A 72,089-nucleotide genomic window follows, 5' to 3' on the forward strand; every position below is an offset into this window, starting at 1 on the left:
GGGTCTAGGGATGGGAAAACCCTTGTAATTTGATTAAGTTTAAAAAATAAAATGATTTACCTTCCTAACACTTGGTACGATTAAGTAAATATGTGTACATGTACAAATATCACACAATGAATCTTGCACATTTAAGCGCACAATGTGTAGCAACTCCTTATCTCCACCTTCAAGGGTTATGTTAGCCAACGCCATACCTTGGTAAGACCCTAGTTCCCTAAAGGCCATTCATCAAAATACATGGATGATACAGCAACACCTTAACCTCAAGAAACATTCTTCTTCATAGACTTGGGATGTAAACTTTGTGGTTTTTGCATTGTTCCAACTAGGCTCCCAAGATAAAGGTCTTTCAAGCCTAGCCACATAATCCTAACAAATTCACATTCTTGCCCTACACCTTTACAATTGAGAATATGATACTACAATTTACATACACCCTTACAATAATTAATATACAAATCTTATTTTCACCTTCAATAACATCATGTGCCTGCACCTTATACTTGACAATCATTAAACCAATAATCAATTGGGATAGAAATGTAAAATGGAAGCTGCGGTTTGCTAGGATAGGAAAAATAATCCTTAACTGGACAACAGTTTGGAAGAATTGGAAGTTAAGCTAGGAGAGAGTTTCAAAGGTAGGATGGTTAAACCCTGTTAACTAGATTACAAACTCTTATGTACGAACTAGTCAAATGGAAACCCAAAATAACTACCTAGTAATAACTAGTAGAAAAGCTCAAAAAATCATAGTGCCCTGCATGACAGAGAAGATAGTAATGGATATCACCAGCCCACACAAGATTAAAATCATCAACAGTTGTAGTCCCTGCTTGCGTCAGCAAAGAATAGGTGCAAGTATAAGTCACTAAATGCATTTGCTCCTCTGTGTTGGTCACAGATTGAAGACCTACAGAGCGATCCCAAAACTTGGAAACATACTTTCTACCTACCTTTTTAACCAATAAAATGCTGTTGGCTGTAGTTCTGCCCTTTTGGCAGGACTAGAAACTTTAGAATATATTTCATATGTAATCATTGGAGAATTTCATGACAATTAACGAAGGCCCCACCTGCCATCCTTGTTCCTATCAATCTTGCACTTGAACAAAGATCTTTAGATCAGATTAACCACCATAAGCAAATTTGACAGTCTGCATTCTACAGATCAAGCAGAACCCTCATGCAAAACCACATCTCAGTAAAATCCCTTCAGGTTATAAGTTTAATTCCCTTATCTTTTCAATTTCCCTGCCCCAGTCCAGAGCAGTGTTACTGCCATTGTTGGTTTTATCCTTGAACCTGGACCTAATGCCCAACATACACGACTGAAAAATATCAACCCAGTCAGATGATCACAAAGAGTGAACCACAAGATGTATGTACAGGAAAGGGTGCATAATACTGATGATGAAAGAGTTGCAGCATAACTTATGCCCAGCCTCTAAGCCTTTCATCCCAAATTTCCACGCTTCATCAGATTCTTCAATCTGGATATGATCAGGAGATATATACAGGAAACCACTGGGGCTTGCAGACCATGAGAAATTTTTGAAGCACTGATACTCTGCTTTGTCCATATGCTCCAGTATTTGCTCACTCTAGTACAACTCTGCATGCTTCCGAACCAACAAGCTGGCCTTTAAATCTTGGAATGCTGTCATGCACCACATTGTGCTGCAAACTCAGGGTGCCTTCCCAAGGGTAAAATGAGATCCCTGAGAACATCATATTCAGCTTCCAATATGCTGGAGGAGTCAAGCACCTGCCCCACACATCCAAATTTCAACGTAATGTATGCTTAATACAAACCAAAAAACAATCTCAAAAACAAAACAGCAATCACGTACCTTGCGAACCTGTAACCGACTATTTAAAAGCCTACTTCTCAGGGCAGGCAATCGCTGCACTGAAAGGGCATCTAAAAGTAGTAGCACAATAGCACGCCATTGCTTTGAACTAAAAGAAGGTAGGGCCTTGTACAGACTCATCGTCCTCAAGAGACGCCCCTGTTCCACATTATCCGCAAAAAGAAAAGTTCAAATTCTGTCCACATACATATCTGTAATCTTCCCTGATCCAATAAGAGAGGAAGCAAACAGTTTGTCTAATAATAAGAATATGTCAAAACTGCTCAATTTTCCATTTGAACGACCCTTCATCACATCCTTTACAAAAGTATGTACTGTTTTGGTTTATCAAGGAAATTAATAGTTTTGTTAGCAGACACAGATGAGACACTTAAGTAAAAGGGAACCTGTCCTTTTTTTGCAACAAGCTATGTTTCCCTCAAATCAGCTTGCACAAAACAACTGGTTGCATACATTTCAACCTGAGTTGCATGTGTAAGCTTAAAAAGGTACGTATCAGTTTAAACCTTAATAAGCTCATTTTAAACAGCCTCGACTCAAAATGCTACAAGTTTTGGTGTTCCATAAGCAAACACCCTAACTTTGGTTGATTCCTTATCTATAAATAGAAGGGGCTGCACAGCCATCAGCAGTCCTTGTTTTGCAGATTCACTCTCCTACTGCTGGCGCCAGATGCCACTGCTGTCCACACCCCTTCTTCATGGTCATCTCAGTTTGTGGTGCTGTCCAGCCTGCCTCCAGCCTTGGCAACCTGATCAACCCTACTCTTCAACCTATGTTAACCTACGTTTGCTGATCACAACCTGAATGCACACTTCCAAGAGCATCCAGCAACTGTTGCCTACTGCAGAGGCTGCGCTTTCAGCCTGTTTGGGTTGTCTTCATGTTAACATCAGAATATCTGCTGCCACCTGGTGCCCGATCTGTTTGGGCCATCTGACAGCTGCATATGCAGCATACTGCTGCCACCCTGCTATATGTCACATGTTAGAAGGATTGTCAACTCATGTTGAGTCTGTGCATGCCAAATGGGCTGAGCATTTTAGTCCATATTTTAGGCATTATTTTAGTGTTTATTTGATGTTGCTTTTGGCATTCTGTGCCAGATGTCCAGCATTAAATGCTGGCCAACCAGCTGCCATATTTGGCATATTTTGGGCCTATTTATTCAAGGGCTCCTCCTCCTCTTCTTCAGTCATCATCATTCTTCAAGTGGTCTTCCTGTTGGAGAGAGGAGTCAATGCTGGTGACCACGCAGCCAATGACTTATTGTTGTACGTGCCATTCTCATGTTTGATATATGGATTCCATTTTCCAAGCACATCTCTGTGTTCTCTTCTTTTGCAGTTTCTTCTGTTTTCTTTCTGTTCTGTCTTGCATTCAGCACTTTACTTCAGCACATGTCTATGCTTCCATTGCTGCACCACTTCTGGCTTGGTATCAGATTGCAAGATCCAAGTTCCTACTGCAGTTTTCCTGCTGATTACAAGTCTTTCAAGTTTCTTCCCCCTAATGATCAGGCCTGTGTTTTTCAAACCAACAACTTCCAGCCTGCAATCATCAGTCTGCTGCATTAAATGCTCAACTAGTCTGCATTTTTCATTTTCTGCCCCTAACCATGGCTAAGCAACTATTTGTGTAGGCCGTTTTTGCTATTTCTGACAGTTTTTGACTGGTTTTTCTTTATTTTGTAGCAGTTGGTCTTCGTTTCTAATCAGGTTTTTGGTTACACTGCATGTGAACTCTCATTTAGTGAAAGACTTTCCCATCAGTTTGGTTGTATTCCCGCACCATATACCTTCTATTCTCTATCTTCTTTTCTTATTGTCAGGTTGCTCTGATGAAGACGAACATAAGAAGAAGACGAACATATGTCAAGCTCTGAAGAAGACGATGGAGACCAGAAGAAAGCGGTCCGATACAAAAATGAGCACGAGAGCCCTTTCACCTCCCAGCCTTGCCTAGTTCATTACTGGCCATACTCATCGTGATCCGATTGCCAGCTGTCAAACCTTGGTGAGTCCTACTATTCTTGGACTCTCTTTAATTCTAGGCTCCCCTAAACCCCGTACGGGCGCCCAAGGTCCCGGACGGTCATGCCTCGTGCACGTTTCCCTTAATTTACCTTATAAATATAACATTTATTTCCCCTTAAGAATCGGTTTCGTTCTCGAAAACGATACTTGGAAGGTCTAACTGTAAATTGGGAAACCTTTTCTTTTTAGGTAAATTGGGAAACCTTTATCTCTATAGAGACATCAAATGCGAGTCTCGTCCACACCTGTGAGTTGCCTCCCGACGAGGTTATTGCAGAGGCCCACTCATCACAGCCGAGCACTTCAGCTCCAATTTGGATTGTGGACAGTGGAGCTACACATCACATGACTCCTATAGAGGACATTTTCCGTACCCGAGCCCCTACAGCCAAGCGGGTCCGTGTAGGAAACAACTCCTCGGTCAAGATTCTGGCTCAAAGTTGCGTCAGTTTTGCCCATAGTTATACTCGTACATAGTACGAACTAGTTCGTACTATACGGTTCGTACCGTACCATACCGTATGAATTCGTACCAAAAAACAAGCACCTTTCTTTTTTGTGCATGGTTGTGGTTGGTGGTGGTGGTTTGGGTTGTTGACTGTTGTTGTTGTTGTTGTGGTGGTGATTTTGTAGCCTTGATCGATCAACCAAGAAAGGGGGTGGAAGCTTGATTAGACTCCTCATACATGTTTTGTTATGATTTATCCTAGAGCCAAAGGCCATACATAAGGTATTCAAGCACTTCCATACGTTTCTAATTGATGTCCCATCATTTTTCACAATATGTTAGTGTCATCAATAAATAAATTCAGCACCATTTGAGAATCATCAAGTAGCTTAATCCTATTGATTTTACCTTTGTTCACAGCTCATTTTGCACCACCCAACCCAAAGCATTAGTACACATTGCTAATGAAAGTAGGCCAGACAATAGCTTGGCCTAATGTACCTTCTGAGAGTACACGAATTAGTGAATGTACCATCGGTAGCTACTTTAGCCTTAGCAATGCCAAATAAAACCATAACAAAATTCATAAATCTTTTACCAAAACCTTTGGTGGTTTGTTTGGTAACGGTTGGTCTCACAGGTCATTTTGGCCTCTTGTAGATGTTAATAAAGCATCTCATGTCATTTCATCTCTCTCTCTCTCTCTCTCTCTCTCTCTCTCTCTCTCTCTCTCTCTCTCTCTCTTTTTTCGTAAAAGGTAATTATATTAATTACGAAAAAAAAATACAAGATTACTTGATTACAAGATACATGACGACAATCTAAGTCATCATGTGAAGAGATTCTAAGTGCTACAAGTTACAATGTCATGGCAAAGATGCAGAGGAAATTGCCCTATGCCAGGGACGTAAGTCCTCCTTAGAGAGCAAATCAGAATGCCGGAGAAGATCCAACTGCCAATACAAGAGGCCCTTAAGCTTGGCAATATGCCGCTGAATATTATAGGCGGAGTCAAAAAGAAAAGCATTCCGGACGGTCCAGTTATGCCAGCAGCCCCAATATCGAAGAAAATGAAACACAAGCTTCATATGTGGCTGTGCAGGAGCGGGGTATTTGGGCTGCCCAAAAACCCAATCAAAGGGGCGCAGGGTGGGACCAACCACTCCTTGCCAAACAGCCGACATAAAGAACCAGACTTTCTTTGCGAGGGGGCAAGAAATAAATCGGTGGCGGGCGGATTCCACAGCAGTGGTGCAAAAGAAACAGTGGCCATTGGAGATTCGTCGCTTGGAGAGAGCCGAAGCAAGCGGAAGACCACCAACCATCATTCTCCAAAGAAAAACTTTACATTTGAAGGGTGTCTTGTTCAACCAGCCCGCCATCACAGTTTCCCTCCACCATGACCGGGATTTACGTAATCCCCATAAAGCATTCACTTTGGTGACGAGCCATTGATGATCTTTAATCAGAATATGATACACTTGGTTAGCAGAAGCTTTGCTTACGGTCAGCCGGCCTTGTAGGTCCCAATCCTGCCAGGGATGATCCGAAGCAAGGGCAGGAAAGGGTTGTCTGCTCTGGAGCACCCTCAAAAGCTGTTCCCAGAAAGGCCTGTAACCACGAGGGATCCGGAAAAGCCGCCTGGCTGTACGAAAAGATATAAGCACATTGCGACTGGCAAGGGTGGCATCCGCAACTGAAGACAAACCCAAACGGGCCATCCGGTTGAATTGTGGTCTGAGATCCTGTTTACCGTCCCATGCAAGTAAACGGGAAACTGCCAGCAACTCCAATTGAAAAGAGTTAGCAGCTAGGCGATCCTCCGCTGGATGCCACTGGGCCTTCTGAAGGACGTGTTTCCAGGAACACACCAAATGAGTGAGCAGCAACGAAGAAGAGCTGGAGAACCGCGAATCAGCATTAAGAACATGCCACCAAGAACTCCGGATCTGGGTATTGCCATGTTGAAGCCCTTGGCCCTCAAGGAAATAACGGGCTATATCGACCCATGGATGATGATCCGAGCACATGGCGCGGAAAAGCGACCAACGGAGTGCCTGCATGTGAGTTTGGGCATCTAAAATAGCTCCGCCACCCATGCGTTTAGGAGTGCACGCATGCGACCACGAGATCCAGGAAATACCTGCGTGCAATGAGTCTTTCTTCCATAGCATGAAACGAATGGACTGAGTAAGAGCATTGAGAGTCGTAGTAGTCCAGGGCAACAATGGTAAGAAATATGTGAGCATTGGCAACATAATAGCCTGGGCCACTTTGAGACGAACATGGAAAGGCCAGGCTTGAGATTTCCAATACATAAACTTAGCCACCATTTTCTGAGAAATCCACTGCAGCAGCTGCTTTGGGGGAACATCAACACCCAAAGGGTACCCAAGGTGCCTGACAATGGAGCCACGAGGAACAACCAGACCCTGCCAGTCCAAGGACTGCAAATCCGACTCCGTGCAGCTGAGAATGGCTGATTTGAGGGCGTTAATGCGAAGGCCGGACGCCTGACCAAAGAGGCCCCAAACATCCAATGCTCTTCGAAGGTTATCCCTGTCTGCACGCAAAATCATAAAAGTATCATCCGCCAGGGATTGGCCAATGAAGTGCTGTCCTGTAGGAAGCGACAGTCCTGCCAACTGAGAAAAGGCTGCCATATGAGATAACATCGAAAGAACTGGATGTGTGGCAAGGGCAAAAAATAGAGGGCTCAAAGGGCATCCTTGTCTGACAGAGCGGGCAAGGACAAATGGCTCAGTAACACCTCCGTTCAGCATGACCCGCGAAGACGCTGCAGCACTAATAGTGTATATGAGACTAGACATCCGTGGACCAAAGCCCATAGCAGACATAAGTTCAGCAACGAAAGACCAGTCTAGATAGTCAAAAGCCTTTTCCAGGTCCAGTTGAATCAGTACGACCTCCTGATTGGAATGCCTGGCATAATCAATTGCCAGTTGAGCATTCAATACATTGTGTAGGATATTTCGGCCCTGAATAAAACCATACTGTAGAGGGTGCACAATGGCCGGGAGATGCTTATGGAGCCGATTCGCCATTACCTTGGAAAAGATTTTGTACATTGAACCCATCAAAGAAATTGGGCGCCACTGTGTCAACTTAGATGGCGAAGGAGCTTTTGGAAGCAGTTTAATGAGGCCTTCTTTCCATGAGGAAGGCATGATCCCCGTTTCCCACACCTGCTGGAACAAAGCCTGCAAAGGTTTCACCAGTTGGGTAGCAAAAGCTTCAAAGAACTCGTTAGTGAGACCATCCCAACCCGGGCTTTTATCCTTAGGTAAGTGTAGCAATACGTCCATAACCTCTGTCTCAGAAATATCAGACTCCATAGTAGTTTGCATGTCCTGCGGAAGCTGATTGCGGACCAGGTCATAAAAAGCCGAACGGGCCTGAGTAATTTGGGCCGAAGGGGGAGAGGTGGAACCGAGAAGATCATGGAAATAATTCCTACACATATGCACAATAGTCTGCGGATCCAGGATAAGGTGGCCTTCTGCATCCTGGAGTCTGGTCATATTTTCTCGAGCAGGAGAGGCATGGAGCGCTCGAAAGAACTTATGGGTCTGACATGCACTATCTTGCAAAGTTTCTGTCAGATGTTGCAGTTTTGCCTGCTGATATGATTTTAACTGGAATGCTTTAATAAGATCGGCCAGCCGCATGTCTAGTGCAAGCAGAAATGCATCATCCGGAGTGTCGACCAGCAGAGAACGAACCAAAGCCAGCAGATCCTCTGCTGCCTTGCGACGTTGCCGACAAAGAGAGGCATGATAAATCCCATACTGCCGAGCAACCCGTTGCACATTAGAGAGCAATCTTTCAAAAGACGCAGTGCCCTGAGAAGAGAAGTCCAAGACAAATCTGTCAATCAATTGCTGCATATAGCCCTGAAAGAGTGCATGCTTCAGGTAAGATGAGTTGAAGCGCAAAGGGAGGCGGTCCAGAAATCGCTTGAAAGGTGCAATGGGTTGTGCAAGCAGCTCAAGCTGCAGAGGGAAATGGTCTGACAAAGCATATTGCTGCAACACTTTAATGTCGAGCATCTCGGGAAGAAAGTCATCATTCTGCATAATATACATACGATCCAGTCGCGACCATGTTGTTGCATACTGAGCCGAATGGAAAGTAAACCCTGTAGAAGACGGGTGTAGCCAGGACCAAAGATCTTGCTTAAGAACAGAAAGAGCCAACTGATGCCACATACGACTTTCAGGCGCGTCCATCACCGAATGCTCCGATGTGGACTGGGAAGAATCCACACACATATTAAAATCCCCCATGAAGAAGCCTCGTCTGCCAAGTGACAAGGAGGCCTGCAAAGTCTGCCAAAGCTCCCGACGAGATAACGAATCATTCGGAGCATAGAGGCCAAGTAGCCATAAGATTTTCCCTTCGAATAAAATTTCAATCACCAAAAAGCGGCCATGAACATCATTTTTAATAAGCACGGGCTGATATTTGTCATGTATAATCATGAGCACTCCCGAATAATGCATGGCCTGTGTCCCTGCATAGAACAGTCGAAAGCCATTGCAATCCACTACTTTTCCGGCTTCACCGTGACTCTTGTGCTCAACAGCGCACAGGACATCCCACTGATTTTCATGCAATACCGTCCACATGGCATGTTGCTTGTGGCGAGAGCAAATTCCTCGCACATTCCACGTGGCTATTTTCATGTGTAGTTAAAACCAAATCAGGTACGAGGCACAGCTTGCCTTGATTTGACCTTGTCAGCAAGAATGTCCAGGACTCCCTCGTCCAAGAAATCCGCCAACACAGCAAAAGAGTTCTGAGGACCAGATTTGGAAGTAGACGGCATATCTGCTGACTTGGGGTTGAAACGGGGGTAACGACGGTCCCAGGGGGTAATGACATTACCTCTGGTATCAAATGCCAGCTTAGCAGGGGGACCCTTTGGACGATCTGAATACATTTTTCTGGCGGGTTGATGACGGGGGGCAGAGGAAACCATAGCAGGAGCAGCGTGCTCAGAAGACAACATTTCCTTCCTGCGCATGTATGTACGCATGGAATCTTGTGAGGGAGTAGACACAGTATTTTCCATGCCAGCAACAACCCTGTTGCCTTTTTTTGCACGTACTTCCACCCAATCAGTGGCACGGGAATCCAGACCCGAAACCTGTTGTTTACCTTTGGCCAGAACTTGGGGCTGGTGGATAGCATCCAGTGACGGGGCATCACACGCCATATCTTCCGTGGGCCGCACAGCATGGCCAACATCGGAGGTATGTTGCTGTTCCGGGCATTCAGCCATGAAATGCCCCAACTGTCCACAGGAAAAACAGTGCCCTGCAAAATTGCCCCATTTCAATCTAAAGTGTAACGGATGCATGCCCGAGCAATTAAGGCGCAACCAAGCAGGCCTTTTTCTTGCAGTGTCCCATAGCATACACAAGCGGTTGCGATTCACTGTCCGGAGACTGGGAGGGACGAGAACAGTGCCCACCGCGGCCATAGCATCCTTCAACAGTGGCCAATAAACAGCCGGGCAATTTTCCACTTCCACCCATACAGGGCATTCACGTTGCAGCAGACGCTGAAAATCTGCCATTGGGCGCCATGGAACTACATGAACCAAGCGGCGTTCAAAAAATAAAGGCAGTTTAGACAGGAGAGCAGCACGATGCGTCTCTGATTTTAACAGAACCTCAAAAAACCCCCAGGAGCCAACAAAAATCTCTTCAACACATTCCCCTTGTAACAGACTGTGCAGCCATTGGCGAATACGGGAGAGCAGCGGGATTCGACCAGTGAAGAAGAGTATCACAGCGCGATCATAAAATACTGAAAAGGAGCGCAGGACAGTTTTTGGGTCAACGGTGGCATCCAGAACATCGTCAGGTGCTGAGTCGGAAAAGGCTTCCTGATTATGTTGAACGTAGTCGCCAAGCAACGTGTTGGCAAATTCCAGTAAATGCTCCCAGTCAACATCCTGGGAGTCCGCAGGATCCGAAGCAACCTGAGCATAGGAACAATCCTGAGGAACACCTATCTCTTCCGGAGTATGCTTGGTACGTTTACCCGCAGGCTGAATGTCGGGACCAGGGAGCATCTCTTCGTTGCACGGAACCATATCCTCAGGTTCCTCGGCATCAGAATCCGGGCCAAGTGCCGCCACTGTTTGGTCTATGAAATCCAGATCCAAACCAGCCATCGTATGACAATTTGATCGTGAAAGAGGACTGACCCTGTCTTTCTCCCGCTCTCTCTCTCGCCCGCTAGTCTGTACAGATGCGCTGTCCAGGGGTGTACTCTGCAAAGATAGCTAATAAAAGCTGAGCTGTACGAGGAAGAAGGCTAGCAGGCAACGGCAGGGCTGAACCGTCAGCCACAGACTTGCTGCGAAGCAGGGGCGACAAGAGATCGGGCACGCAGCCGAGGGCGACGGAGCCTGCAGACGGGGCCTGCAGACTAGGACGACGGGGCTCAGGCGGCGGGGCCTGCTGACGAGGGCGGAGGGCCTGCAGACGCAGGCGGCGGGCCTGCAGACGCAGGCGGCGGACCTGCAGACGGGGCCTGCAGACGCAGGCGGCGGGGCCTGCAGACGAGGGCGACGGGGCGCAGGCGGTGGCGAGGGCGAACAGGTACGTGCAGGGTTTTCGCAGGCGCTGACGAACGAGGGCAGGCGATGGCGAATAGGGAGGTCTCGCAAGCGATGGCGATGGCGACAGGGAGGTCGCGACAGTCAACCAGGCGGACGCGCAGGGCACTCACCTCACAGGCAGGCAGGCAGCGACGCGACAGGCGCTTCAGACGTCGTTGGAGGGCGCAGGGGCAGGACGCGGACCGCCGCCATCGTTTTTCCTTCTCTCTTTTTGCCTTTTTTATGCCTCTCTCTCTCTCTCTCTCTCTCTCTCAAGCATACATGCCTCTTATTTGTATGATCATTCATGTATGATGTATCCACTCCTATGTATGTACTCTTAAGTTGTAGCGCATGTTGCGCATGCGGCATATGCATAGAGATTTTGGCGTGTTACCCTCAAGTATTCATCTTATATACTCCAATAGCATTGCTATTTAGACTTTAAACATATGTTCTATCATCTATAGTTCAAAATAATGATGTTAAATTTTTTTTGGTACTAATATCGTACCGTACCTTATAAAATCTTAAGGTACCATTTAGTACCGTATTTTATCGTATTGTATCGTACCGTACTTTTCTACGTGACAACTATGGTTTTGCCACTAACAAGGGTCCGGATCTGGCTTCGCTGGACAATGTATATCATGTCCCTCAGCTTGGGGTGAACTTGTTATCTGTTCAACAGCTTTGCCGGTTGGGGCGAGCAGTTTTCTTTACAACAACCATAGTCGAGGTCCTTCACTCTCTGATTGGTTTAGTGATTGCTTGCGGTGAGGCACAGCCTAATGACCTATACCACATGACACACTTTCTAACCGAGCCAACCGCCGAAGGCTCCGTTTCCATAGCTTCCAAGCCTTAGCCACATCTCGGGAGCCTACGCAAAATGAGCGTCTTTGGCATTTTCGCTTAGGGCATCTTGGTTATGACTCACTTTATGAGTTGTCACGCCGTGAGCTAGTTGAGAGCCTTCTACGCCTGAAGCTAGCTCGAGATGTCTGTAAAGCCTATCAGATCGGAAAGCAGCACCGTACCCCATTTCCTCAGCAGTCTACACATAGAGTTGAGAATCCTCTTAGACTGATTTATGTTGATCTTTGTGGGCCGACATCCACTGCTGCTTTGAACGGCACGCGGTACTTCTTTTTTATAGTGGATGATCATTCTCGATACATGTGGATGTACTTCCTCAAGCATAAGTTAGATGCTTTCATATATTTTTCTACTTGGGTGCTGCTAGTTTTAAACCAGACTGGTCGTCGTGTTGGGTGCATGAGGAGTGATAGCGGTGGTGAGTTTATCTCCCACGAGTTTTTCGAGTTTCTACGGAAGCATGGCATTTCTCGCAAGCTCACCTCTACCAACTCCCCCTCTCAAAATGGAGTCATAGAGCGTAGGAACCGCACAGTCATGGAAATGGCACGCTCTGTGCTGTTCGTAGCAGAGCTTCCTGAGCGCCTTTGGGTCAAGGCTATTAACACTTTGGTGTACATCCTCAACAGGTGCCCGACTGTGGCTCTTCCTCAAAAGACCCCGTATGAGGCATTTTTTGGCTCTCGGCCTGTTATTTCCCATTTCAGAGTCTTCGAGTGTCGTGCGTACACACACACGCCTGATGACAAGATAGGAAAGCTTACTCCTCGAGCCAATCTCCTTATTTTTGTGGGATATTCCTCTAAAGCGAAAGCCTATCGTTTGTTCGATCCTCGGAAAAACAAGGTGATCGTTAAGCGGGATGTCGTCTTTGACGAGAGGGATATTGTGCAGTCTTCTGCACAAGATTCCGATCCGCTTCCTTCTTCCACATTATCACAGATCCTACCTACTGAGCCTGGTCTACTTCCCGCTCTTGACATTCCCGCAGTTTCTTCACCTCCCAGGCCCCCTTCGCGAATCCCGTTACCTCGCTGGTACTAGCAGACCATAAGGAATTCGGGGATCCTACCATCGGATTCCACTCCGGAGGGACCTAGAAGATCTGCCCGGCTTGCTTCTCAGGCATCATTTGCATCGCTGTTTATAGCTGATTGCATAGCACATTCTGAGCCTTCGCAGGAGGCTCTTCATCACCCTCAATGGCGAGAGGCCATGGAAAGGGAGCTAGAGAGTATTGACCAAAATGAGACTTGAACATCGGTGGATCGTCCAAGCCACAAGAAAGTCATCGGGACAAAGTGGATTTTTCGAACAAAGCTAAAAGCCGATGGGACTTTAGACAAGTACAAGGCTCGCCTTGTAGTGCAAGGGTTTCTACTGCACGGTTGACTTCCTTTTGGTTGCTACTCATGCTCGCCGCTCGCCACAGCTGGCCAATACATCAGATCGATGTCAAGAGTATCTTCCTGAACGGATACTTAGAGGAGGAAGTCTATGTGGAGCAGCCACCGGGCTTTCCCTCAAGGAACCCCAGGGATATGGTATTCCGCTTACAGAAAGCTCTTTATGGGCTGAAGCAAGCGCCACGGTCTTGGTTCCATAGAATGGATGAGTTCTTACAGACTCGTGGATACCATTCTACCCCTTATGACCCGAACTTATATGTTCGATCCACTCCAAAGGGAGTTAGCTATATCCTGCTATATATTGATGCCTTACTCATCACAGGTTCAGATTTTGTTGCCATAGCATAAATTAAGGCTAAGCTTAAAGCTACATTTGAAATGACAGACCTTGATTTGTTGTCTTATTTTTTGGGGATGGAGGTAGTTCATTCTGGGAGGATGTATTTTTGTGTCACAGCAGAAGTACGCACTTCAGCTTGTGGAATAGTACACTTGGGATCAGACACGGCCAGTGGCCACGCCTATTGATCCTACTGTCCACTTGTCGAAGGATACCCTAGAACAGCCCTTCGATGCACACACCTATCGTTCTGTTGTAGGAAAACTTCTTTGATTAATTCACGCTAGGCCAGATTTAGCTTACTCAGTTAGCATACTCAGTCAGTATTTCACAGCACCGAGGATGTCACATTGGATTGCATGTCTTTGTATGTTGCGTTATTTGCAGTGTACTATTTCTTATGGCTTGACATATGGTTCTGCTTTATGTTTGTAGGGGTACACTCATTGTGATTGGACAAGAAATCCTAACACCCGGCATTTCCATGGCGGCTACCTCTTTACCTTGGGCGCAGCTCCCATTTCTTGGTTCAGCCGTAAGCAAGAGACGGTGGCGGCTTCCACGGCCGAGGCTGAGTACCGGGCTCTCTTCAATGTCACCACCGAGGCCATCTACCTAAGGAGTTTACTGGCAGTGCTTCATTTTCCATGTGACTCCCACAGTTGTCTACTGCAACAGCCAAAGTACCATTGCCCTTGCGGGCAATCCGATCATCACACCATGGACACGGCATGTGGGAGTCCACTTCCACTTTTCCAGAGAGCAAGTTGAACTAGGCACTATTCGCCTAGAGTTTGTGCCTTCATCAGATAATTTTGCAAATATCTTGACCAAAGCGGTCAACCAGCCGGTTCTTCAGTACCTGCTACCCAGGATCGGCTTGGGTACACCCTCCCCTACTTCTTCAGCTTGACAGGGAGAGGGTGCTTCCCTCTTGCTTTCCCTTCCAGTTTGAGAGGGGGTGGCTCCTACTCTTGATCGTGACAGTGATGATACTTTACAGTTTTTTAGACATTACATTTACTTATTCTTTTGTATTGTATTATGGGCATTTGTAACAGGATGACCTGATTGTAAAAGGGCACTTGGAAAAGTGAACACTTTCCCTGCGAGGGCACTATCCCAATGGCACCGTTGCATAGCATATTGCATGAGCATGGCATCTTGCATCTCCCTTTGCATTACCCTATGCATTGGCATTCTGTTCATGTCAACATCCATCTATGCACATTTATCCCTTTTCGGTCTTTTGGAGTGGTCGACTCTAGGATCCACCATATTCGTAGCATAACACATGGCAATTCTCCTAAAGGCAGTTTCCCTACCCTTGCTTACTTTGCTTGTCTTGCTAAGCCCACCATTTTTTTGCCTCTCACATATTCAACACATGATTGGCCCATACACTCACTTTTATCATCCTTAGGCACTTATCATCGTCAGTGCAAGGGATTGGCTTGCTAATTTTGTGAATAACTTGGGTTTAAACCTCTCTTTATCTTTTCCTATCTGTCACTTAATCGGCCGCTGTCCCTATATTACTTATGTATTTTCAAAACACTTTTCAAAAAAAAAACAAACAAACAAACAAACAAACAAACAAGTCCATTGTTGATTCCATCCGCCTTTGTAGGCCTTGATAGGCCCTTGGGCAGCCGACGAGCACCCTTGGTCTGATGCCCTGACCTATCTGGGGTGATCACTTGGGCTCCCTTGGTAAGATATCCATCGCCTTTGTAGTCTAGGTAGGCACTGGGCAACCAACGTGCACCTTTTGTCCAATGCCCTGGCTGCTTGGGGTGGGACGCCTTGAGATAAATCAAAATTTAGGCTGGCCTACTTTTCTCGCCCTATTTTGGGCTTGAGAGAGGGTATTGTGCTAAGAAATGCACTTAGCCACTTAAACAACCCAAAAACATGCTTATTTTAGGCTTATTTTAGCCAAAACCCTAAAACGGGAAGCGGATCGAGAAAGTTAAGTGGGAGAAGATCTAGAACCCTGATTTTCTATAATTTGGCAGCCAGCCCTCCACTCTTTCACAATCTCGTTTTTGCAGGTTTCAGGTGTTACCAGCTTGCTGCCCACACCCCGGTCACGGAGGACATCTCAGCCCTTGCTGTCCATCACTGTTCCCTACAGTCTAGCGCCTGTTTCCAGCCTCCACACGCTGATTGCTGCTGTTTCTGTATGGCAACTGACTGTTGTTCATCTGCACTGCTGTCGTACAGCCTGCCACGCCAGCAAACTACTGCGTTTGCAGGCTCCAGTTGCCGAACTGACAATTTTCTCTCCTGTCTGCAGTCACTGTAGTCTTTCTCTCTCCTACAAGCTGTCTTGCCTGCGTTTTCAGTATTTCTCTGCTTCATGCTCCGTTTTTAGTCTTTCTCTCTCCTGCAGGCTGTCCTACCTGCGTTTTTAGTCTTTCTCTCTCCTGCAAGCTGTCTTACCTGCGTTTTTAGTCTTTCTCTCTCCTGCAGGCTCCGTTTTTAGTCTTTCTCCCTCCTCATTGCGATCTACATTAGATCCAGCTTCTCACTGTTGTGTTTGCTGGTGTTCAACATCCGGAGGCTGCCTTGCTGCAATTCAGGATCCGTTCGGAGTACGACACACTCTCCAGCTCATTACCCCTGCCCTGATCCTAGAGATACAGGAGTTCGAGGTTCAGTATTCATTCACTACATAGTGTGTTTGTTGCATGAGCATCATATTATTAGTAGTCATATCATTTCATTTATTCACTGTGTTCATTGTCTCTGAGTTACTCTAAGCCAAACCTAACTGTGTTCTGTTTATCAGTCTGTGCTTTGTCGTACGGTTTCTGTTTATGTTTCTGTGTTAGGGCATTTTTCTTTACACCTGTGTCGCATGTGACGCCCTCCTACTCCCGCTACTCCCGCCTGCCCCGCCTATGTCGCCCGTCTGCTCCCGCTTCTCCCGCTTGCTCCGCCTACCACACCTGCCTCGCCTAGGCCCTACGTGCTCCCACCTACCTAGCATGCAGTCCACCTCTCTTGCCTGCCTGGCCTGACTCCCGCCCGCAATTAGGTGAGATGCGAGGAATCTCGACTCTCATGTTGAAATTTTGGCTGCAAATTTTGGCTGCAATTTTATTGAACTTTGACACATGAATGTTGAAATTTTGGCTGCAAATTTCTGCAATTTCATTGAAATTTACTGATTATTTGTCACTTCTATATAGATGGCAGCATTGACATCTATGGGATCTTCATCATCCTCAACAGGTACTTCATCAACAACTAGACGAAGTCGAAGCACTACTTGGACATGGTGGGATGAGGTAGATGCAGGGATGCCATTGAGAGGTGGAGGGGCTCGCCCTTGGAAATGCAAACTTTGCTCTTATGCTCACACTAGTGGGGCTGATAAAGTGAAAGCCTATCTTCTACATGAGGAGAGGAAAGAAGTGTGTTTTTGCACCAATGTATCAATTGAGAAAAGGCATGAGTTACTTAACCGCATAGCCACTTCTATGGGAAATTCACATGCCACGAGGACGCCAAATATAGCAATGGTTCTAACAACATGGACTCCAAGGCCAGCAAGGCATGGTGCTTCATGCAGAAGACCACTAGGATTAGTGGCTACGCAGCCTTCTCGTGGGCCATCAGTGGCAACAGGTCGTGGTGTTAGACAGAGTTTATTACACACTTCATGGGAACCAAAGAAAAAAAAGGAAACAGATGCAATAGTGACACGCTTTTTTTACCATGACCATATTGTATTCAAATCAGCCGGGTCACCTTATTTTTTAAATATGGTGACAAAGATTGCAGAGTATGGACCCACATATAAGCCCCCTTCATTAGAAACTATCAAGACTACATTGCTTCAAAAGGAGAAAGCAGTCATAGAGATTGCAACAGCAAATATTCACAATCAATGGGCAAGAAATGGAGTGACATTAATAGCAAATGGATGGAGTGACACATGCCATAGGTCCATACATGGTGTTGTCGCATATTCTCGTGGGGATGTATACTTCATTGGTAGTCATGATGCTTTAGAGACTGGAAAGAGTGCATATGTATTGGCATCCAAGTGGTGCGAGGCAGTGCAGGCTATTGGGGCAAAGCAGATGGTGAACCTACAAACAAGGCAGCAGAAAATATTTTAATGGCAATGTATCCATATATCACCTTTAGTCCATGCATGGTGCATTGCTTGAATAACTTGTTGAAGGATATTGGGGACTTGCCATGGATTGCATCTCTTGTTGCGAAAGGCAACAAGATCATCACATTTATATGTAATCATCAATACTTGCATGCTGAGTTTCGCAAGAGAAGTGATAAAGAACTTCTCAAATACTCGGATACACGATTTGCATATAACTTTCTTATGCTTGGTCGATTGCACTATTGCAAAGGTGCAATTAGGGAGCTATTTGCTAGTGATGAGTATGAAAATTGGACCGGGGCTGCCACTGCTACTACTGTGTTATGTAATGCATATGTCTCTAATAGAGATTTTTGGGATGAGGTGAATCGCACCAACCAAATGGTTGATCCTATTATGCACATGTTGAGGCTTGCAGATGTCATGGATCCATGCATTGGGAAGATCTATGAAGGCATGGATCGCATGATTGAGAGGCTGGAGAGTTTGGAACCAAATGCAGACAGGTATAAGCAAATCAGGGAGTTGTGCATCAGCAAATGGAATGAGTATGACTCTCCTCTGCATGCTGCAGCATATGTGATTGATCTTGAGTTTCAAGGAAAGATGCAAGAAAAAGACCTTGGGGTGGTCAAGGCTTGGAACACATTCTTACAAGGCTTTATCCTAGCCATGAAATGCAACACAAAATTAAAAATCAGCTCTCTGTGTACAGAGGATGCACTAGAGGACAGGACAAATATTGGGGCTGCTTTATGATGGGAGGACTACGGGGCAAAAGCTCCAAAGTTACACAGTTTGGCTATTCATATTCTTAGCCAAACAATTAGCTCTTCTTGTTTAAAGCAACTATGGAGCTCATTCAATCACATTCACTCAAAGTATGCAACATTGTTGATTACAATGTTGAATCATAAATGCGACAATCCATTGCTGATTACAATGTTTTGAATCTTTATTATTGTTGAAACTTGATTATTATGTCTCTAATTTCACGAATTATGGTTGATATGATCTCTCTCTAGATTCTAAGACTTAAGTGTTGACTCTCTCTCTCTCTCTCTCTCTCTCTCTCTCTCTCTCTCTCTCTCTCTCTCTCTCTCTCTCTCTCTCTCTCTCTCTCTCTCTCTCTCTCTCACACACACACACACACACACACATATATATGACATTCCCTCCGTTCTCGTTCCCTAACTTCGAGTGTTCCCCCCGTTCCGAGGGGTCCTGTTCCCGTTCCCATTCCCTCCGTTCTCGTTCCCTAACTTTGAGTGTTCCCCCCGTTCCAAGGGGTCCTGTTCCCGTTCCCATTCCCCGTTCCTAGTAACTATGTTCTGAATCCATCATAACAACAAGAAAGTACACATACTCTCTTCTACTAACACTGTCACTATCAACTGTATCTTATTTCTCTCTCATCCATAGCCAATTCTCACAAAGCAAAAAACATCCTAAGGGAAAAACAAGTGCAAGTACAACATTTATTTGCCAGTTAGTACAGTTTGGGCACAAAATTTGTGCAATTTGGGAATTTAGAACATTAAATTATTGAAATTTGATTTTTGGGCATGTATTCCAAGGTACAGCAATCATAGAAACATGAAACGGGGAACGGGAACGGGGACGGAGACGGGAACGCCAAACCTAGGGAACGGGGACGTGGGAACGGGAACGGCATTTAAAAAATCAAAATTCATGAAAAAAAATTAATATTTCACTGATAATCCATGTGGACTCTGGGAGTCTGGAGTGTTAAAACTTAAAACCAAGGTATATAATCCACAAGGACAAATCATTTTAAGTTTTAAGTTTTAACTTTAAGATATCATGCATTATTCTAAAACTACTCATTAGAAATTGAATTGCAACTTAAAAGGCTCAAGAGGTAAGCTATTCAATATAAATAATAAAATCCATAATACATATGCCAAAAATCATAAATGATAAAACAATGAACAATGAACTAAACTTAAAAGTCTAAGCTAAAAGAACATGCCTATGGTACCATTGCCAAAAAACTTAAAAGATTACAAATATGAAATTGAAGTCTAATCTTTGAAAGAACATGCTCATTGCCCCAAAAAAGACTGCAAATATAAAGTCTAATCTCTAGACTAAAGCAAAATGCGGCATGCCGCATGCCAAAATAGCCCAAAGGGCAACTGCAAGACTGCAAGACTCAAGTACAAGTATAATATCGACATGGCACAACTGTCAACAACCCAAGTGTCACAGTGTCATCAATGATCATAATATCATATATAATGTAAATGTGTCATGTATCATGAGACTCGTGATAAGTAAGCTAAATCAAAGATCATGATGGGGCTCTGAGGCTGCTCTAGCCACTCCTGAAGTGCCAGCCTCATCATCATGTGTACCATGAATTGCTGCATCTCCCTCAACATCAGCATGTGTCTCCTCTTCTTGCTGCATCTCCCACTCTGTGAATGGATCAGGCTTTGTTGTCATACTGTTACATAACATCCTCAAATTAGCACTAACGAATACTAGATCGTTTGCCCTCTCCACACCAAGACGGTTCCTCTTCTTTGAAGCAATGTGAGCGTAGGTACTCCACAATTGCTCCAAACAAGAGGAGCTAACTGACTGACTCAAAATACGGATGGCTAGTTGCTGCAACTCAGGACCATCCGAACCATAGTCCTCCCACCACAAAGCTGCCCCAATCTTACAGCAATTCTCCTGTGCATCCCCACAACCAAAAGAACCCCGAAAGGTCCTATAACATGAAAGCTGATCTCTGATCTTTCGTCTAGTGCCATGATCAGGCACTAGACGAGACAATATAAGTCTCCATGCATCCATAACCTCACTGTCATTCTCTTGACCCTTGCCCTGGAACTCAGGATCCACAACAAATGCAGCTGCATGCATGGGTGAGCTATAGGAGTTCCACCTCGTCACAACTAAATGGTGTATTTCCTCATACGCCTCATCATTTGGTGCCAACTCCTGCAACTTTTCATTCAACCTGTCCATAGCCTCATATACCTTGCCAATGCAAGGTTGCATAGCATCCATAACCCTCAATAAATGTACAATGGGTGATACCATAGCATCTATCAGCTTTACATCATCCCAAAAAGTGGAGTTATTTGCTTTCTCCAAGCATAAGATACCTGTAGGAGTATCTGCCAATGTTGATGAGGTAAACTCATCACTAAGAAATAACTGCCTCAAGGCACCACTGCATTCTCTTAACCTGCCTAGCATCAAGAAGTTAAAGGCAAATCTGATATCAGAGTATTTTAAAAGTGTCTTCTTCGACCGCAAAGAAAAGTGATGGCGAAGAAATTGGTGGTTCAAAACAAAGCTAACCATTTGAGCTCCTTGCTCTATGACAGGTGCAATCCATGACAGGTTACCAATATCCTTTAGTAGGTTGTTCAAGCAATGAGCCATACAATATGAAACTGTGATATGTGGATAATATCCCTGAATAATAGCACCTGCTGCCCTATTTGCAGGCTCTCCATCTGCAACAAATCCCACAACATGCTCTGGGCCAATAAGCTCAACACCTGTAACCCACTCTGCTGCAAGTACATCTGCTGACTTTCCTGTCCCCGATGCATCATGTGAAGATATAAAATACATTTCCCCACGAGAATAAGCAACCATACCATGAATGGATCGCTTGCGTGTATCACTCCAACCATCAGCAATCAAGGAAACTCCATTTTTAGCCCACATGCTCTTTCTAGTCACTGCTGCTTGCTCAACAAGGCGCTTTTCCTTGTCGAGCAAAGTGGTGCGTAAGGTCTCTGATGATGGAGGTACATACGAAGGGCCATACTCACCAATCTTCTTGCACATCAATTTAAAATACTCTGACCTGGCTGCACGAAACTGAATGTGGTCATGATAAAAAAAGCGTGCCACTGATGTATCCACCTCTTCCTTCTTCTTGGGATCCCAACTAGCATCAAGTGTGCTTTGTCTACGTGCAACATGTGGCGTTGTTGATGCCATGGCCGATGCAATGCCTGTAGTAGGTGTGGAGGTAGCACTTCCTGATACTGACCCTGCTCTAGATGCATCTGATGGGGATGGTGTCACAAAAGTTGCAGGGTCAACTGCAACACGTCGTGGTCTAGATGCAAGATAAGCTTGTTGACCTGCTACACGGTCACGAAGCTCCCTTTGCTTCTCCAAGGTCACATTTGGACAAAACTGCACCTCTGAATTTGGCTCATGTAGGAGATGAGCTCGGACCTGATTATGCATAAATATTAAAATTTAAAATGGAACAAGTGGCAATTGGTAGTCCATATTCTAATATTTAAGTAACTTTGAAAAATTAAAATCAATAAAAATTTGAAATACAAATGCTCGGCTCAATGGATTACCTTGTTTGCTCCACTAGTTCGCTTGTATGGGCAAAGCTTGCAAGTCCATGGTCGAGATCCTCCACCACTCAAAGGGCGGTCAGCATTTACTTCTTCCCACCATGACCAATCATCAGACCTTCTTCCTCGACCACCAACCCGACGAGCGGGGCGGGAAGATGAAGCCATTTATGATTTCAGGCTGAAAATTGAAGGCCTTAGGTTAAAGAGTCGAGAGAAGGAAAATTTGAAGGCTGAAAATTGATTATTGAAGGCTCGAGAGAAGGGAGAAGGCTCAAGAGTCAAGACTCACTCAAGAGTCGAGAGAGAAGGGAAAGGGAGAGAAGGGAGAAGAAGAAGAAGGTTCATGGAAGAAGGAAGAAGAGAAGGGAGAAGTGAAGAGAAGTTAGAAGGAAGAAGAGAAGGTAGAAGGAAGAAGAGAAGGAAGAGAAGAAAGAATAAGAAGAGAAAGAAAAAGAAGGAAGAGAAGGAAGAGGTTGGAGGTGGGAGGAGAAAGAAGAGAAAGAAGAAGAAGGAAGAGAGGGAAGAGAAGGAAGAAGGTGGCTGGGCCTAGGGCAGGAGAACTGGGCCAGGCTGAGGCGGGAGCAGGCTGCAGGAGAAATGGGCCAGGCGGGTGCAGGCGAGAGCAGGCGGGACGCAGGCGGGAGCAGACGGAATGCAGGCGGGAGCAGATGGAACAGCGCGAAGAATAATACAGGGCGCGGGCGAAAACTAGGCGCAGGCACTTGCCACGTGGCGTTCCCTGTCACGTTTCAAACACGGAACGCAGCAGGGAACGTTCCGTTTTTGGGAAACGCGGTCCGAGCCGGAAACATGCCGGGGACGGCGATTCTGCGTGCCGGGGGGCCGTTCCGGCCGTTTCCTGTCACTATGACAGCAATGCATTGCTGTTTTGTGCAAATTTTGAGATTACATTCTCTATCTTGTGTTGGGATTTTAGTGCTCGTGTGAGTACAGTTCATACTTCAGCTTGGAAGTGTTTGTTTGCAGATTTTATGCATTTTATCGCAACAATGACACAACAAGGTCACCATGATCATAGCAACATTTTGGCCGTCTTGAAGAGGACAAATTGGATGGCAACACTTAGTGTTTGTGGAGTTTATGGTGTGCAATCTATTGGTTGCTAAAGATCTTTGGGATTATGTGGCCAATGATTTGGCTAGACCACAGGGAAGATTGCTCCTCAAACACCTCCAAGAGGTGCTAGAGGACAGCCAGCTACATCTATTGCTGCTGCCCCCATTCCTCCTACAACCAAACAGAGGAGATGGGACTCCAAAGATGCACAAGCCTTGTCTTCAATTGCTCTATCAGTCAAAAGAGCAATAATACCTCTTATTCAATCTTGTAAGACCTCGAAGGCAGCATGGGATGTTCTTGAGCACGTGCTTGCAGCTAGGAATGAGACCAAAGTCTCTTAGTTGAGAAGAGGGTTGGTAAATGCACACGTGGACAAGAGTGATGACATGACAAATCACCTTACCTACATACAGAATTTGAGAGAATTGTTGCTGAATATTGATGAGGTGATAACCAATGAAAAGATGGCCAACATCACACTCAACTCTCTTCCAAAGTCTTATGTCAGTTTCCATACTCCATTGAATTTGTCTTTTGAGTGGGGCACAACAGCCTCTCATATTCGTGGAGTTAACCGACCTCTTGTTGCAAGAGCAACAGACTCAAAAGAATATGGCTATGAGATAAAGTGATATAGCTATGCTCTCAAGGTATAAAGGCAAAGGCAAAGGCAAGCAACAAGGGAAAAATCAGCCCAAAGCTTATGTGGGACAGCCATGTAGCAAGGTTGCCCAAGACACATTAGTACAGTTGTGATGACTGCTACAAATGGATCTAATATTCAACTCTTATGGATGTATTATTTGTGACTCGCATTACTAAAAATCTTCTTTCAATTTCAGCTTTTAATAAGCAAGGCTTTCAAGTCATCTTTGAAGATGACACATGTATTGTCAGAGATAAGAGAGCTTGATTACCCTCTTCGTTTATCTAGGACTTTGTACAAAAGTCTCTTCTTGCTGGATACTTATGACAAGAGATCTGGTCTTGCTCTGACAACCAGTACACTTACTCCTGCTATGCAAAATGTAGAGCTTTGGCATACTTGGTACGGTCATATGAGCTTTGGTAGTCTAATGACACTTCAGTGTTGTCAAATGGTGGATGCTTTGCCTACCTCTAGTTGTTACTCCACCTTCCCATGTGACGGGTGTATAGTTGGAAAAATGCATCACTTTGCTTTTAAGAAGGATAGTGCAATGTGTGCTATCCGAATAATGTAGCTAATACACTATGATGTGTGTTGCCCTATGCCAACTAGAGCTCTTAATTGTCATTTGTATTTTGTCACTTTTAGAGATGACTACTCTCGTTACACATGGGTGTATAGCCTAAAGGCAAAGTCAAATGTATTTTTACACTTCAAACATTTGGTTGCAAAATTGGAAGCAAAAATAGGTTTGAAGATGCAAACACTAGGCAGGGATCGAGGGGGAGAGTACATGTCTCATGTATTTGATGTTGAGCTAAAATATGCATTGCTTGCTGATTAGCTCTTAAACAACTCCAAAACACACTAAAAATGCTCTTTTAGAGTAAAACCCTAAAACGGGGAGTGGTTCGAGAGAGTTCTGTGGAAACCCTAAAACGGGGAGTGGTTCGAGAGAGTTTAGTGGAAAACCTAATTTTAGGGGCGCCCTTCCACATCTATAAATAGACAGGCTGCCCCCATTCAGCCATCATTCTTGCTTGCAAGTTACACCAGCCCACACACCCTCTGCTGCTGTGGCGCCCAGTTTCCAGCCTACAGCCCGTCTCCATCTCTTGTCCAGCCATCATCGACTGCAGCCACATTATCTTCAGCCTGTCCATTGTTGTAGGCGACAGCTCTCAGCTGCTGGTGACTACTCCAGACTGTCCCAGACTGCTGTTCAGCCTGCTGTCCATCATCTCTAGGGTCAGCCAGCCTGCATTTTCAGCATTGCAGGCCCTAACACTCTCAAACACTGTTTCAGCCTGCTGTTTACAGCAGATTATGCACAGTTTCCAGCCTCCGATCGGTGGTACACTGCTGTGTTTACCAATTTCCAGCCTCCAGACTACTGCGTTTTGGTGACCAACCTGCTGCCATTCACTATTCAGCACTCCTACACTCCGACTGGTGGTCACAAACTTGGGATCTGTCTTCGGTGGACATCACACTCCAACATTGCTTTGCCCTTTAGCACACTGTACACTCTAACATTCATTTACAGCATTCATTCACTTCAGAGTGGTGTTCTCTCTCTCCCTTCTTCTGTTTGTGTTTGAATTTCTATGTTTGAGTTTTGAGTTTTGCATTTAGGGTTTGAGTTTTTGAGTTTTGCATTTAGGGTTTGAGTTTTGCCCTCTGTGTCTGTGTTTATCACTTTGTATTTTTGTCGTGGTCGTACACTCTGTGTGTCCTCAGTGCAAACCCTAGCAGTTTCCTTCACATGGTATCAGAGCCGACGCTCTTGTAAAGAGTATCCTGCGGATATTGTGGAGAGCTAGTCTTTGTGCGAGGCACACAATACCGCTCGTAACCGAATCACAATGTCCCAGACACCTTATCACACCTCTTATCATCTTTCCAAAACCTTGGATTACACTCCACATCTGCATCACACACCCTAGGGGTTGGATCTTCCATCTCCGCTCCTAGCCCCTTTTCCTTCCCCATCTCTTTCACTACCCCTGAGGGATTGGTTGATTGGTATGCAGGTTCCGATCCCGTTGAACTTCATGCATCCATCTCACCTTCCTCTCCACCTCGTCAGGCATTCCCTTGGCCGAGCTCTACTACTAGACATACGCGATGGTAGCCACCTCCTTCGACTCGCATGCCTCTCGGTCCTTTCGGATACCCTAGGTCAGTCTAGCATTTATTTTTTGCACTCTTAGAGTCGGGTCCATAGGATTCATTATCCTTAGTTTTTCCATTTTTTTGTCTTCTGCTACATTTCCTCACACACATACACACTCATTGCATTTATTTTGAGTTAGATTTTCTTTATGTTTTGTTTTGCTTTGGAGCATCTCACCACTAATCTCTGTGTTTGTAGATTCTCATCTCTTTTACAAGGTTTTGTCTTTCAGTGTAGGGCTAACTTGCAAATTGCTTTGGTCCTCCCTGGGCTAGAGACGTGGGGATGCGCACCGTTCCTTTCATGGTTTCATCACCCTAGGAGTGCTTGCTCTTCTTCCAGCATGGCGGTTTCCCTTCCCGAGGCGGATCGTGCAGCATCTCTCTCGATGTTATCATGGCGGTGACTTCTACCTTGCTCTTCTAGCGGGATGCTTCATCCACTTCATCTTCTTTCATTCCTTATGGTTCTCGGCACCATATGAAGACCGACATCAGGCTCCTCTTCCTTCTTCGGCATCTACATCCAAGTTGAGAGGGGGTTCCTACCCTTCTTGGTATTCTATAGGCTTCAGCACTTTGTCTTCAACATCGGCTTCTTCTCCCTGTTGTACCTTACTCTTTGCATTGCATGATTACATCATCCTTGTACTAGGGAGCTTGGGCAAGTGAACAATTTCCCCACGAGGGACACTGTCCAAGTGGCACCTGCTGCATGTAGCATACTTTGCATCTCATTGTGCAGAGCACCACTTTTGCGGATCCTAAGCTGTTTCCACCGGCGGCTATTGTTACCACACCACCATCCTTCTTCATCACATGGATACCTCATCACCTATTTTTCCACGTCATCGACACCCTAAGTGGATGGGTTAGCTTATACTATTTTGTGATGTGTTGAGTGTACCCTCCCTACTCCCGTCTTCTGGGTCACTTTTACTCAATCGGCCACATCCCATCAAATTTACTTCACTTATTCAAAAAAAAAAAAAAAATCCATGTAGTTCCATCCGCCTTTGTAGGGCTTGGTAGGCCACTGGGCAGCCAACGTACACCCTTTGTCCGATACGCTGTCCTCTCTCGGGTGACTACTTGGATTCCCTTGGTAAAATAACCATCGCCTCTGTAGTCTTGGTAGGCCACTGGGCAGCCGATGTGCACCCTTTGTCCAATGCCTTGGTTGCTTTGGGGTGGGACGCCTTGGGGTACATAAACATCACAATGGCTGGCCTAACCTTTCAACTCAGTTTTAGACTTAAGAGGGGGTGTTGAGCTAAAATATGCATTACTTGCTGATTAGCCTCTTAGATAGTCCCAAAACACACTAAAAATGCTCTTTTAGAGTAAAACCCTATAACAGGGAGCGGTTCGAGAGAGTTCAGTGGAAACCCTAAAACGGGGAGCGGTTCGAGAGAGTTCAATGGAAAACCTAATTTTTGGGGTGCCCTTCCATATCTATAAATAGACATGCTGCCCCCATTCAGCCATCATCCTTGTTTGCAAGTTATACCAACCCACACACCCTCTCCTACTGTTGGCGCCCAGTTTCCAGCCTGCAGCCCGCCTCCATCTGCTGTCCAGCCATCATCGACTGCAGCCACATTATCTTCAGCCTGTCCATTGCTGCAGGTGACTGCTCCAAATTGTCCCAGACTGCTGTTCAGCCTACTTTCCATCATCTCTAGGGCCAGCCAGCCTGCGTTTTCAGCATTGCAGGCCCTAACTCTCTCAGACACTATTTCAGCCTACTGTTTACAACAGATTGTGCACAGTTTTCAGCCTCCGATCGATGGTACACTGCTGCCTGCATTTACCAATCTCCAGCCTCCAAACTGCTGCATTTTGGAGACCAGCCTACTGCCATTCACTATTCAGCACTCCTACACTCCGACTGGTGGTCACAGACTTGGGATCCGTCTTCGGTGGACGTCACACTTCAACATTGCTCTGCCCTTGAGCACACTGTACACTCTTACATTCATTTACAGCATTCATTCACTTCAGAGTTGTGTTCTCTCTCTCCCTTCTTTTGTTTGTGTTTGAGTTTCTGTGTTTGAGTTTTGATTTTTGCATTTAGGGTTTGAGTTTTTGAGTTTTGCGTTTAGGGTTTGAGTTTTGCCCTCTGTGTCTGTGTTTCTCTCTTTGTGTTTCTGTCGTGGTTGTACACTTTGTGTGTCCTCAGTGCAAACCCTAGCAATTTCCTTCACATTTGAGACATTTTTGCTTGAGCATGCATTACATATCAAGCCACTGTGAGGATGATACCTCAACAGAATGGGGTGGCTGAAAGAAAAAATCGCACACTCCTAGAAATAACCAAATGTATGCTGAAAAGCAAAAGGGTTTCCATACAAGTCTTGGCTTGAGGGCCTTCAGTGTGCAAATCATGTACTTAATTGTGCTCTGACTGAAGCACTCAAGACAATCACTCCTTATGAGACATGGCAGCCCAGCTGGAGAACAGGGCTACCCAAGTAGGAGACAACTACACTGGTACAAAACTTGGCACCAAAAGGGAGCTGACTGCTCAAATGCAGATCTGTCCAGGTGCTGTCCTGGAAACAGGTTGGCAAGCCTGCAGAATAGGGCCACCCAGGGAGCTAATCAGCCATCCACAGCAAGAAAACCTGCCGCCTAGGTAAGGATGATGGTCTGCCCAGCAAACACAGATCAGTAATGACTGCCTGCACTCAAACGCAAATCTGCCCCACAAAATGCAAATTGGAAAGAGCAGAAAATAGGCCCCCAGCTCTGAATAATGGCCACCAGTCCTGAATAATGGCTGTGCAGCCTGTATGAAGGCCACCCAGCCTGTCAAAAGCCGCCCAGGTGTAGTAATAACACCACCCAGCCTGAATGATGGCCACCCAAGTCAAAACAAAACACAAATCTATCCCTAGTAAACGCAGCCTAAAGGGCTGGAAACAGGCTGCCCTGCCTTGTTTGATGACAAATGAAGTGCTGCAACACATATGGATGGCACCCGGAAAGTTTCTTTGCGGACAGCACGTTCCTCTTCAAGATCTCTTGCTCCCATGCATGGCTCTAATACCATTTGAGAGTGCGCAACAGAAAGAGGAAAGTGAACACAGAAAGGAGGAGACAGAGAGAACACAGGAGAGAGAAGCAACAATGTGACTACAATGACTAAAGGTACAAGGCTGCAACAGTCAGCCCCAACACGAAACTCTAGACGTCAGTGTGGGTGCCAAATGGCAATAGGGGAATGAGAGAATAAGGAGGGCTGGCTAATCACAAAGGATCAATGATGGATAATGAGAATGGGAGGATAGGCCACCTATATATGGGCAAAAAGTGGCAAAACTCTAAATAGGGGCAAAAAGTGCCCAAAATGAAGAACACCTCCTTCGCAAAAAGCATTGGATATGATAGCCTGTTTTATAATGCATCATATAAGTATGGCAGCAGAAGGGATATGCAAACAGAAGACAGAAAAGCAGCAAGCTGAAGGGGAAAGATGAAGGCGATAAATTCAGAGTCTCACACTGATGATGAACAAGGCCGATATAAAGAAAGCCGCTTTACGTGCTCATGTGTATAGCCACAGCCAATGCTCAATGCCTCCTTTGCCACATGCCACCACTTCTCTGCCTTTGGCAGATGGCTGCTGTCCATCCTGGCCACTGACCGCTGCTTGTCCTATTCTGTCAAATTGCCATCCTTGGCTGCCCATCTGCTTGAGGTCATCCAAGCCCAGAGGACACAAGTTGGGCACCAATAAAATCAAGCTGCAGAGAATGTGAACTAATTAAAAATGGAAAGGCCATCGACCACTACATCATTTCCATCATACTTTGCATTCCTTTGACTCAGACACAGTGTAGAGATTCAAGAAGCATATGATGATCATTCTAGAATCCTGGACCATATTGGTTGGTCACTTAAAAGCACAAGACAGCAGGCAGCAGGCAACCCACCCTAAGCACCATTTCTAGACCTTGGTTGTTGGTCAGTTTAAGTTGACGCCTAACTGCCTCAACCTTAGGCACTGAGAGGAAACCTTCAGACTTGGAGGATTGGAGCATTATTACTAGCTAGGTTTTGTGAGCGTCTTCATATGTGAGTGAACCTAGAGCCAGGACAAACATCAGAGATGCCCTAGCCTTTTATCAGGCATGGAAACTCTTCAGTAGCCCCTTGTATCTGAGCATCTATCGAATGTACTGGTCACTATTGTCATGATATAGACAATAGCCCTCTTCAGTCAGTATGAGTTTCTCTGTTGCTAACTTTGGTTGTAAGTGTGGAATGTCTCCAGTTGTCCCAAGTTGTGTGGGTGAAGAAAAACAAATGTCAAATAGTATCCTGTTCCATAGTGATACGTGTCTACATGGAAGGGAGGCAAAATCAGTCGATCACTATTGACTAGGTGTTTTATTAGGGTGTGTTATGCTGCAGAAATCTCAGGAGTTGAGAGTCAGCACACATGCCATTCCATCCATAACCTCTGCCAATATGCATTCCAGTCATGCAATTGTCTGTGCAATGTTATCAGTTTGCAGTAGCTTTGTTCGGGTTCTACACAAGATGCCACCAAATAGGGATCCAGCCGAGTGAAGCAGTGTTATCTTTGTAGAAGCAGTAGCATGCAATCAGACCTTTGCTGCATGTAAGATACGGCTCTCAGTGTTTTACTGTTCTGTTTGTTCAACAGTTTAGGCAATTGCTATACTTTCCAGTCAAGTACTTCTAAAACAACTTAAGGCTAAAAGAAAATCACCTGTATAATCCTAGTCAAAAAGGTCCACCGAGGAGTGTTACAAAATTGAAATTTTGCTAGAAATGCTATTATTGTAGGTTCATAACACGCGATGCCCATGACCTCATACAAGACAAACTCAAACACCATGCTCATATTCTCGCATCATCATATGAAGAAGATGAACCCATTCTTCACATTTATCCTAACTTAAGTCATTACTTGAGGCAAATGCAAGAAAAATAGATGGACTGTGAGAAATTTGGTCAGACGGGCAGCCTATACAGCTCTGATAATTTCAATTTAGGGATGAACGAGATAAGCACTTTAATGATGAATGAGACAATCACATCAGAAAAGAAGAGATTATACCATAGCCTGCTCGAGTGTGGAAATAGGAATAGAAAGATGAAGGGTTTCCACTAAACCAGTAAGTGCTCTTGATATACAGCCAGCCAGGGTCCTTTGAATCTCAGCAGAAACGCCATCACCAATAATCAACTGTCTCATGTATTCCTTCCCATTCACTGATGTGAATTCCTCCTGTTCACTAGGGTCCCTGCCATATATATATGCTATGGACGCAGCAGAAATCCACCCATCCAGGGCCATCCATAAGGTCCCAAATACTGAGAGCTGTAAAAATTAAAGATTATCAACACCAGATTCAGCAATTATTGCATGCATAATGGTCCATTTTCTAATACCGTAAAAGAACAGACCTCTGGTTTAAAATCCTCTGGAGGAGCAGAATACCAACAATCTTTGGGATCAAACTCTTCAGTGAGGTCATCTGTGAGCACTGCTTCAGAGTCTATTTCTGCCTGTGAATCCGCTACTTTACTTTGTAAGCGCTGAGTAAAGGGGGCCATTTGTAGCTCATCTTGGGAATTGGACAGTATGCTTATACCAGCCCTTGCAACTACACCCACTCAGTCAGGACTAGAAGAGAACACACATAGAGAGCAACCTAAATAAGTAGATGGCATACACCAACCTGCTTTTGTGGAGTCAACTTCTCCTTGTGCCACAGCTTCTGCTGCCTCAGCTAATGCAGCTATTAAAGCCTCTGCATTTTCTAACCTGTTATTCCTGAAGCCCAACTCTTGCTGGCTCAGACCCTGACTCCCTGAATCTACATGCATTGGCTTTCCTTTGTTATCAGCCAAAGCTTCCTGCTTGACAGACTGAGTGGAATAGGATATCTGTTCGACCAGCTTCCCTTCTTTTTGATCAGCCCAGGACACGCGATTTTGCTTTTTCAAATGTTCCTGTGCTACTTGTGAACATGTCACCTGCACATCTGCTGTTTGAGACTTTCCATCCAACAAAAGCTCGGAATATGGAGTACTGTTGCCCTGTTTGATCCCTCGTGTTCCAGCAGAAGAACATTCCATCAATACAGTAGAAGTGAAAGATCCATCTGAACTTGCAGGCACATGGAGCTCAGAATTTGGGATGCTACTGTCCTGAACTTTCCTTGGTGTTCCCACAGAAGTCCCGGCCTCCTTGCCTGTTTCGAATGTGTTGTGTTTCTTGGGCTGTCTGGACAGGCTGGTTGGTTTGTTTCCTCCAGAAGACTGTCTTGAAGCCAACCTCCCATGCTCTCTACGTGGTATATAACCTTCAATTGCATTTGAATAGCCGCCTCCATGGACTTTTGTGAGTTGGACATCTTTTTGTCCATGGATTATGATCTCAGACATAAATTCCATACCTTCTGCGCTTGCTGTGACTCCTGTATCAATAGTGTTGGCCGAAGGCCTCTGTTGATCACCTCCAGCTCTGCTTATCCATTGCTTCAGCTCATCAGAAACCAACTTTTCGGAGCCGAAATGATTCTCCTTTTCTTTACTGTTGGTTTTCTGGTTGTTTTGAGACTCTGAGACCGCACCTTGCAACATATCCAACTGGACAGAATTCCCATCTTGTCCTGGAGCTTCGCAAATGAGGAAAAAAGAACCTTCCATCTCTGTATTGTTACCATCAGATTTCTTTGACGAGGCTTTCCCCACATTGTCGATGGTAGGCCTCACATGGTCCTTCTTGTCTTCTGATTCATTCAAGCAGAGGTCTCTAAAGGATTCCCCAAGCTCGATCATGCGCTGGCCGTCTGCAAAAACATCACGCTCAGGATTGAGGGATGCCGAGAAGCTCCGGCTAGCCACAAGGCACTCTGCGGAGCAGAAGAGCTTGGCTTCCTGCAGGTCGTACACCTTGTGCTCACGGAGGGAGATGCGGTGGCGGCCCTTGCGAGGGAAATGCTCGGGCAAGGGCCTGGTGCACAGGGGGAAGCCACAGAGCTTGACAATGGAGCGCTCGGTGACAACGTCGGCGTACTCGTTCTGCGTGAGGAGGCGGCCGGCCGTCTCCAATTGAGCCTCGCTGAAGAGGCCCTCTAGCAATTGTAGTTGGACAGAATACACAGAGGACTTAAGCTTCGACAGGCTAGTCTCAGACGCCATGGCGATGGTGGCTCTTCCGTCTGTCTGAGTGTATCTACTATACGATTTGTTTTTTTTATGCCTTATATATGCGCTCCTGACGAAGGCGGCGTCTGCACAGAAAACATTTTTTGCTTTGTCAATTGTAATTATTCGTTTACTTAAAATACTTAAATTTTACTCTGAAATTAGAAGCCTTTTCTTTGCTTGATGAATAATTTATTATGAGCATTGGACGTTAGGGGCAAATGCTTATTACAATGGTACTGTGTGACAAGGTGGCTCTTGGCCCAGAAAATTTGCCCTAGTTAACTTCTTTTTTTTAATAATCCAATGTATGGTTGTATATAATAAAAACAAGATCGAGTATATTTACATCACAACCTCTTGAACAGAAACCCTGACAAAAAGACAAAAGTTTAAAGGCATGTTAAAACCTATTAGTTGGCGAAGCTCTTATAGGCTTCTTCAAAGACATGGCCACCACTTTTAACAACTCTAAAGAGTCTCTTCTTATGCCTTTGTAAACATCAACCATCGGGATTTTCCTCTCCTTTTTCATCAACATTATGTTCCTATTGTTCTACACATGATTAAACATCACTATACAGGCCACATTCCATAGCTTTAGTGACTCCTCATCCAATGTACCTTGATCCTCAAACAAGGCTGTCTTTATTTGGACTAATTTATTTGAGCCAACTAACTTAAACCATTCTTTCAATCTCTTCGAGATAACTGAAGCTTCTTTGCATATCCAAAAGAGGTGCTTAACTATCTATTTTTACATCGCACAAAAAATATAGGTAGTGTTTAGTCTTGCCCATGTTCCCAATCTATCTTTAGTGGGTAGTTTTCTTGTAGCCACCCTCCATAGTAGCACATTTAGCTACTTACTAGGAGTAGCCTTCCAATGAGTCTTCATTTCCATGTCCCCATCACTGAATTTGGATAGCAATGCCTCCATTTAGCTTGAACCTTGGCATGGATGTCCAACTTATCCTTTTGAAAGTCCCATCTCTTCCTCATCTTGACGGTTGGTTTCCCTTAATGATTTAACAAATACCACCACACTTTTGTTGGACCAATCCTTCCTAGGGGCAATCATGTGTCCTTATTCCCTTGCAGGATGTCTTCTAGTCAGCCCTCTCATCTCCTCCAAATTGTATCTCGCTGCAATCTCCACTACCATGTTCAACTCCCCTCTATTTTGATCCCATACATCTTTCCATCTAAATATCTCCTTTTGCGCTAGTTTTTTGGAGAGCCTCTAATTGTTCTTAATTGGGGGGATGTTGGAGATAAAGGGGAAAGTCCAAATACATTGGAGAAGAGCCCCATTGCCACTCCTAGGCCTTTCATTTGACCAAACTAGCTCCTTAACCACCTCCTTCCAATCTTTCACAAGGCTTGAGAATGTCTCATAGCCCTTGATCACCAATGTGGTATTCAAAGCCAACACTATATCTATCCATGTGAGGCCTTCCCATTTTTCACTTGGTAGGGCTACATCCTAATGGCTACCCTTGCAATAATCGTTCTGTGCTCCTCTTGTTCTACCTTCAATAGTAGCCTAAATGAATACCTGTTGATCCTTTCCTAAATCCTGTCAAGACCCACTCCCCAAGTCCAAGTAGCCTCTATAACTATACTCCATGAGGTGGCATGCCATTTCTCCCTAGTCCCAAAGGACCATAAGAAGGTCCTAAGAACCTTCTCCAATCTTTCACTCTACCTTTTTTGGGAGTGATTATCAAGACATTAACTCCAAGTGAGCCTACTTGCATGAGATAATGTCATTTTGGAGTATATTGTAAGCAAGGGTGGGTCTAACAAGCAAGTCAAAGTGAAAGTCTACCAAGTGAGTCACCATGAATTAAACAATATTATTGCTAGGTGAGTCAACGTGAATTATGCAATATAATATTGTGAATGTGTGTTTGGTTGCCAATTCTCTTCAATGAGCCATCGTGAATTAAATGATCTAAATGTCATCTTTATTAATTTGTGATTTAAACATGGATTACAAAATCTACAATAATGTTGATTCCAATGGCTTCCTTAAATGTCCATACCAACCAATTGTCTTCCTTTTAAGCGTTGCTTACTCCTTAACACGCCCTCTTCCTCTCCACATTAGTGTATGTCATGGTATCTATTGTTAGTTTGTTTGTTAGAAGTTTCCCTAACATATTTAGTCCAAACAACATTAGTGTACGCCATGATGCCTACTATTTCTTGATTTGTTAGAAGTTACATTATAACATATGTAGTCCAAACAAATAATAAGAGATATGACTTAAGAATACCTAAGAATAGGATATTGGACTTGCCAATTTTCAGAATCAAGAACTCCAAAGATGACTTTCTTGTGGAGGTTTTGAAACAACCTTAAAAGTTGCAAACTATAGCTCCTTTTTGTCTTTACATCCCATATCTCCAACATCAATAAATGTTGTTAAATGTTTAAGAGGAAATAGTATCATCTAAATGTTTTAGATGAAATAGTAAGTTATCCAAATATATGGCAATGTCACCATATTGTGTGTTCTGTAAAAAGATATTTGAGGCAGTACCACATCTTTTTTAGGAATGATTGGAGGTTAGGAAGCTATAGCAGAAGATTAGTAAGTGGCTTGATGCTACCACTTTTGATGGAAGCATCTCAATGAAATTTGGCATCTTCGGTGACAAAGATAAGCATAACAAGGAAACATCCAAGCTATGAAATTTAATTGGAGGGATGGTGATTAGAAGAATCTGGAGGTCTAGGAATTACATATAGGCCCCATCAAGCTCCTTATGGAGTAGTTCACAAAGTTGCAGCAAAAATTCATTACCCTATGCAAGAGAAGTCGTTGTAAATCCCATGTCTTCAGAAGTCCTACCCACAAACTATGCAAATGTGTCTAGGTTCATTGGTCTTTTTGACTTACTTTACATACTAGACCCCCATTTTGTTTGCCTCTAGTCAACCCATGTTGGTATCCCCAAGGTTTTTTTGCTGAGTAAAAGTAATCAACCTTTGCTCGGTTATTTGATGTAAGTACACATCTTATGATTTAATACAATCGACACATTATTTAAAAATTGGACCATAACAATAAAAATGAGAACTACCATAATTCAAATAAGTCTGTATATTACTTAAATTTCCAAATTTTCAAAATAGGTCATTCAAATGCTTCTACATATAAAATTTAATTTAGATTAGTTCTTTTGACATTGGGCATACACGAATTCCTTGTGTTCTTCTTTATGGTGCCAAAAATTGGAAGATATAACATAAGGAACACTAATTAGTAATTACGACATGGATATATTTATAATGGTCTCCAAGTTAGTTATCCAACTACTCTCCAAGTACATATGCTACTTCATTTTGTCTATAAGACAAAATCATTGTTCACCATGAAGGCACTAGTGTTGATGTAGAGTGGATTTCTCCTTCTCTATAATGTGGCTTCCTATTTGCTATGGCCCAATGTAGGAAAGCAATGCATTGCATCTTAAAAGTAAAAGCCTATATTACATGAGTTTGGAACATCAGTGGATCTTTTGAAGTGTTAAACTTTGGTTTGCACGTTACTTGATCCACATTTAGATGATACTATTTCCTCTTAAATATTTAAACATTCAGATGATACTATTTCCTCTTGTAATTTTTGTAAGATATCTTAAATATGAAGGGAAATAAGAAATGTTGTCCATAATAACATTGACACACTCTAAGAATGTATCTTGGTCTATAACCTTGCCAATCTTGATGGCATTGAATGGAAACCTAATTGTTGGTAAACAACATTGGTGATTTTTCAATGTGCACATAATAGTTCCTAGCCCCAATGGATTAATAGGTTGTCTTGTGGGATAAGAGCTAGGACTTTCACCTATGATGGTCTTCTGCCATCTCCTCACTCCACTTCATATTCCACAATGCTAACTTCTTTTTCAAAGTAGATTCTAGTACAAGCTCCCAAAGATGTTCAAGAATTTTGGGTGCATTTTTGGGTAGCATGTGGCAAAGATGCAAGTTCTTCTCAAGATCCAAATTTGCAGTAGTGACTAAGTGTGGAAGGTATTGTTGATGTAGCATTGTATGCATGGTTGCACGTGCTCAATTGCAAAAGTTGACCATGGCAATATCATTGCTATTGAAGAATGATATCTACTCTTTTGTACTACTTGATATAGCATGTATCCAGCAAACGTGGAGTGCTTTGGCAACATTGAGTGCCACCTTCACAAGTCATAGACTCTTGAGTCTCTATAATAAAGGAAAGTGAGCATGTAAGCATGGCGGAAAACCCTAAACCTATGAACTACAAGTTAAATTAGATCGCTTGAATTAGAGTTGCAACGAAGGCTTGAATAGTAAATTGTGAACCTTAAATTGGATATAAACTTGTGGTAGAGACTTGATAAGACTCACACTCACAATTAATAAATGTACATGTATGAAAATAGATGTTATAATTTTCAATGGAAATACACCATTGCATGTGTAATGTTTTCAAACGTTTCTCCTTTCTAAAGGGAATAATTTTAAAAAATGAAAATAAAAGCAGCTACCACCTACTACTGAGAAACCAACGTCAGTAGCATCCTCCTCACCTACCTCATCACCCACCTCGTCATCCGTCTCATCATCACGATCCACACCACTTATGTCATCGCCATCTCGATCGAATCTCACAAAGCCTACATGCAGATGCAGAAAAGCACATCGCCACCTTTGCAAACTAGAACTTCCCCTTGTATTATCGAGGAGCAAAGTTCAATCAAGGTAGTGTCAGCCAAAGGCTATATAAAGCCCATAGCTACTAAGGCTTAGGACCACTATTCTTTGTGAGGTGCTTGCTTATATATATATATATATATATATATATATATATATATATATATATATATATATATATATATATATATATATATATAGAGAGAGAGAGAGAGAGAGAGAGAGAGAGAGAGAGAGAGAGGGAGGGAGTAAAAGGATATATATAGGGAAAAAGTATGTGAAAGAGAGTGAGAGAGAAGAGGTAGTAGGAGATAGTGATAGGAAAGGAGTTAGAGGGAGAAGTAGCGAGGGAGAGGGAGTTGGAAAGAGAAGAGGGGACAATAGTTAGAAGAGAGGAAGTTAGAAAGAGATATGGGAAAAGAGAGATAGCAAGAAGATAGGGGAATAGAGCAAAAGATAGTAGTTGGGTTATCCTTTCCTCTTAGAAACTCCCTTGCTTTGCCGAAATCTCATAATCCCATTTGCCTCACCCAACCTGCTTCAAGACATATGAATTTGAAGGTGCCACAAGGTCCCCAAGGCAAAATAGAGCAAAGAATGAGCTGGAAGAAGTTCACTTGCTCTGATGGCCCCAAAGCAGTAGAGAGCTAGGGCGAGACAAGAGGTTGCACATGTAAACGAGGCCCCATCTACACCAGCTTCTACTCAAGTGTGATGCCAGGAGGCATATTCCACGGTGGATTCCATGAGGCTTTGCGGTGGATTCCATAAAATTATATTTATTACCGGGGCTCATACACAAGGTGGATTCCTTGTGCAAAAAGTTGATGGGGACGCCTATCATTTTTGAGCGTCTCGTTAATTTAATGTCCAAGTGGGTGATTCCATAGTGGGTGATTCCATAGTGGGTGATTCTGCAAAATACATATTTAAATTAATGGACGTTTATGAGTTTAGAGTGCGCACTCGTAATAAATTAAGGTTAGGATCAAGTTCTAACCAATTTATTTATTTTGTAGCTAAAGCTTGCTAGGTATTCACTTTTGTCGGTTTAATTTTATTATTTTCTAACAATTGTGAATGCTTCACTTGATGTGTAGAGCAGGTGGCAGTGGCGCTAGGAAACACTGGGCGATAGCGTGTATTCAAGTTATTTAGAATAAATTATCATTTTTGATGGGCGCACATCTTAGGCGTGGCGCCAATATTTATTTTGACACACTTATTTATTAAAGCGCTTGACACATATTTATTATTTTATATGCGCATGGGCGCACGATTTAAATATTCGTTATTGGACATTGTATTTGGGCACATCCCAACTCTTTGGACGCCCAACCACTTTATTCTTTATTTGGACAAAAGTAAACACAAAAGCAAAAGCGTGCTAATTGTAAATTTGGGCTATTTTTGAGCTTGGAGATGAATAATATATTAAATACATGCTTTGTGGAGCGCTCACACAAGGCATGGGGGGAGATTGTACCCAATTAGTCTTCTTGCTTCATGTCCTGCAAATTTTATCTCTTGGTTTTTGAGCAAAAAGTAGAGTTCTTTGTTCTTGGGGACCTTCCGACGCTCATTACATACACATACAGTATCCGATTTTGTGCACTAGTGGTATCAAAGCGAAGCTGAGATCGAGGGCTTTCAATCGCTTACCATCTCGCATGAAGGCAAAGCTCCTGGAACGATCGAGCTTTGCAGTCAATCTCGCGACAATTCGTCAATACTAGCACATTCCTGGCGGTGAAGAACCCCCTGCTACACAGTCGGATCGCGAGGGACCACTCTCAGGAAGCGAAGGACCATCAGGGAAGTCTCTTTGGAAGTCATTTTTTATCTCAAATATCAGAAAGTTTAAATCTCATTAAGGATAAGCTTAAGAGCTTAAGCTTTACTTAAGCTTGGAAAATTGGCGACGGCGTGGCAACAAGATGTACTATCGTTCGATGGCATCGTCCAACCCATCTTGACATCCTGGAGGAAAAAACGATTGTTAAAAAGCTTTAAAACTTAAATATTAAACTCTTTAAGACTTACTAAGGCTTAAAGATTTAATCTTTAATCTCCTGCATAGAGGTAGTTCACACTGAGCTCTTCTTCGAAACACTACCGAACTCGTTTCAGCCTCTTTACAAGCCCCTTTTCGCACCTGCGCTTTGATAGAGTTAAGTTCTAGCACACAGATTGCTATACGCAGTCTACACGGACAACATATCCTTTTGGAAGAAGGCCGACATCAATTTCCATAGCTGTGAAGAAGAAATATCATCAAAAGCCACTTTTTTTTTTTTAAAGCAAGCCTTGTAATACTAAATTTGAGCTACGCTCATCCCGCTAACAGGATTTCGAGTGTGTGAGGTTGTTTGAAATTTTGCAGGATGACCCATCAAAATATGGAAGATATTATGGCCGAAGGTGATTTACCAGAACCAACAATGGAGCAAAAACTAGACCTAATTATGATGCAGCTTCAAGAGGAACGAAGAGCACGTCAAACTTTGCAATCTCAATTGGCCAGTCTGCAACGATCTACTGCCGATCAAGATGGACTGCAATTTGAAGATATTATACGACGTACGATCGATGCGACACTTGAAGCGCAATCTATTAGGAAAGAAACAAAGATAAGTAAAAGAAATTTCGTACTTTCGTACTTTCGATGGGTCACACGATGGAAAGATTGTACTTGCTTTTATCAGCCAATTTGATGATTATTTGCATAAAGAACAATATGCTGAAAAAGACAAAATTATGTGTGTCACTAATCATTTAGTGGACAAAGCATCCCTATGGTGGACTGTTGTCCGCAAAAGCATTGATTGTCCTACTACTTGGCAGACTTTCCAAAAGAAAATTTTGCAAAATTTTCTTCCACCCCAATTCCACGAAAAAGCAATCAAACAATGGGATAGTCTGCAACAAAGAGATCGCAAGCCTATTTTCCAACATACCAAGTGTTTTTGGAATGCTTTATTGCAACTACGAATGCTCGAAGATGTACCTAAGGTGACTCATAAGTGCAAGTTTATGTCTAGGTTACTTGGTCACTTCTATGCGGAAGTGAACATGTTTAAGCCAACGACTCTCGAAGATGCAATTTCATTGGCTCATGATGCTGAAGATAAGATTCAAGAACGAGAGAAGCGACCATAACAATTTTCAAACAATGGTAACTTCGATTCAAAACAATTCAATTCTAATTTTCGAAGATTCAATCAAAACTGTTTCCTTCCATCTTCATTCTGTAAATCTTGGACACGACCCCCTGCTTTACCATCAAACACAAATCCAAATCCTAAGCCATCTCTTCAACCAAATTCCAACATTCCTAAACTTTTCGCTATTACCAATAATATGTCTAAATCCAAATCCATAGTCTGTTATACAAATGCCATCAACCTAGACATCTAGCGTCGAATTGTCAATCCAAAAAGCCAACTGTTCACATCAACTATTTGGGAGCGACTAAAGATGAAGACCATGAAGAAATGCCAGATAAAACGGAAGACGATGACGATAACATCACTACTTCAGATACTTTACCAGGTATACCAAATCCCCATTCTTTGTTAATGATGGAATGTTTTGTGCATGGTAAAGAAAAGATTGTTTTACACAATGATGGGAGTACACACGACTTTATTTCTGCAAAATTGGTCAAAGAATTGAAATTACATACTATTTCTACTCATTATCGCATCAATGCTACATTCTTAGGCATTAGATACAATGGAACACTAGAAGTGCACGACTTAGAAATTGAAATTGGTGATTATATTGAATGTAGAAATTTCCTAGTTGTGCCTTTGCAATCTAGTGACATTATTCTAGGCATGCCTTGGCGTCATCAGTATAATCTCGATATCGATTATTCTACGCATTCAATGAAGATTCATTCTCATGGAAAACAAATTACATTGCATTGTATGCACACCTTTGATAATTTTCCATTGCTTAGTCATACACAGGCTAAACGTGCATTAAGAAAAGGTAGCAAATCTTATTTAATCTGGGTGAATGAAATTGAAGTTAAGGAAAATAAGATGCATCCTAGGCACACACAATTTTTTTTACAATTTCAAGACTAGTTTGCTGCAGACTTACCACCTGGTTTACTATCCACACGTCCTGAAAATCATAAAATAGACCTAATTCCAGGTTCTCAACCACCATGTAAAGCACTTTATCGACACAAGCAAATTGAACATAAAGAAATTCAAACTCAAGTTGAAGAATTGTTAACTCGAGGACTCATTAGACCCAGTAGTTCTCCATTTGGTGCACCTCTCTTATTAGTTAAAAAGAAAAACAACACTTATAGGATGTGCATTGATTATCGTGCCCTAAATAAAATCACTGTCAAAAATAGATATCCCATTCCTAGGGTAGACGATCTTATGGACAAACTACAAGGGGCTGTAATATTTAGCAAAATAGATCTTAAATCTAGATACCATCAAGTACGACTGGACACATCTGACATTTTCAAAACTGCATTTAGAACTCAATTTGGACATTATGAATTCCTAATTATGCCTTTTGGATTAACTAATGCACCAGCTACATTCAGGCGTATGATGAATCACATCTTTTTGAAGCATCAGCATTGTGTCATTGTTTTATTTGATGACATATTGGTTTTCAGTAAGAATAAGAACGAGCATTATGAACATTTATCTTTGGTTTTCAAATTATTGAAAGAGAATCAATTATATGCTAACCCTGAAAAGAGTGAATTTTTCCAAACACAAATTGAATACTTAAGACATATTGTTTCATCTGAAGGTATTAAAGTTGATCCTAAAAAGATAAAAACAATTTTGAATTGGCCAATACCTAAAAATGTGCATGAATTACGTTCTTTCTTAGGTCTTGCTAGCTTTTATAGAAAATTTATGAGAAATTTTTCATTGCTTGCATTACCTTTGACAAAATTATTAAAGAAAGGTATTGTGTATCATTGGTCCGATAATCAACAAAAGTCCTTTGATTTACATAAACATGCTTTAACTCATGCTCCTGTATTGCAACTTCCTGACTTTACTAGACCATTTTTCCTAGTAGTCATTAACGCTAGTGGATCTGGAATAGGAGCTGTCCTTATGCAAGATTATTATCCCATAGCTTACTCCAGCTGCAAACTTAAACCCTCTAAACTCAAGTACTCTATTTATGATAAGGAATTGTTAGCTGTAGTACAAGCTTTACGTCAATGGAAACACTATTTAATGGGATCTGAATTCATGATTAAAACTGACCAACAAAGTATTAAAACACAAATATCTGACAGACACATTAAATGGGCTACTTTGATTCAAAGTTTTCATCCACCTATCCAATATCAATTCAGAAAATAAAATGTTGTTGCCGATGCCTTAAGTAGAAGACCAACTATTCATAATATCTCTGTGATATCTTTTGATTCTCTTATCCCTATGAAAGATACCTATGACCAAGACCCTAGTTTTCAAGGTGATTGGAATAACTTGATTACCAATAACTGGATCCCAATTGATTCATTGTCTTATGCCGATGGATTTATGTTTTATGAGAAAAGGTTATGTGTAACTGTTCCATTTCAATCTCTTGTATTGCACGAAATTCATTACCCTCCATATCAAGGCCATAGAGATATTGCTTCTACTTTACGTACTTTGATTGAAGATTTTTATTGGCCACAGATGGAATTTGATGTTTCTAACTTTGTATCTGAGTGCTTAATTTGTCAAAGAGTTAAGTGACACCATGGTAAGCAATATGGTTTGTTAATGCCTTTACCAATCCCTGAAAGACAATGGGAGCATATTTCAATGGATTTTATTACTAGTCTGCCTAACACTCAAGCTAATCATGATATGATATGGACTATTGTAGATCGATTTAGTAAATACGCATATTTCATTCCATGCAAGAAAACATTAACTGCATCTCAAGCTGCTCAATTGTTTCTAAAAATTATTTTCACTAACCATGGTTTACCAAAAGTTATTATTTCTAATCGAGATTCTAGATTTTGCAATAATTTCTGGATTACTTTGTTTGCTAACTTAGGAACAGAGATTGATTTTTCATCTGCATTTCATCCTGAAACAAATGGGCAAACAGAAGCTACAAACAGCACAATCTTAGATCTTTTACGTGCATACACAATTTCAAAACCACAAATTTGGGATACATACTTGCATTTACTTTAGTTTGCATACAATAACACACCCTATACAGCTACATGAAAAGCACCTTTTGAAATCATTTATGGATATAGATTGCCTACACCTCTTACTTCATTGTCAAATGAAGTTAAAGCTGCTGATGATATTGCCCACATGCATGCTACTATTTTCAATGAAGTTAAAGATATGATTGCGAAAGCCCAGCAACCATATACTAAAAAAGCAAACAAAAAAGGAAAAGCTATGAATTTTGCAGTTGATGATTATATCTAGTTACGAATTGAAAAGCGAAGACTACAAAGTGTTGAGAAACACCCTGTTGTAAAGTTAGCTCCTAGATTTTATGGACCTTTCAAAATCATTCACAAAATCAATGATAATGCCTTTAAACTAGAACTATCCCAACACTGGAAAATCCACAACACTTTTCACATTAGTTTGTTATGACCTTTCAAAGGTGAATTACATGTCCATCCCGTTTATGAAAATCCCCCTTTGTTAGAATAAGAAATTGAAATCCTTAAACCTGAGATCATTCTAGATACTGACCTTATGACCACTAGAACCGACCGTAGATATTCTAGATATTTGGTGAAATTTAAAAATCATCCTGTTGAAAAGGCCCAATGGATGCACGCTCATGACCTAAGTGCTTACCCCTCACTACTCGCTCCACATTGAGCTAATAGTAATTGAGGACAATTGCTATCCTACCCTGGGGATATGATGCTAGGAGGCATATTCCACGGTGGATTCCGTAAAATTATATTTATTACCGGGGCTCATACACAAGGTGGATTTCTTATGCGAAAAGTCGATGGGGACGCATGTCCTTTTCGAGTGTCTCGTTAATTTAATGTGCAAGTGGGTGATTCCACAAAATACATATTTAAACTAATGGACGTTTATGAGTTTAGAGTGCGTACTCATAATAAATTAAGGTTAGGACTGAGTTCTAACCAATTTATTTATTTTGTACATTTATTATGAGTTTAGAGTGCGCACTCATAATAAATTAAGGTTAGGACTGAGTTCTAACCAATTTATTTATTTTGTACGTTTATTATGAGTTTAGAGTGCACACTCATAATAAATTAAGGTTAGGACTGAGTTCTAACCAATTTATTTATTTTGTAGCTGAAGACTGCTAGGTATTCACTTTTGTCGGTTTAATTTTATTATTTTCTAACAATTGTGAATGCTTCAGTGGTGGATGTGTAGAGCGGGTGGCGATGGCGCTGGGAAGCACTAGGCGATAGTGTGTGTTCAAGTTATTTAGAAGAAATTATCATTTTTGATAGGCACACATCTTAGGCGTGGCGCCAATATTTATTTTGACGCACTTATTTATTAAAGCACTTGACATATATTTATTATTTTGTATGCGTATGGACGCACAATTTAAATATTCGTTATTAGACATTGTATTTGGGCACATCCTGACACTTTGGGCACCCAACAGCTTTATTCTTTATTTGGACAAAAGCAAAAGCGTGGTAATTGTAAATTTGGGCTATTTTTGAGCTTGAAGATGAATAATATATTGAATACATGCTTTGTGGAGCACTCACACAGGGCATGGGGGGAGATTGTACCCAATTAGTCTTCTTGCTTCATGTCGTGTAAATTTTCTCTCTTGGTTTTTGAGCAAAAAGTAAAGTTCTTTGTTCTTGGGGACCTTCCGGCGCTCACTACGTACACATACAATATTCGATTTGTGCACCAAACTGTCATTAAATAGATTTAAAGTAATAAAATGATTATTTATTAGTTTTATATCTAGGTGGTTATTGTTAGTACTTGTGCAGCAATGAAGGGTTAAGGGTAGTTTCTATCCCTATAGGCAAGAACCTTGAGTATGAGTATCAATAAGTTATTGTGCATTCAAAAAAGGATCATGACTTAAATGGACCTTAGGATACGGAGATAAATTGCCCATTAGAAACTAATTGTGATTATTTCTTAAAGAATGGAACTACTAGGAGTAATGCCTTACTCTTGATATTTATAATATTGAGTTAGATCAATGTTGTAGCTGATTTTGGTTGAGAAGTGCAATTGCATGAAATACTTTTAAGTTAAATAAGTATTGTATATAATCTTCAATGAAAACACAATTGCATGACATCAATTTAAGTTAATTTAGAGTTGGGTATAATCTTCAATCAAAAACCACAATTGTATAGTTTCACTCTTGAGTTGTATTGGTATTGCATATAAATTTCAATTAAATTATATAATTGCATGATATGTTTAGTCATTGAAAATGTGATATAAATTGCATCAGGTCATTACTCATTTAGTTAAAAAAACACAAGAACATTGCAAATTTTTTTTAAAACACAAGAATATTGCAATATTTTAAAAAAATGCACATAGATGAGGACATTTTCTAACAGAATACATGACCTAAATGCATGTCCCATCAAATAGTACCAAACAATTAGCATGTCAGGACATTGCATTAACAAATACACAATCAAATGCCCATCACTTTGATTCATATGTAGCTTGTCAAGACATGATCTAGCTGAACTCACCACCAAGTGCCCATCCATACCCACGATGAAAGGGAAGGTGTCACAATCAAAATGACTCCTCTCTATCACGTTCACAATGCATTGCCAAGTGGATTCTGATATACTTGTCAAGAGTCACTCTTTTGCCAAAACCACAATTGAGTTCTTATTTGATAAGCACCTTTCAGCCCTACACACACACACATACCCATCATGAGACAAAGATATCATGAAATGTATATGTCAAATATATGACACATGCCAATCCACATGCCCCACAAGTGATAATACAAAACATATATGCACAAAAACTCTCACATAAAAGTAATGCATGACAAGGAAGAATTGCCTCATAGCATGCATAATGCATGCTAATCAATCACCTCCCCCTTTACACATGTTTGTACAAAGACTACATGTATGCATAGTGAGTGATAAGAGAGGATTGCCTCATCAGTCCTCATGACATGCATATGTTGAATTCATGATGCGGCTCTAATAATGCTAAGCAGTAGAAATTCTAGGTGGAGCATGGGATATAGAAGATCAATGCGTAGATTGTGCAATGCATTGTCTTTACTTATGAGCCCTCTAGGTTATAGTCTTCTCCCTCTTCAACAATGGTATGCTAACTAGCATACTTATGTGGGGACCTTAATGACAATGTGAATACTAAAGAACAATTAAGCGCTTACACAAGCCTTAATCAATTTCCTAACACAGAGCATGATGCAATCATGGGAACTAGGATGATAGGCATCATCGGCAACATGTAGAGGATTATTCATGCGCTTGTTGATTGGATGAAGGTTGTGCGTAGTGCTGATGTCATCCGTACAAAAGTGCATGCCAATAACATAGTATTCTACTTTACGTAACATCCCCAACCTGGGCATTATAGACTATGATCTAATGCTCATTTTAGGCATGGTAAGGCTATCTATCAACTAGCAATGTGGGTTCCCTAATGAGGAATGCATGTCATAGATGAGTGTGGATGGAAAGGAAAGGAGAATAAGGCTATGGATTGGACTTGAGATGTATGACCCACTATATGCCAATCCACCTACATCAAGGAGTCCAATGTCTACACAATCGACTAGCTCATTGTTTGCATCGTTGAGTTTTAGCACTTATGCTGAAACCTATGGTTGCATAGGGAGCCAAAGGATACATGAAACAAAAAGATCATGCACATGATAGTATGGAAGGAAAGGGATTGTACATTAATATATGATAGGACTTCATGAATTTCCTTTGTTAATTTTGAGGACTTCATGAGGCTGCAAAGTGCCACACTAATCCTACAAAAGTGCAAGAACCACCTACAGAGCTTGGCCCTATTCAGACTCACCCTCTTTGAATAGCCTAGCCTGTGCAATCTCTCTTTGTATTTTGCAAAAAAGAAAAAAAGAAAAAAAAAAGAGTCTCTCTAACTCATGAATCCATGGATACCTCAAATAGAGTTGACATTTTTTTGTAAAACTCTTTATGTAATACAATCTATTAATGAGTCGTAGTTTGTAGTTTGCATCTCGAAGAGTTTATATATCAATGTGCTAACATATCATTTGTTGTGTTAACTTGGATTGACTTATATATCATTGTGTTAACTTGCCATTTGTTATGCTAACTTGTTATTGCATTAACTTGTTTTTAATCTTTCGTTATTAAAGAGTCATAGTTTCTCGTTTATAATTTGTTAAAGAGTGAGAGTTTGTAGTTGTGCTAAATTCTCTCTCGTTGTGGTAACTTACTTTCTCTCTCTCTCATTGTGCTAACTTGTCCATCATGCATTGTGGATGTAGTTGCTCATAATCAATAAACATCTTCTTGTTAATGAGCTAAAGTGTGACACAATATCTCTAAGGAGAGAACATGGATGATGGTGAATATCAGTAATAAGTGAGAAATGAGGATGATGATAATGAAGAGAGTGCATACAATAAATGTGCTTGAAATGCATACGAGTGCTTGAAAAGTTTTGTAGTCACTTTGGACAAAAGGGAGGCCCAGTACACAACTCGACAACTCTCACAATGGGGTAATCTAGCTCACATGCAATGGAAGGAGGTTAACAAGGCAACGATTGTTGAAATGGTTAAGACTATGTGGCCATGCTTGAACGTTAGGATAAAGAAAGTGTGATGGAAAGTGAGCAAATGCCTTCATGATGGTATCAAGGAGAACATTGAGCACATATCTCTTGAGCTTTTTGAACAATCTCTTCACAATGCTAACTCCTCCTTGTACTTATAACGAAGATGCTATACATACACTTTGTGATGGATCAGTTGATGGACTTCTCATCAAAGGAGACCCACCATTTCATTGAGGACATAGGACACATAGCATGACAATCACATGAGGTGATTTGTAGTTGGCACTGCAAGGGGCAACATACATGCAAGAGAAGAGGCCTTGAAGAACAAATTGACCCAAACAGAAATGGAGTTTTAGCAAGTCTTGTGGTCCCAAACACTACCACAAGTGCACGCTTGCAACGAGAAGCAAATCAACACTCACAATGACAACAGAACATGTGGAGCACCACATCATGGAGGGTGCTTCTTGGGGGGCATTTATGATGAGACCACCAGGTCCTCATGAGCACCACACTCCATCCCCATGTCATAATGCAAAATGTACATGCCCCCATAATCTCAAGCAATATTTACATGTGGTACTTTAAGCCATTTGATAGGGAAATAAGCTCATACTTTTTGTTCTTCGAGTATTATATGCACCTTGCTTGCTTAGTCCATCAAATGATTCTTAACAATAAGTGTCCTACTTGAAACACCTTTTTTCTCAAAGTTTTGTATAATATTTTTAGAATTTCTTATACACAACCTCAAGAGGGAGATCAAAAGAGCACTTCTAGTGCTATTCGGAGGCTATTTGATTAAAACCTACATGTAATCTTGTTTATACATACATTGCATGACAAGCATTGAATGACAAGTAATACAATTTTCTAATTCATTGTAGTGAAGCTTCAAAGATAATCCATTGTTGCATCATGTTGTTCCACCTTGAGAATGCTACTTGGGATTGAGTCATCTAATAAGCAAGATGCCTCTCAGTGTCAGTGTCTGTTACCTATAGGTTCATCTCAATCTCAATGTCCATTGTAATGGTGTGACTCTCACTCTTGAAATGCTCGATCCCATTAGAGATTGATATCTCGATCTCAACATCATCACAATTGTACATCCACAAGGGCATACACTCCTCATAGTTGTTCCCAAGAATGTATAAGATCTTACCATTGCAATACATGTATACCAATTTCTTGGCCTTGTTTGAATAGTACTTGCTATGCTCATATTTATTTATGCTCCATTTTCACTATGAGCTAGAATTATTAGTGCATTGTGCTAGTACATGCACTACAAGGGGTCTCAAATGTGAACAAGTATCCCTTGCATTCATGGTCCACCACATCCATGCCAATTGTTCCTTGGCTATCTCTTGTGCAAAGGGACTAGAAAACGAACCTTCTCTTAGCTTGGATCTAGAGATCTCCTAGACACATTCTTTGCAAGCTGTCTCATCATCCACATCAAATGTGTTGATCAAAATGTAGAAGTCTCCAACTACCTCATTGTTGCTCCATAAATCCAAGCCTCAATTCTTATGATCTAACACGTATGTGACACTATGCAATGGTAAATAGGCTACCTTAAACAATTTTTCTAGGGCTTTGCAAGGGAGTCTTTAATCTCCTCAATAAACTTTAAGCTCTATTGCACTATCCACCTCCATACTTTTCCTATGTTTGCCACCCCTTCATCCATGCTATGTATGGCATATATGATGGGCATCGTTACATGATACACATTAACCATAAACCTCCTCCACTTATCCTTGCTTAGATAATTAGAATGCAACTCAATAGCATTATTTGTCACTCGCACACTCTACTTAGTCTCCTAGTGGTAATGTCCATGAATGAAAATGTCTCCATTGTAGTACCCTTCTTTTGAAGTAAGGACTCAAAAGTGTAAAAGTGGATGAAAATTTGTGTCTTTGCAAGAAGCTTTAGCATGCATGACATCCAATACAAAATTAAGTGAGTGAATGTTGCAATCACCATAGGTAAACTTTGGATATTACTCTTCTACAACTCTAGTTGTATATTTATAATTATTTGTATTATCCATAAAATTATAACATATGACGATGGCCTACCTCTTCAATAGTTTTGCATAAAATTTTTGCAATATACTCCAGTGATTTAATTTTTCATAGCTATATATGTCTTTTAAGAATGTGTCCCCCTTTGTGAAATTGACATGATGTTTATTAATGGTTGTTGTTGAACATTGGACTAACCATCCAATATAATAGTACATCTATCATGCCTAAGTTTCACAGAACAACCTTTTCAATCCACTCCTTCACCTCTGAGTGGCACTTATTAAGAACATCATGCCATATTGAGTGATAAGATGGCAAGAAAAGCCAACCCCAAACTCCTCAATTTTCTTCTATGCATGATTTAGAAAGATGGGGGAGAAGAGCTTGAGCTCTTGCGACACACACAACATATAAAGAATGCACACAAGATAGGAAGTTGAAAATGCTAATCTTTCTTCTTCTTCTCCATTGTGATGATCTATCATGAATAAAGAGAGAGTACAACATACATAATATACAAGTGATCCATAGTGTGAATATGCCAACTAGAAAGATGACTAGATAGATATCCCATAAGTCAAGTAGGTTGACTAATTGATGTCCACTTGTGAAGTATCATTGGAAATATATATCAATGCAGGTACTAATTATGTCTATGATATGAATGCAGAAATAGTCATCCAAGTGCATGAGTATCATGTTGTGTTGATCTTGACATCTCAACATTACCCCTTAAGCTCAACTCCATGACTTGTATTCTAAGAAAACTTCGAAATTGTTAAAGATTTTATGTTCCTAGGGCCTTGGTGAAAATATCTATAACTTGATCCTTTGTGCTCACATATATGAGATCAATGGCACCTACCTAGACCCACTCTCTAAGAAAATGGTAACGAATCTTAGTGTGTTTCATGCATGTATGAAACAATGTGTTACCAATTGTATGCAACTCATGTTGTCATAATAAATGAAAACTCTCATATCTATCTATATTCTCAAATCATCAAGTAGCTTTCCTATGAAAGCTACCTCACATGCTGCCATAGCAGCATCCCTATGCTCTACCTCTACAACATTGGCTATTTCTTATTGCTTCGAATCATCAGTATAACCAAATAACTGCATCATAGAATCAACTTCATAAAAGATACCACATTCCAATGTGGCCTTTAAGATATCACAAGGTACGTCTCACATTGTCCAAATCAGGCTTGCAAGGCACTTGCATAAATTGACCCCCCAAGCCAATTGTGTAGTTACAATTTGGACCGGTGATAGTAGTGAACTTCAAACTTCCTACCATATTTTTGTATATTGTGGAACCCTCCAAGCCAATTGGGTTGTCTAGCCTAGTGATAGTGGTGAAGTTCAAACTTTCTACCATCTTTCTATACATTGTGGGACCCTCCAATAACTCATCCACATCAGCACTTATAGCTTCACATTTTGATCCAATGGCACAAAGGGGCTTACAATCAGCCATACCATACTTTGCCAACATATCCAAGATGGATTGCCTTAGTGAGAACCATATCCCATTAGATGTCCTAATCACCTTAATGCCAAGAAAGTGCTTTAGTTCTCCCAAGACTTGTATGTCAAATTTTTGCTTGAGAAGACTCTTCATATGCTCCATCTCTTGCACATCATCACCCCCCAACAATTAATTCATCCACATACAAGGTAATCATAACAATACTTCTATTATTTTGATGCTTATAAAGTGAAGGATCTACACTTCCAATATGAAAACCAATAGGGAAAAGATTTTGTGCTATCTTTAGCCATGCTCTTGGTGCCTATTTTAGCCCATATAAGCTTAGCTTTGCATAGCCTACACACATAATTAGGGTGAACCATACTCTCATAACCCTACGGCTGCTCCATGTATACTTCTTGCAACTTACCATACAAGAATGCATTCTTTACATCCATTTGATACAAGATCCAAACTTTTACTACAACCATTAACAACTATGGTAATTTTTATCATTCCCACTGGAATAGATGTCTCCTCATTATAATTCCATAATTATGCGTATAATCTTTGGTAATCAATCTTGTTTTATACCTAATCACACTTTCATTTGCATTATGCTTTACTTTGTAGATCCACTTCTAGCCTATAGCTTTCTTTCCCTCAGGCAATGGCACCAAATCCTAAGTTTTATTTACATCTAATGCAACCATTTCTTCATCCATGGCTTTCTTCCAATGCACATGGCTAATAGCTTCCTAAAAACAAGTGGACTCAACTAATTTTATAGAATTTGCCACATATCCATGACGGTGAGCAACATAACCATCATATGTCAACCTATGTACAAGATACCTTACTATCATCGATGATCTGCTTACAATCCCTTGACATCAGCCTTGTTTCTTCTTACACCAAGTGTATGAACAATTAAAATATCAAAATCCTCATCTATACGATTATCTGAGTCATCAAACTTGCAATCTATATGTGAATAGCCTATAGAAACATCTAGCACACCAAGTGGCTCGACCACTCTTTCTTTTCATTTTTGTGATACATTTTCTGCACTTGTAGGGGATCTGTTTGCATGCAACCTACCACTCCATAGTCTATGAATAAACCTACCAGAAGAGGACTCTTTTGGCCCACTCAATATCTCTAATTGTGGGTCCACATTTTTTACAACCATATTTTCTTTCACATAATCTGCAACAATCAAATTTTCAACAGCATACCAATTGCTCATCTCATTAGTACCACGTCTTTGCTCACATTTATGTTGCATGTAATTTGATTATAACAATATGTTTATGGAAAATGTAAATGTAGGCCACAACTCTTGCACTTTGTGCAAACATATCATCTTTCAACTCTAGCGCATTTACATCCAATCTAAACATTATTTCCACATGCTTGCCTTATAACTAGTTTACATCTATCTTTGAAATATTCTATAAGCAGCTATCCCAATTAAAATTTTCTTGCAATCTCTAAATAATTTACCTAACAAAAACTAAATTCTTTGTAATATTAGGCACAATCAATACACTAACCAAACAACTTTTCTATCTTGCATAGACAATGGGACACTTCCAACATGAGCAATAAGAAATTGCCATTGTTGTCATCTTTTCACAAAACTAGGTGTTTAAGGATTTTTCATTTCTTTAAATCATTCTCCATGAGATGCCATATCATTAGAGGCACTTGAACCCACCTACCATACATTACCACTATAAATAAGTGAGCTAGGAGAGAGAAAAGAAGAGAGAGATGACTATAGAAGAGAGAGAATAGTGTAGAGGAGAGAGAAAGCTTGAAAGTAGAGAGAAAAAGACAGAAAGTGAGAGATGGAAGCCATAGAAACTCAAAGATATGTAGATCAAGAAACTTTGTATCATTACTAAATGGTGCTAAAATAAATTCCCTTACATCTTATATACCAACTCGTGTAGCTAGTATATTCCCACATTATTAATCCTAGTTTCTTACAATCTTATATACCAACTCATGTAGCTAGTATATTCCCACATTATTAATCCTAGTTTCTTACATTCGATCCCCACCCAAATGTTTTTGTACCCAAAAACAAAATTGGAACTTATTATAGAGTATGGGATAGAGCAAATAGAGTACTACTTTGTTTTAACCATTTCAAGGGATAAATCAATGAATTTTCCAAGAGTATGGATAGAAGAGAGGAGGTACGATCGATTATGTCATATGTATATTAGTGGATAAGGATAAAATCAATCACTTGATCATAAATCAATAGCCAAATGAAGACGACAGACATGGAACAACATGTTGTGTACTAGTATCCAAATGTAGTAAATATGTTCTAACTTTCAATATGAAGTCTCAATCAAGACATGCTAGTCATCAAAATGAAGCTCTTTCCAAAAGCTTTCAACCCATGTAAGTTGTGTGTCATTTTCCATTAAAAAAAGTAAAAACTGGCTTAGAACAAAGAGTTGTATGTAGGTTACTAACTATGATAGAACATGGCCATAACTTACTAATCTTTAGCCATAATTGCTTCTTTAAGATAAGCAAACTCCTCCATAATTGAAACCAATATCCAAGAAACTTCTTCCAAGGGTAATCCTCTCCATTTGATCAAATACTCTTTGATTGTTCTTGTCTTAAGCTTCTTGTCTTGTTGGATAATAACCTCCTCAAGCATATATTGAATGATACCCTCCTCATCCATAGGTGGAAGCCCCTCAACATAATCCACAGTGTAGATCTAATGAAAGGCTTTACTAACTCACATTGAAGACATTGTGCATTCTAGTGGATGTTGATATACCACACCCACTTTCTTTAAAATCCTATAAGGTCCATAGAATCTATGAGCTAGTTTAGTACTAGACCCATCTTTGAGAGTAGCATAATGAGACTTGGGCAACTTCAAGAGCATTAAATCCCCTTCTTGGAACTCTAGATTCCGTATTCTCTCATCAGTATAAAACTTTGTTTGAATTTGGGCTTTCTTTAAATTCACTTTAATTAATGAAGGAGAGTTTGCATGTGATCTAACTCCTTTTCCTTTGAGGGTTTATCTTATCATTGAAAATGACCACGGGAAGGGATTCCTTGTAGCCGTCTCAAAAGGTGAAACTCCTATGCTAGAATTAGTGGAGTTGTTATAACGCAAACTCTGCCAAATGCAACCATGAATCCAATGCATGCAGTACATCATGGCGAAAGTGTCTCAAGTAAGGCTTCGACCACTTGTTAACTCTCTCTATATGTCCATCTGTTTGGGGATGTAAGTTGTAGAAGGAGCTAATTTGGTATCCATGGAGTTTAATACCACTTACCAAAAGTTGCTCATAAACTTGGCATCCCTATCTTGCACTATGACCTGTAGTAACCCATGTAATTTGAAGACATGCTCCATGAATTAATTGGCTACCTGAGAAGCTTTATACTGAACTTTTGTAGGGATGAAATGGGATATCTTGGTGAGTCCATCCACCACCACATAAATTCTATTCCACCCTTTCTTAGTGACATGTAAGCAAATGATAAAATCCATGGTAATATGTGTCCATTTGCCTTTAGGGATAGGCAATGGCTATAATAAACTCCCTAGATTTGATGTGCTGTCCTTGTTTTGTTTGCATGGTACACAACTGAAAACAAAAGTCTTAACATCCTTCCAATAAAAACTCTTAGCAATACTGTCATATGGCTTACAAACACCAAAATGACCAGCTATAGCCAAGGAATGCATCTCCTAGATGATTTTTTGGGTAAAGGGAGAAGTATGGGGAATGAAAATCCTACCATGATTCCATATGAGACCATTTCTTACCTGAAATTGGGAATTCTCTTCCATAACATCTTGCTCTAATTTCTAAACTATAGGGCTAGAACAATGATCTAAAAGATAAGCCTCACGGATCTTCTCTATTCAATCCCTATGAAGTTCAAAAATGGCTAAAACCTTGCAAGCCCATGTCTTGGATAAGGAATCAACAACTATATTATATTTACCCCTAGTATGTGTGATATCAAAATCATAATTTTGTAATGTTGCTATCCATCTATGTTTCTTGGGAGTAAGATTTGACTGAGAGAGGATATATTTAAGAACTCTATGGTCACTTTTTAGCCTAAATTGGTTGCCATACAAACAGTGATGCCACTTCTCTATCGCATGAAGAATGTCCAGCATTTCTTGGTCATAAACATTCATTACCATCTATTTTTCCTTCAACTTTCGACTCCTCTCAAAAGCTATCACCCCATGCTCTTGTAATAAAACTACTCCAATGCCCCGACCACTAGCATCACACTAGATAGTGAACTCCTTAGAAAAGTCAGGACAAACAAGGATAGGAGTTGAAGTACGCAAGTCTTTCAACTAATTAAAACTCCTATTAGTTATAACATCCCACAAGAAAACTTCTTTCTTTAGCTTGTTTGTGAGAGGAGTTAACCACATATTCAAGAATTTGGGAATTTTCATAAAGTTTGGGAATTCCTAATGTGATTAATATTTTGATATATGGTCAAATATTATCCCCTTACTTGAAGGTGAAATTTTCCTTACATACTATATAAGCAATCCCCCAAGTCCCACTCTCAAATATGGGGTTAAGATTTAACCACTTGGTCAAATCTTTACTCCTTATTTAAAAGTGGAACTTGGGAGATTCCCAAATTCTCTAATATGATATTAGTTGCAATAGTGGCATAATGGCAAATAAATCTCTTGTAGAATGAAGAAAGACCAAGAAATCCATGTAGAGAAGTAGTATTAGTGGGTGAAGGCCAATCTCTAATACACTACACCTTCTTTGGCTTAGCTTGGATTCCCTTTCCAGTGACAATGTGTCCTAGATATTCCACCTCAGTCTCTATGAATGAGCATTTAGTCTCCTTTGTAAACAACCTATGCTATCTCAATACATCAAATACCTAACTCATATGTGCTAAATGATCCTAGAAGGTCTTGTTATAGATGAGTATATCATCAAAGAATACTAGCACAAAGTGAAAGAGAAAAGGATATAAAATCTTGTTCATGAGGCTTTGAAAGGTAGCTGAAGCATTTGTCAATCCAAATGGCATGACTAGAAAATGATAAAGGAGATGATTTATCCTAAAAGTAGTCTTAACTTCATCACCTTGCCTCATGCATTTTTGATAGTACCCATGCTATAAATATATTTTAGTGAAATACTTTGCTCCTTTAAGCTCATCAAGTAAGTCATCCACCCTAGGGATAGGATACTCATTCTTCACTATAATCTTATTTAGATCTATGTAATCAATATACATTCGAAATGATCCATCCTTCTTCTTCACCAAGAGGACTAGGGATACATAAGATGAGGAGATAGACTCTATAAATCCCATCTCAAATAGCACTTTCAATTGTTTGGCCACTTCTTTTCTTTCACACTTGCAAAGCCTGTAGGGTGGTGGTTCATTAACTGGCTTTGAATGAGGCTCTAGATCAATTGGATAATCAACCTATCTTTTAGGGGGCAATGCTATAGGTATCTAGAACACATCTTTATACTCTTTGAAAAGAGCTTTTATGGTTGAATTCTTAGCTGATTATTTGGGTTCATCTTGCACTTCTGTATTAAGATGCAAGACAAAGATTTGGGATCTTTTCTTGAACTCCTTTTTGGCCTACTTTGTTGAAACAATCTCAAAAATAATTTTATACGGATCTCATCCAAGAGTATAAGTTGTCCACTACTAACAAACTCTAGATACAAAAATCCATAACAATTTTGCCTAATTACATTAGTCAATCATAGCCTAACACAATGTTAATGGGGCCCATGTCAAAGCTATTAAGTTCATCTGCTACCCATAAATTTTAGCTACCTTAATATACACCTTAGGACATATTTGGTTGTTGATTTCTTCACCATCATTCACTACTTGGACTTTGATAGGCTACTATAAATCAATAAAGAAATACCTCAATTGGTTTATGGATGATTTATTAATGAAGTTAAGGATATTACCATTGTCAATCAAAATGAATGTATTTTCTCCATCAATACTCCCTTGGATACGAAGTGTGTCTGGGCTTCTTGATCCTATCCATGTATCCATTAAAATAGAATAGACAATGACAATACATGTCTCATCATTGATCCCTCCTAGACCAAGAAGGAATACTACCACCAGGCTTGAAAGGAAAAGTGTTAGCAAGATCATAGAATTGTTCTTGCCTAACATTCTCTTCAATATTCTCATTTTTGGTGTAGCCATAAGTGCATTGGTCTCATCATTATCATCTTCTGAATATTCAAGAACTAGCATACCATGGACCTTAGCTTTTGCATTCTTAGAAGTGCACCTTACTGCATGGTCCACTATATACTTCTCATCATATTTGAAACACAAGCCTTTTTCCTTACTTTCTTTGTATAGATCCATAGGGATAGACTTTGGATTACCATTGGTTGAAATGTTTCTAGAATTTTGATCCCCTTATTTATAATCTGCTCTTGGACTATTTATTGTCCTAAAATTTAAGCATTAAATGATGGATAAGTTGGCACTCTAAAGCTCCCACTTTGTTAACCCTCAAACGAACAAGGTGGAAAAGCTGGAAAATCTAAAGCAAAAGACAAGGCTAAGGCAAAAGTGAAATAGAAGAGGAAGGCGCGCCAAGAAGAATTTGGAAACACAAGAAGTGCAGAAAAGTCCTAAATCAAGGAGAAAGGCGCACGAGAAAAAGTGCAAGTCAATACTTTTGTAAAAAAACGTAGGGCACACCATGATTTATTTTAAGAGTGTCGGGTGCAATTTGTGAAGGTAGATGGGTGGTAGGAAGGAAGCTAGGAAGATAGGAGGACAATGGGAAAAAGGGCCTAGGCCACTGTCGGCCATGTAAAAAAGGGGATAAGGGAATGACCACCCAAAAGGGATTTAGGGTTTTGTATATAAAGTTGAAAAGTGAATGAGAAGCTCATCCTTGTGTGTGGCCAAAAGTAGCTCTCCTCTTCTTCTTCTACTACTTCTTCTTCTTGCTTTCTTGAGCTTCTGATTGAGAGGGGGAGTGTGAGAGTGTGAGGGTGAGGGACCGTAGAGGAGAAGCTCTTTATCTTCTCCTCTCTTATTCTCTTCTCTTCTCTTCTCTTCTCTTACTCACGACAATGGAGCTTGGAGCATGGAGCTTGCTTAAAGCTTGCACTTGGATAGTGGAGCTATCGGAGTGCTCGGGAGATGAGGTAACTCGATTGGGCATGGAGGTAAGGTCACTACACCCGTAGAGATGGATGGCGCGTCGGCTATCTGAGAGGTAGCCATTAGTGCTCGACTTGGAATGCTTGAAGCAATAAGTCGTCCGTGGGTCTCAACGATTGATCGCCACTACATTTTGGTTCCATTGCCAGGACCAATGAATTCAAGGCTTGCGCGCTTCGAATCGAGCATTGAAGTAGGGTTTCCCCGAACCAGTGCTTGAAGTAGATAGGTAGGAAGTGAGGGAGTTTGAAGAGGTATTCGATCTCCTTAGCAAGTAGCTTTTTAACTTTTTGGATTTGAAAAAGCATGTTGGAGTAGTGTAGGTAATTTTTTTGTGATTGGGATGCATTAGGGTAGGAAACAACACACAAAAACAAAGGAAAATAAGCAATAGGGTTTTTGTTATCATAACAGGGCATGAGGGTTTGATTCATTTGCCGATTTGCATTTTGGAGTTCATTTGCTATTCCAAATATATACAACTCTTTCCCTCCATCCATAGCTTTGATCTGGAGGTGCGTGCAATAAACCATGATCTAAATCGGGCGATTTGAGTGATTTATTGTTGCATCGACCAAAATCGCACCGTGTTTGGCCCATTTGAGTGACGGTGATTTTGGGCCAAGTCCCAGACTCGATCCTCAGCCCACTACCACTTGGATAGCAACCACTTAGCCAACTCAGTCCTCGGCCCACTTGACTCGAATACCCATCGCTCGGCTCGTTTGAGTCGACCACTCAGACAAACTTAATATTTGGCCCAACTTGGCACTCGGTCCTCGATCTTTACCACTCGGCCTGCGGACCACTTGGCCCTCAGACCGGCTGAATCAGGCATTCAGCCCCTACAATTCGAACCTGCTAGGCCGAATTTGGATTTTTAAAAATTTTAACATGTAGACCTTGAAACCAACCAAGGGATCATATAGAGCCAAAGGCACATCATAGACCTATCACTAGATTAAAATCTAGAGCAAGTAGTTCAAAACTTGGCTATGAACGGTCCTTCAAATCACACATGGTATTTAGCATAACGGCCTTGCGGGCTGGGGGGGACCCCCACATAGGGGACTCTGCCCCCTCTGCACCTCCCCCAAGTAGGCTAGAGAGAAAACATGTGCCGTGAAAGGTCCTCCAAATTAGATCCCAGTGTAGTAATGGCTCTGCACAAGCATAGATTCTCACTTGCAAAACAACAACGAAAAGCCCATACCCGAACAATGATAAACAAAGACCCTAGAACCTCAATGGGCCAATCTAGCAACAAGGGCAAAAATGCCATACCACAAAAATATGTATAGGTTGCATTCAGATTGTATCTAGTCAAAGCGCAATGCAACAACATCAAGCTACAACTGCAAGGATGAGTAGACAGGACAGTCCTTACGATCGATGCACCTTGAATGGCACTACACAGACGACCCAAGACATCAGTGGAGAATCCACATCTGGTTGTGCAGTTGGGAACTCAAATGCATTTATCAGAAGTCTTAACTTTATAAGCCAAGACCTTGAAGATGAAGACATAGTCCCGCCTGCTTATCTTAGGGTCAAACTCACCGCAAAAGGAGAACATTGTGTCAATGCTCTCATCGAACTCTTAATCCTTATGGGGGACTCCCACAAGCACTCATAGGGAGGTGGAAAATCCTTGTAACTACTGAAATGGAAAGCTTGCCTATCCTTTTCCATGTTCCTCCGAATAGTGCTAATTGTGGAAAGAAAAACCTCCTAGGCAAAGCCTTTAAAAGGGCTATGAAGTGTGAGGCTGATTATGTAGCATAGAGGATACACTTGACACTACCAAGTGTGAGGATAGTCACAACCTTTAGTAAAGGTGACCTCATCAAACTTCGGGGGAAAGACAAGGAACATTCTGACATGCCAGGCAAACTTAGTAACGAGAGCAAGGACTTGTTGAAAGAGTTGATAGAAGCACAGGTTGAACAGAGAGAACCAGTGAGCAAGGTCATGCTTGAAACAAGAAGGTATGGAGACAATGGCAAGGATAGGCTTTGGACTTACAAATATTGTAGAAGACCACAAAAGAAGCCCAAACCTTATAGACGAAGGCATCGATGGAGATCCAACAGAATGCTGCGATGGATATCCAAAGTCTTGCTACGTGCTCAAGGGTATTACGTAGCTAACTGATGGATTTGGGTACCAAAAACCCTTGATAAACCACCTCTGTCAACCAAAGGCCAGAACGTATTAAGAGCGAAGAAGTGCAGGAGGAAATCTAAACGAAAAGCCAAGTCTCGAGTCAAAAACACTAGATTGATCAAGCCCCTCACGATCGAAATCAAGAAACCAAACGAGACTATTCGAAGGGCAAATTCTCAGGCTAGTGTGCTTGACAAGCAGAACACAAAAGCCACTGGTGCGCCCAAGGAACCTTTGATTTCCTAAGAGGATGACTAGCATCATGCTCAATATGTTTCTTCTTCGCATGGAAGATCGGATTCTTGGCCAACCAAATGGCACTTATAGAATCTGAATGCAGTGTAGGCATAGCATCTGTCATACCAAGGTTTGCAATCAAACAGCCTAACCAAAACTCAAGGAGCTCGAATTGAGAGGAGACTACCTCTAGGAATTTTGAGAGAGCTACGACTCAGGATAAAGGCAAGGGCACTAGCTAGTGGAGATGAAGATGGAGCTAGCTAGATTACAAGAGATGATGAGACTACCGAGGAGACTCTCGTACTCGCAACCATATATTCATCCATACCTAGCAAATAGGTCGCCAAACTTCTTCTATGGACTTAGTCGGAATTAGCCAAGATAACTCTATGATTGATAAAATTCTCACTGAGGAGGAGCTATATGTTGCGAGTAGACTCGGACAAGGTACTATGCTACTTGATGTTGCAAAATATTTGTTGTTATTGAGTAGGCTGCCAAGTACTAGATGCATGTGCCACACTCCAAGTTCTACAATTGGTTTTTATCCTCATGAAGTGACATGGATTCGTAAACATGTACATAAATAAACAATGAATTTTGTGACTGTGTATAGATAATACCAAAAAATCAAAACTAGCACACACACAAGCAATGATAATCAATCGCAGATGATATGCATTGAAGTCAACACTATGGGATTCAGATAAGTGATGTCTTTTTGAGCTGCACCTGTTCATTATGATTGAAGCATATGACTTGCATGTACTCTCACAAGTTGTCAAGTGGATACAGGACAACACAGGTCTCTGTACGAAAGCGTTCAATGTCCGAGACACCACAAGACCACCAACCCCAATAAGAACCATTACAGAAAAAGCTACAGAAATGCCTAAAACAAAGAGCATTGATGGAAGCCCTAATGCTGGAATAGAAAATCACCCCTGCAAAAAAAGCACACGTCGCATTTGAGCATGGCCCAAAGCTTGGTCATCGGCTACTCTCTCTTTCTTATCCAAACTCTACATCTGGGTAGCAGCCACACTCTCAGCAATGACAAACGTGTCTTCATCAGCCAGGATTCAATTCACCATATGCTCTGTTTCTTGTCCATGCACAGCTCACTCGCTACCTCAATTGTACTGATGTCTCACATGCTACAAAGAGGTTTGTGAAATCTCAGTGTATCTCTCCATCTCAACAATTGTTCCTCTAGCATTGGCTAGTAACACAGTCATCTTTGTAATATCCATTTTTCACAACCTTTGGATCTTGACATTTCTCAATCCAAATGAAAGGCTGATAGCCTCAATATATTGCATTGGTTGTATTCATGAAAAAAAAAAGCGAAAACAAAAAGAAAAGAAAAGAAAAGAAAGAAAGAAAAAAAAATCACTCACAATCACAGCACAACACCTATGGGTCCTCAAATTAGGAACGTCCAGTGACCTCGGTCAACTAGCTCCATCCCTAGTTCCCTAGCCCTTTAGACATCCCCCACAATTGTCCAGGGCACATCAAGGGTAGGACATACCTAGGGAGCTTGTCTCACCTATGGTTAGACCTATCACCCTGACCCATTTGCACTAGTCCTTTTTTGCACTCCATCACAATACCATTGCAATCAATAGTGGCAGGCAATGCATAAAAGACCATGGAAGATACATCGTACTCTTCGAGCAATACAGGTTGCCATCAACCCTTGACAGTGAAGGTGGCGATGAGCTCAATTATGCTACATCGTGTTGTCAAAATCACAAATGATGTCTCAAGAAGCCTTCAAGTGTACTTCTCCTCAACATTGACAAATTTTTCCACCCCATCAAACCCTTGCTTCATCCACCCATTGCTACAAGGAACCAGACCAGCAATCTTCTAACTATGTAATATAGTATGCACGTGCACTCACATAATATCTACACCACAATATATACACAGTTTAGGTCCTTAGTGCAAGCATTACTCTTGACTCGCCTAGAGTTCATTGACCTATCTCCCAAACTCATTAAACTATGTCTTGTGCACGATAAGAAGACTAGCATTACCCCCAAGGAGAGACCACATCTGCGAGGTTTTCAATTGCAGGTATTGAAGGCTCCAACGATAGTACTGTCAGCTCTTCATCGACACTCAACTATGAATTCTTATCCTTTCTCATCTTGCAAGTCACCTGCCAAATCCCTAGAACATCAACACTAGTGCCTGCCATGAGGGCAACTCCCAACAAAAACCAACCCTATCACCAACTATGACAACCCTACCACCAGCCAACCAGGCCAACAATGTGTCCCCAATGACCTTCATCCGCACCACCACCAAAACCCATCCACGGCAAACCACATATGTCCCTACCACCCACGTCTTCGATGCATGCCAAAGCGTGCTACCTACGACAGTGAGTGCCATGGGATTGGCACTCGTCTAGGTGGGGGTAATGTTAACCCTCAAATGAACAATGTGGAAAAGTCAAAAAATCTAAAGCAAAAGACAAGGCCAAGGCAAAAGTGAAACAGAAGACGCAGGTGCACCAAGAAGAATTTGGAAACACAAGAAGTGCAGAAAAGTCTTAAATCAAGGAGAAAGGCGCATGAGAAAAAGCACAAGTCAATACTTTTGTAAAAAAGCACAAGGCGCACCATGATTTATTTTAAGAGTGCCGGGCTCTCACTCATGCAATTTGTAAAGGTAGATGGGCGGTAGGAAGGAAGCTAGGAAGATAGGAGGACAATGGGAAAAAGGGCCTAGTAGACCATGGTCGGCCATGTAAAAAAGGGGATAAGGGGATGACCGCCCAAAAGGGATTTAGGGTTTTGTATATAAAGTTGAAAAGTGAATGAGAAGCTCATTCTTGTGTGTGGCCAAAAGTAGCTCGTCTCTTCTTCTTCTTCTTCTTGCTTGCTTGAGCTTGTGTTTGAGAGAGGGAGTGTGAGAGTGTGAGGGTGAGGAACCGTGGAGGAGAAGCTCTCCATCTTCTCCTCTCTTCTTATCTTCTCTTCTCTTGCTCGCGGAAATGGGTCTTGGAGCATGGTGCTTGCTTGAAGCTCCCACTTGGATCATGGAGCTACTGGAGTGCTCGGGAGAGAAGGTAACTCGATCCAGCATGGAGGTAGTCTCACTACATCGGTAGAGATGGATGACGCATCGGCTATGTGAGAGGTAGCCATTAGTGCTCAGCTTGGAATGCTTGAAGCAATAAGCGGTCTGTGGGTCTCGGCGGTTGATCACCACTACACACTTGATGCATGATTGTTACCATAAACATTGCCAACCTACCCCTATTTTAAAACTATCCTTGGATGTCCAAAAAAGTAGGTTCAAATATAGATTCTCTTCTATACTTCCTCCCATATATTTTTGCAAGCTCAATGGCCTTGGAGAGGCTAGTGGGATTTCACATTGTAAGATTAGTTGATAATGAAGGTTCTAGACCATACATGTACTTGTAGAGTTTGGATTTATCACTTATACTCTCTACATGCATAGTGAGGTTGAGGAATTGGTTTGTATATTCCCATACAGTTAGGCCTCTTTGCTGTAATTCATACCATCTTCATACCAATTTCTCTTCTTCAAGAGAGGAAACAAAGACCTTAGCCATAAGTGTCTTAAATGTATTCAATACTCCATTAGCATGTTCTCCTTCTTAATGTACCTCCACTGTATGCGTAAACCCTTTCAAACTATTTTATCTTTCAACTTCCTCTCATGAAAAGGTTACTGTCCCAAAATAGGCTAATCATGATTTCTAGGCATTAGACTTCCAAAATGTGATGATGCTCTTTTATAAGGTGGTTGAGAATTAGTTTGGAACCTTCCTACTAGTAAAGGATCCCTAAAAACTTGAGGATTCAGCCCATGAAGTTGTGGATTAACATCATTTATGCTACCCAAATAGTTATCATTCCTTTAAGAATATCTCCTACTTTATATAGACTATCTGGAATGTCCCTTCATCCAATAATGGCTTGACTCTGAACGTTAAGATTAGATGGTTGAAGTGGAATTGATGGTTCACTGCTTGATTGTGCTTTTTCTCTAACATCCTTGGTACCCATTTACATTTTTATCCATTGAGAGAATTGAGCCATAATTTGTGCATTATACTCTACCAATTTATTGATTGAAGCCTTTGCTTGGGTTATGGAATCCACCAACTTTTCAATAGAAAACTTCATTTGATGGTGGCTAGACAATACAATTTGCTCAACTCTTGAAAAAACTACATGCCTACTAACATGTCTATTCTTATATTTACACATGGTATAATTAAGAGTGTTAAGTTTTCCTTGCAATTGAGACTCTTCAAATTTCTCTTAGGGTGTGTTTTCCAACAAGAAATCTCTAATTTGTTGGGGATATTTATCCTAGGCCTTATTCTTCCCTTTGTGACCTGCCATGGTAGTGTAATCTTATATGACCCCCTATTAGTAAGCTATAACTTGAGCTAGGAAACTCAGATTGCAAATTTTTTTATTTAAATTGAAGCCAATGGCATTCTCTTTGAGTTAAGCATAGCATGTTATAACATATTTAAAACAAAAAATTATGTAATCTAATCTCTGTGACTAAACTGTCTAGTCCTACACCATATCTCAACATGTAAATGCTATGTTTCCACCCTGTGGGACCAAAGTTGGTGTATCTAAAGGCTACCAAATCTTGTGGGAATCTGGATAGGACCTATAGGCAACTTATAGTACTTGAACTTGTACTCCAATGATGAGGACGGTACCTATAATGACCTGTTTATACTCTGCAATGTCCTATAGTAGCCATGTTTTATCCTGTTTTGATTTTCAAGAGGCTTGAAACTTCATGAGCCCTTGAATATTCCAATCCTCTATGCACAGTATCTATGTCAAGGATAAAATGGCATGAGAGGCTCCCTATATGGGCTCCAAATCATTGGGAGATGGGTAAAGTTTCCCCCGGGTTGGTTGGTTGCACCCCTTCGAGATCTTTAATAGTGGGGGAGGGTCACATTTCTATTATCTCACTATCTCCCCCAACATTTGCCTTTTTCCTCGATGGGAATCTCAACATGACACAGACATGCTATTCTAATCAATCAACATGGTATGCATAACTATAAATACCCATTCAGCTCATTCCATGTGATGCAATAGAATGGAATTGGAAATGACTAAATGAGGAGGGAGAGGGTCTTACCATGTAGTGACTCGCTGCTTGACTTACCCTTTACAATGTATTTTTCATGAATCAATCAAACATCAACAAGACATTGGATTAGAGCAATGAATCCAACCAACAATTCACTCTTGAATAGGAAGTTCAATACAATACCTTGATACTAAACTAGGCTTCTAATTCTCTATTTTGATTCAAGAGAGTAATACGATCAATGAATGGGCTGATTTAATCATTGAAGAGTTGAAGTTAATGGACTTTATCAATTATTTAATCTCCCAATCAAATGGATAAAGCTCAATTGGATAGATGAGAGAGATCAAGAATTGGTCGAGAGTACCCCTTGGATAGCTTGATGAAGACTTGAATACTCCCCAATGACTGAATAAGCTTCCCAATGATCAATGTTGGCAAAATAACCATCTATCCTTACTCTGTGAATGCTTAAAAGTAATCTTCAAGCATTTGAGGCTTAGGATTGAATCTTAATCCCATTGCCCCCAAAACTTGGCTCAAGGTTGAACTCCATAGCTCAACAATAGCCCATTTGTGTCCATAATGCTCTGCTGTTGATAATAAAGGATCAAAACCATGTGATTTCTCTTGAATAGAAAGGCCTTATGTAATATCTCCGCACAATAAAAGTTAGTTGGTTGGTTCGAAAGTTAGTTAGTCAATTAATAAGTTAGTAAGTTTACTAACTAAAGGCTAACTAAGGTAAAAACTAAGTAACATTAATTATTGATAATTTTTATTTAATTTAAAATATTTTATTTAGAAAAATCAAGAGTCGTAAATTCGATATTTTTCTCGAATTGGCAAAGACTGTAGCTACCCTTCACGTAAATTACAACGTGAACGAGACTTATGAGTTATATTAATCATTAGGTTGATGTGTATAGTTTAGATGGTCCAAAAATATTAGATTTTGGGCAAAACTAGTATATTTTAGATACTTTAGATATTATCCTAAAAAAAGATATGGAGATTTTTAGAAACTGGATGTCATGTAAAAGAAAAGACAAGAGACATTTTAGTTAGTTTGAAGATTTTATAAAAAGAAAAATAAAGAAAAGTGACTGGCGAAATCGCGCGTGCCGCGATCGCAGTTTACAAGCAGTAGACACCACTTCGAACAGAGAAAAGAAGAAGGAGTGAACTGAGAGCTTTCTAACCAAGTGTCTTAGGGTTTTACCCCCCTTTTGGAGCCAATGGAACCATCAGATTTATGATCTGAGCATCAGATCACTGATCTTTCCAAGATTCCCCTCCACAAAGAGCTCCACTTCTCAACCACAAGCCCTCTTCTCTAATTCACTATAAATATGAGGCATGGGAGAGGCATAAAAAGCATAAGGAGACCCCGAGAGGCTGCAAGAGAGAGGTAGAGAGGAGGATACTCCTCCAAGAGATTGTGAGGAAGAGTTTGAAAGAGAGCTTGAGAGAGAGAGAGAGAGAAGAGTCACCCCGAGAGGCTGCAAGGAAGAGAATTGGCTCAATTCCTTCTATCTCGATCCTCGACTTAACCATCTTCTCTTACACTCTCCCATCTTGAATCTATTCCACCTTCTTAATCTCTTGAGTCTACTTGCGGACGATGGCCTCCAAGCGAAGAATGTCACGTGCGGATGACAATCCTGCAACCAGCAAAAACAAGGCTTCGGGCAAAGGCATCACCACTGCGGTTCCGGTCGTAAGTAATGTATTTTCAAATTAGATGCTTGCTTTGATTCTCCTATGAGATGCGTTAGGCCCCATACTACGATGCACGAGTATAGGTTATGGGAAAGGATAAATTTCATCTCGCCTACTCGGAAGATGGAGTTTGTGAAGTGCATATATCAAGGGAAGATAATTGCACCTAGTTACATATGACTTATTTGCTGGTAGAGCAATTATAAGGAAGAATCAGTCAAGCGTTGTGAATGGCATAGTCGTCAAAAGAACGACATTAAAAGATTGGGCATACAAGTGCTAGATTAAAGTATAGTCAAGGGTTATAACTAGCATGATTGCTAAAAGAATATGACATTAAGAATCATGAATAGAGAAGTACTAGTTTAAAGTTTAGATACTTCAAAAGTACTTAGCTTAAGAGCCCAAATATTAAGAAGAATTATATTCTAGCTCAAGGCAAGGCATGTTAAAGTCTAATTACTTGAGATAATCTCACACTTATCTTATCAAGTATTTATACGTTATGCCTATGACATGTTTGATATATGAGGATAATTTTCTAGTTGCCTCATGACTTGACTAAGAGCTAGTACAATAAATTGATCATAAGGGTTAAAACTAGGATGTCTTGAGATCCGTTGGATAAGGATGACTTTTGCCAATCCAAATTCAAGGTTGGGTTATCAATCAAGGTAAGTGACCTATAGAACTTACATCATGAATAGTGTTTGAACCCTTAACATATGCCCTAGCCGAAGGAAGGAAGTGTTAAGAACATGTTTGCATGGTATTGCTCTTAGATCCCAAGGGAGAGAGCAAATATACGATGAAAATGTTATATCATCTATTTTTGCATTGATTGGAAAGAATGCAATTGGTTTTGTTGATTGATCGAGCAACATCCTAAATGCTTTTATATTCAACTGGTTGTTAGTTGTTGTTTGGATGATTATTCCAAGTGCTTGTGATTATGGTAAATGCATGGCAAGGGTCTGTGATGACAAGTCGCCATGGGATTAAAGGAATGTTTTCTTGGAAAATGATATTAGGCTGAATGCCTTGTTTGTGCTTGATTCTTAAAGGATTTAATTAAGGAAGGATATATTGTACAGGTGGATCACCTCCATGGTCGCACCGTGTATTAACCCGAAAGGGCACTGCTCACGGTTGAGTGGTGAAAAGGCCAACCACGGGAATGATGTTTCGCTCCTAGACAGCTTGCGGGTCAGTTGGAGCTCTGGACACCCCTTGCTAGGTCTAGAATGGAGTTGAAGACCTCCGTGGCCCCCAACATCTGGGCATGTTGGGAGATCCTATTCTAGATAAAGGATTGAGTTTTGGTGCCATGTGAATTGGACCAGTTACTTCTGCAGGGCAGAAGGGATACTTCTGTTGGACAGAAGCGAAACATAATTTCTCCTGTATGGGCGGGAGACAAAGATTAACTTGAAGATAAGTTAAGGAACTTGTTTGATCTTGTTTGTCAATAGATTGCTTTGCTCTGTTTTCGTGTCTGTGCTATAATTTACGCGAACGAACCTTTTTCTTAAAAGGCTTATTTAATGAAGCTGATTTTAAGTGTCACACATAAATGTGGTAGGACCTAATTAGAAAACTAAAGCTCTTAAGGGAAGCGGGTGGGCGGAACCCCCGACGGGTCCGTCCTATGGCAGGGTGGTCCCAGAGAACTGGGAGGCTTCTCACAAGTTTTTATCGTCATTCGACCTTTAGGTATTGATAGGTTAGAACCCGATTCATGCCGTTTTAGGGGACCGGAATGGGACTATGCCCTATGGGCAGAGAGGTTGAGCAACGCATCCCTCTCGTTTCCCATTCTCTTTGAACCAAGTGTGGCATAGATCTGCTTCGGGTTGGGTATCTCTGCGTAAAGTAGGATGTCCAATACCCGACACTAGAATGCTAACAGGAGACCTTGACAACTAGAAACCCAAATTTCAGGTCGATCCTAGTGGGTTCGGTCGTGAACGTTCCGTTACGAGGCGGATTCGGAAAACCCTAGGCGACAAAACTCGGAACATTCCCTGGGAGTGCCGGGCAGCGACGCTTAGATTCGTTTCTCGATAGACCGCTAAAAGAGTGCCTGGAAAGCCGATGGGCGGGCACCTCCTCACAGTTGGTATCAGAGCCGAAATTTTGTAATGATACGTGATTGATTAATGTATAGTTTGTAGACATATCCTAAACAAAATAATCTAAGCAGTATGGCTTGATTGTTAGGCACCTTCTGCACCCACGAATGTTGACATGCAAGAGAAGAAATTCATTCTCAAGCAAATTAAGGTACCCGAGTTTGATGGAGAAGGGATAGACATTGCAGCAGAGGCAGAGATATGGATTGAGTCAATGGATGACTATTTCTTTGCTTCGGGAACTGCCTCTACCAATCAAGCAATGATAGCCAAACTTAAGTTAGTTGGCCAGGCTCGATTATGGTGGAAGCAATGGTGCAAAGATGAAGGTGTTTCTGAAGCCGCTGTTACTTGGGTTCAGCTGAAAGATGCTGTACGCAGATGATATCTTCCGCCAACCTACCAGACTTTGAAGATGAATGATTCTTCAGGCTAAAGCAACTAGAATTAACTTTGGAAGCTTACTACTCAAAGTTTGTAACCCTACTAAAATACGCACCACCTATGGATATTGCGCAGCAAGTATCCAAGTTTTTCCATGGCCTAAACACTCCTTTGAACCACCATCTTGAAGCAATGCGTCCAACAGACTTGCAAGACGCATTACTCCGAGCGAATCCAATCGTCCAAGAATTTAAATCGGAAAATTTTCGTAAAGATGACTCCCGAGATCTGGGTAAGAGATGCCATACATGTGGAGAGATAGGGCACATCCGTAGGAGATGTCCCTACCGTCAATGTTTCCATTGCAATGAGCTAGGACATGTCCAAGTAGACTCCCTCCATAAAGGACTCCTCGTAGAGGACATTAACTCGAATCAAGAGAGGAAACTCTACTTGGATCAAGAGAGAGTAGGCAAGAGGAGAGCGAGAGAGATAATTTGTATTAGGAAAACAATGGGGCTACTCTACTACCTTTCTAAGTCAAATCCCATCTCATCTACCTTCATTCCCTTGTAAAATCGAGATTCTACTCGATTTCTTCTCAAGTTCCTATTGTTGCCATCTTTATTGATCAAATCAACATGACCCATATCTCTATTATCAAAGTCTTCTCTACAATTTCTTGATTGAAGACAATGGCCTTGAAGAGAAAAATTGCAAAGGCTGTATAAGCGGAAGCTACTAATAATGATGTGGGTATGACCACTACAAATGGAATGGAAGTACCAGAATTACAAACGAAGCTACAAACACCAACAATAACCAAACGCTCATCATAA

General features: G+C 41.4%; 2 protein-coding genes across 2 annotated transcripts; both read right to left on the reverse strand.

The window, feature by feature from the left end:
- Window positions 1-1,315: 1,315 nt before the first annotated feature.
- Window positions 1,316-33,281, reverse strand: LOC148021806 (RNA polymerase II subunit B1 CTD phosphatase RPAP2-like protein). Its single transcript, XM_087697324.1, has 5 exons — window positions 31,753-33,281; window positions 31,478-31,677; window positions 31,128-31,391; window positions 1,857-2,015; window positions 1,316-1,771 (listed from the first exon to the last, which is right to left on the reverse strand). Exons 1-5 carry the CDS (start codon window positions 33,218-33,220, stop codon window positions 1,667-1,669), a joined length of 2,196 nt encoding a protein of 731 aa, XP_087553450.1. The 5' UTR covers window positions 33,221-33,281; the 3' UTR covers window positions 1,316-1,666.
- Window positions 19,367-23,004, reverse strand: LOC148021807 (uncharacterized). Its single transcript, XM_087697325.1, has one exon. The coding sequence runs from the start codon at window positions 22,004-22,006 to the stop codon at window positions 20,066-20,068; it is 1,941 nt and encodes a 646-aa protein (XP_087553451.1). The 5' UTR covers window positions 22,007-23,004; the 3' UTR covers window positions 19,367-20,065.
- Window positions 33,282-72,089: the final 38,808 nt, after the last annotated feature.

Source organism: Lygodium microphyllum, chromosome 17, assembly GCF_053477565.2.
Source record: "Lygodium microphyllum isolate KBCC chromosome 17, Lygodium_microphyllum_v1.1.10, whole genome shotgun sequence".
NCBI lineage: Eukaryota > Viridiplantae > Streptophyta > Polypodiopsida > Schizaeales > Lygodiaceae > Lygodium > Lygodium microphyllum.

Bases quoted from the DNA above. Each gene is read 5' to 3' on its own strand.
- LOC148021807 (XM_087697325.1), bottom strand. From the start codon at position 22,006: ATGCATAATCAGGTCCGAGCTCATCTCCTACATGAGCCAAATTCAGAG.
- LOC148021806 (XM_087697324.1), bottom strand. From the start codon at position 33,220: ATGGCGTCTGAGACTAGCCTGTCGAAGCTTAAGTCCTCTGTGTATTCT. The intron at 31,392-31,477 runs GTCTGTTCTTTT...TAATTTTTACAG, and splicing joins CAGAGGATTTTAAACCAGAG to CTCTCAGTATTTGGGACCTT. The intron at 2,016-31,127 runs GTATAATCTCTT...AATGTGGAACAG, and splicing joins CCACACTCGAGCAGGCTATG to GGGCGTCTCTTGAGGACGAT.